At 46.6% G+C, this 54154-nt stretch overlaps 1 protein-coding gene across 2 annotated transcripts; it reads left to right on the forward strand.

Annotated features, from left to right (window-relative positions):
* The first annotated feature begins 1646 nt into the window (after positions 1-1646).
* On the forward strand, positions 1647-18587 carry AAR2 (AAR2 splicing factor). Of its 2 annotated transcripts, none has more exons than XM_027623463.1 (4): positions 1647-1704; positions 4397-5205; positions 8313-8542; positions 17246-18587. In XM_027623463.1, the coding sequence occupies exons 2-4, from the start codon at positions 4449-4451 to the stop codon at positions 17411-17413; spliced, it is 1155 nt and encodes a 384-aa protein (XP_027479264.1). In that variant the 5' UTR covers positions 1647-1704; positions 4397-4448; the 3' UTR covers positions 17414-18587. The 2 variants fall into 2 exon arrangements, with proteins under 2 accessions (XP_027479264.1, XP_027479263.1); XM_027623462.2 differs by having other exon boundaries at positions 1654-2022; positions 17246-17413.
* The last annotated feature ends 35567 nt before the right edge of the window (positions 18588-54154 follow it).

Below are 54154 nucleotides of genomic sequence, written 5' to 3' on the forward strand. Positions count from 1 at the left end.
CTCTGGATCTGTATCTTTATCTCCCAGAAATACAGGGTCAGCCTCTGTGTTGCTTGGGAATAACCTGGGGTTGATTAATCTAGATTAGTGGTTCTCAAATGGAGGGGAGGGGAGTGATTTTGCCCTCCGCCAGGGAACATTTAGCAATGTCGGAAGACATTTTTGGTTATTACAACTGAGGGGGGCTACTGGCATTTAGTAGGTAGAGGCTAGGGATGCTGCTAAACATCCTATAATCACAGGACAGCTCCCACAACAAATCTGGTCTGATTTGTCAGCAGTATCAGAGTTGAAAACCTGATCTGGATGGACATGTGACCCATAAGGTGGCATTCCAGGGCCCCCATCTGTAGCTTCCAAGCCCATAATTTAGTGCTGGAGTCTCTGAGAAGATGGTGAGCCCAGCTGGTACAGGAAGCTCTGAGAACAGACCACGGAGCTCAGCACCCAACACTGGGAATAAGGAGGGTCAGGGAGGAAGCTGAGCTTCTTCAGGCAGGAAATTGAACTGACATGATGGGCTGAGTGTGACATGCGTGACTGTGACTTGATGGAGGCCATCTCTGGTTAATCCAGCAGCAGCTTATTGTGATTAGCCATGACTGCAGGGCCTAGTCTAGTCTGCAACCCACCAAGAGATGAGTTTTGACTGAGACAGATTGGTGTGTCCACCTGTCACTGAGGAAGTGTGACAGACAAGCTAAGGAGCAGCAGCACAGGGACAAGAATAGCCAGTCAGGCCTTGGTTTGCATCCTAGCTCTGCCACTCTCCAGCTGTGTAACCTCTCTGAGCCTCGATTTTCTCTTCTGTAAGCTGGGAATACTAATATCTACTTACTAGGGTTAGTGTAAGGCTTAGAACTTATATATGAATGGCCTGCCCTATGGATTTTGGACTTACCTAGCCAGTCCTCACAATCATAAGCCAATTCTTTTCAATAAACCTCTTAATATATGTCTCCTATTGATTCTGCTTCTTTGGTTGAACCCTGACTGATACAACCATGCAGCACAGAGCAAGACCCCCAAATAGAAGCCGTTTATTAATACAGTCATTAATTAAACTTGTGATAAATACACACACCCAGCTGAGCCCTTGTGTCTGCCTTCCTGCTGGGTTCCAAGGAAACAATAGAGAACCAGACAAATAAATTCCCTCCCTCATGGCACTTTTGTAGCCTGCACCGCCTGAGGACACGGGATGATTATGGCCACAGGGATCCATGTGGTGGCTACTGGGGCTGAGACTGGTTCTTCTCCGTCCTGCGGGCTGGGTTTCTGACAATCTCCTCTAGGACTGATTGTGGTTGGAAGCTGCGACTGGGTGGTGATACTCAGGTCGAAACTGGCTGACTGGGACCATTACTGATCATCTGATGTGGCTACTAGGCATCCATGATCTTGACCCCAGCTTCAGCGACCATGACTGATTGAGACCAAAGGGCCAGGGCTGGTGGATGTGTTTCTGGAGCAGGATATACATAGTTTGGTGAAAGTTGTTATCCACGGTTCAGGAGCTAAGACGTGTAACTTAAACTAGCAAAAGGCAACATTTGATGGGGCGGAACCTGCAGGCGCGGACCGTTCCTCCCGAGACCAAGAGCTCTGCCGGGCCGCTTTCCCCGTAGCTCCCGTCCCGAGCCAAAGCTCGAGAACTTCCGGTGCGTTTCGGCGGTGCGCGAGAGCGGGGAGAGTCCGAAGCTGGTGAGTGCGGCCTCCTGGCCTGCTGGAACTTTTCTGCCTTCGCTGTCTTTGTGGCCCGGCCACCCTTTTCCCGACTCGGGATCGCGGAGTGCCCTGAAGTGGGTCGCCTCGCCGGGACGCGCGCATCCCGCCCTGTGGGCCGGTGCTGGGACCCTGGTGGCTCTGCAGGCCTTTCTCCCCGATAAACCGTCACCAGAGCCCCCGTCGCCAGTACTTTTTGGGGCACCCGGGGTAACTTCGCTGTTTCCCTAACTTGAGAACTTGGGTGCCGGAGACCTTGGCGGCGCCCGATTTGGTTCTGTCCGACTCTAATTTCGGGTAAGGTAATTTGCCCAAACCGACCCTTTGTTTCTCATCTACAAAGTGGATATCATGTTTTTATTAAATAAATGCTTATCGAGCATCTAGTGTGTGCTGGAGGAACAAAAACACTCAAGTCTCACGGAGGTGACAGCCCATAAACGCAAAATTGTAGCCTAGTCAGGGAAATGGAAAGGTATAGGGTGCGGGGGGAGTGAGGGTCTCATGGGATACCTGACCTAACCCCGGGTCAAGCAAGCTTTAGTGAGGAAGTGAATATTGAGCTGCCATCAGAAGAAATGATTTGAGGAAGAGGAGAGGGAAGAGTTTTTTTTTTTTACCCAGGGAGCCTCCTACTTGAGGGTCTGTAAGAGGCCAATGTGGCTGGAACAGAGAGCTGGGGGGTGGGGGGGGATGCATGGTATGAAACAATCAGAAGGAGTTGGGCGGGGCCAGGGAGCCCAGGCCTTGTAGGTCTTATAGGTCAGGGTAAAAATTCTGGTTTTCCCGGAGCCATAAGAGAAGCCACTCAACATGGCATTAAGTGTGGCTTAGATTGGCATTTTGAAAAGTTCACTCTGGCTCTTGGATGGAGAAAGGGTAACTTGGAGTAAGGAGGTGATGGAGAGAAGCAGATGGCTGTGACTTTGTGCATCCCAGGGCATTTTCTCTGTGCCAGGCCATGTACCAGCTGCTGAAAATACAGTGAAGAGAATTATGGCTGGTGTAATTAGAATAAAGGAATGTCATTATCAAGGAGGAGCACAGATACCACAAGGGAAAATGGCTAGTTGATGAACAATTACTCTAAATGCAATAGCTCTTCATTTAGCAAGTATTTATTAAGTACCTTCTGAATTCAGGGTTGGGAATAAGATGATGATGATGCAAATTATTTAGAGCAGTGGCTTTCAGGCTTTTTTGACTGTGACCTACAATAACTAATACATTTTACCTCATGACCAAGAATCCATACAAACACATAAAACTTCAGAAGACAGTTATTATCTTTATTACTCATGATGCATGCTGTTTTTTTTAATTCTCCTTCCATTAAAAAAAAAATTAACGCTGGTTGAGACTCTAAATTGATTTCTTAACTCATTAATGAGTTTTGACTTGCAGTTTGAAAAAAATATGCTGATGTAGGGTGAGTCATTTGTCGTGGTTTGGGGTTAAGATGATAAAACATTGCCTCTAACATTTTTGGAACCAGGCTGGCCTTCCTTTCCTCACTGTTTTATTTTGTTCTGTTTGCTTAACATAAAAAAGAGTAAGAAGAATTAAACAGGCAGCTGGTTCTTCAGTTTGTGAAATTTGGGGGTCTTGTTTGTGCATCTGGCTGGGTTGGAAGTGCCTAGAGGTAGTGGTGACTGTCCTACTCTGTGGATGTTTCACAGATCATTGTTTCAGGCAAAGATCTGGCACGGTGCAGGTGCTCAGTGATTATTTGTTAAATTGAATAGGTAAGCGTCTTGGGACTAGAAGGTTAGATAATTGTTTGGATTAAATTAGTTCATGTTGGAACCATTCCTATAAATACCACCCAGGCGGTGTCTGCCTGCCTACACGTTGTGCCACTATGTCCCCATGGATAGTTCAGAGGTGGGTAAAATAAGTGTTCTTGCTCTTTCTCTTCTAAATACTGATCCTAGGCCAGCCATGTCACCTGAATCCATTCTGGGCAAGGGGTCCAGAGTTGCCGCTGACTGTAGGCCCTGTGGGAAGTTGTTTCACTCCCTGGACTTCAGGGGTTTTTATGCGTAAAAGGAGAAGAGGAGGTTTGTGGTTGAAAAGCCTTCTGCTTCCGAAACATTTTATGAATTTTAGATGCCGAGCACCCACTTTCCACCTTCTGTCCATTTCTGGGCCTGCCTTGAGGCTTATGGGAAACTGGGTATATGCTGGATTTAATCATCCTTCTCAGCTCCTTGGGACTCTTCAGCAATAGGGTTTAGGCAGAGTTACAGTGTGAGGCAATTTAGGCACAGTTGTAGTTTCGAATAGACCACCCAGGCTTTCCCCACCTTCATCCTGTTGTGAGAGAGAGATCTGGGAGCAGATCCTGAGCGGACAGTGAGAGGAACATTGACCTGGAGGACAGGGTACCCAGGTTCTAATTTATGTGACCTTTCATGACCTTGAGCATGTCACTTCTCCTCAGTGTCTTTCTGGCTATGCAGTGAGTGTTCTTTCTCAATAAACCAAAACACAAAATCCTCTTCTTCCTGAGTCTTATTTTCCTCATCAGTAAAATTGATGCAGGGTTGTGGCGAGGATTAAGGGAGATAATTATGTCAGGGGTCTGATTTAATCTGGCACATGCAGAATCCTCAGCAAATGAAGCATCTTTCCCCAAGTTCCAGTTAACTCTGATTTCTTTCTTTTTCAGTTGTTCTGGAAGACAGGAGGGATTCTCTTTTTGGTCACCTAGCGCTGATCCCATGGCTGCCATGCAGATGGATCCTGAGCTTGCCAAGCGCCTCTTCTTTGAAGGGGCCACTGTGGTCATCCTGAATATGCCCAAGGGGACAGAGTTTGGCATTGACTACAACTCCTGGGAGGTGGGCCCCAAGTTCCGGGGTGTGAAGATGATCCCACCAGGCATCCACTTCCTCCACTATAGCTCTGTGGACAAGGCCAATCCCAGGGAGGTGGGGCCTCGTATGGGCTTCTTCCTTAGCCTGCAGCAGCGAGGCCTGATAGTCCTGCGCTGGAATGCCGTCCAGGAAGAGGTAGACCTGACCCCAGCCCCAGAGGCTGAGGTGGAGGCCATGAGGGCCAACCTCCAGGAACTGGACCAGTTCCTGGGCCCTTACCCATATGCCACACTCAAGAAGTGGATTTCACTCACCAACTTTATCAGCGAGGCCACAATGGAGAAGCTGCAGCCCGAGAGCCGGCAGATCTGCGCCTTCTCAGAGGTGCTTCCCGTGCTCTCCATGAAGCACACCAAGGACCGCATGGAGCAGAATCTACCTCGCTGTGGCACTGAGTGCAAAAGCTACCAGGAGGGCCTGGCCCGGCTGCCAGAGATGAAGCCCAGAGCCGGGACAGAGATCCGCTTCTCAGAGCTGCCCACACAGATGTTCCCAGCAGGTGCCACGCCAGCAGAGATAACCAGGCACAGCATGGACCTGAGCTATGCCCTGGAGACGGTGCTCAGCAAGCAGTTCCCCAGCAGCCCCCAGGATGTGCTTGGTAAGGAGAAACAGGATTCTTTGGGAGTGGACCAAGGGATGGGTATATAGTAGGGGGTACATCTTGGGTTATCTAGTCCAGTGGTTCCTATACTTGGCTAGGAAGCAGGCTTGCCCATTCCCCCTGGAGACTGATTCAAGAAAGCTGGAGTAGGGCCCCAGCAGTATCTGTCTGTGTGTTTGTCCATATAATAAACAAGCAGCGTAGGTGAACCTGATGCAGCCAGTACTGTTTGGGAACCAGTGATGTGGCCCAGCCCCTCATTTTATAGATTGAGGTTCACAGAGGGAAAGGATTTGACCAACTATGTGGACAAAGTGAGACCAGAGCCCAGGGCTCCTCGTTCCCAGCCTCCCATCTGCCTCCTCAGTTTTCTCCTGATTCTCTCAAAAGTGTTGGTCTCCACTGGCTTAGACCAGGATAGTGATTTTTTAAAAATTATTGTTTTTGTTATTTTTCTCCCTTATTGCAAAAATAATAATATGGTCATCATAGAAGCAAAACAAACAAAAATTCCCTCCCAATTCCCACCACTTAGAAATAACCATTTTGTACATTTGGGTGTATTTACTTTTTGTCTTTTGCATGTTTATGTCTCCATGTGCAGCATTTCATTGCAGTCTCTTCTCTGTGTATTTCTATGTATCTCCCTTTAGTCTTTTTTTTCTTCCTCAATTATATGTGTTTGTGTGTATAAATGAATTTTTACAAAAACAAGATTACAGTATATTATTTTGTAATCTGCTTTAGCATAAACGTTTTTCTATGTCACTGAAACAGCCCCTCCTCGATAGTGGCTGCTTAGTTATTGAACCAGCCCTCTGGTTGGTTGGACCTTTAAGATATCCCTATTTTCCCTGTTGTGTCATCTGATGAACATCCTTGTGTGTACTTATCCATACATTTAGGGTTGAATTGCTGGATCAAAGCGTGTGTGTTGCTAGCTGGGGTGAGGCTGTTGCCCATCACCTCTGAAATGGCGAGTTAGCAAAGGCCTCTTCCAAAGGGATGGTTGGAGAGTGATGTCGTTTCAATTTATATTTCTTTGATTCTAGTGACAGCAAACATTCGTCACATCTTTAACAGCTATTTATATTTTTTCTTTTACAAATTGTCTAGGTATTTGCATATTTTTCTGTTGGAAGATCAGTGAGAAATTTGAATATAGGGCCCTTCATATCATTGGCTCTCTGATAAAAGGGCACATTTTAATGGGTGCATCCTAATGCATTACACAGTATTATTATTTAATAAGTAACACTTAAGAAATTCTGGCTTAAAAATGAACAGAAATCCTGTTTTCTACCTCTTAAACATTTCAGTTCTTCAAAGTAATGTTGTGAAAGGTCTGTTGCAGGGATAACTTTGTATCTTCCTGACAGCTCTTTGAAATTACTTCTGATCTCATAACTTAATTTCGGACTAGGCCAGAAATGCATGAATTTAAGTAAATGCCCTAATTTCAGAGAATAAGCTCCTGTTTTCACAAACCAACCAGGTAAAGCCAACTGTAGAAGCAAATCATTAACCTCTGTCATAGAAAGGAAATTTGACAATATCTTGAAAATGTCAGTCAAACATCCAATATATCTGGACCAGGCAGCTAGACAAACTTAGTTCCACAAGCCTGGGAATAGAGAACCAGTTTTTCATATCTCTGGAGGTGACAGAGATCAAACACCATGCATTTAAAGAGGTACTTGGTGTTGAGTGCATCTGTTCTTTTTACGACCCATGTGTAGGTATGACACCACAGAAGCCCTCATTAAATTTGAAGCCAGAGAATGTCTCTGATCAGTAGCAGTATATCTTTTTTTTTTTTTAAAGATTTTATTTATTTATTTGAGACAGAATGAGAGAGAGAGAGCACATGAGAGGGGGGAGGGTCAGAGGGAGAAGCAGACTCCCCGCTGAGCGGGGAGCCCGATGCAGGACTCGATCCAGGGACTCCAGGACCATGACCTGAGCCGAAGGCAGTCGCTTAACCAACTGAGCCACCCAGGCGCCCCCAGTAGCAGTATATCTTGGCAACCAGAGACCCAGTTGCTTGCCCAAGGACAGTGGCTTCTGGATCATGGTGTCTCTTTGTTTCAGACAGGCATCTGGTGGAAATGTGGGAATAATAATAGCTAATATTTCTTGAGCGCTCCTTTGTGCCAGGCATTATTTTAAATGCTTTATGTGAACTATATTGATTTATTTAATCTTCCCCCCAGCCCTCAAATAAGGAAAATGAGGTATAAACAGATTGAGTAACTTGCCCAAGATCACACATCTCTGAAGGGTGGAGCCGAGATTTGAACTCAGGTAGTTTGGTTCCAGAGCTCATGCTATTAGCCACCAAGCTGTTCATAGAGATTAAATCACAGAGCCGTGTGGTTAAACAAATGCAAGTGATTTGGGCTAGCAGGCTAAGCCTGGAACAAGTACTCACAAATTTTCCTCTTCTGGGAAGCTCTGGAACTGTTCTCACCCACTAGGAATTTTGTTTTATCTTTCCATTATTCCCATTGCCAAGCATTCGATGTGTGACCTTGGGTAGGTCCCTTGACCTCATCTGTAAAATGAGACAGATACCACCTTCCCTGAATACCTTGTGGAGTTGGGCTGGGGATTACATGGTGTAGTGCAGCATTTCCTGGCTCTGGAGCAGACCATTTGCATCAGAATTACCCGGGAAGCTTTTTAGGGCTACAGATACTGAGGCTCCATCATCTGTCCTCAACCAGGCTCTCCATGGGGGAGACTTGGGCAGCTTTGTCTTCAACGAGCTCTCCTAGTAATTCTGATAGGCAGCGAAGTTTGGGATCCACCTGACATAATACCCATGGACACATTTTGTAAACTTTCTAAGTGCCAGGCAAATACTAGGTAGATCTCTTCCTTACAGTCTGATTTTATAAAACCACAGTTTGGTTTTTTGTAGCTTGAGTTTAGAGCAGTTCAGCCAACTTGAACTGAGCATGTACTCAGTGCAAAACCCCACCTAGCAGGAGTGCTCTGCAGGGGGCCACCACCCATTGCTGAGGTCCAGTAGAATTGGTGGCCTCATAGCATCGGCTGGCTCTCCACGCTCTCAGAATCATTCTCCTCTCTGCGCCTCTCAGGTGAACTCCAGTTTGCCTTTGTATGCTTCCTCCTGGGGAACGTGTACGAGGCATTTGAGCACTGGAAGCGGCTCCTGAATCTCCTGTGCCGCTCCGAGGAAGCCATGGTGAGGCACCACACCCTCTACGTCAACCTCATCTCCATCCTGTACCACCAGCTTGGCGAGATCCCGGCCGACTTCTTTGTGGACATTGTCTCCCAGAACAACTTCCTCACCAGTACTTTACAGGTGAGCCGTCTTTTGGCTGACACCCGTGTGGGTCAGAATTACGGCGAGGATGTCTGAAAGCCCCTTCAGGAGGGTTACTTTTCTGTTTTAGTTTCCTAACCTCAGGCTGTTTCCTGGTTCTCTCTTCCACTCAGTTGTAAGTTCCATGGTGCCAGAGACCCTCTCTCTATACCACCATTCGCCTGCCTTGCTCTGAGAGTGCCATGCAGTGGGGTACTTGGCGTTTGAATAACCTCCACCTCTATGAGTTATTCAGCTCAAAACACTTTTCTTTCTCCCCGTAGCCATAAGTTGGTATAACCCAGTAGGACAGAGTTTTGAAGCTTGTTATTTCTAGGGAAACATCTGCAGCTCCTTAGATCTCATTTAAGCATTAAAGTAACTTTGATTTCCTGTTCAAACAAAACGTGCCAGTTTCTGCAGAGATTCTCTGACAGAAAAAGTGAAATTTGCTTTTAACTTGGCAATTAAATTTTCATTATGAGTGGTAATTAGGGAAGAAGCTTCAAACAACTTACAGTCTTCATCCTGTGCTATTTCCTCCCTTTGCAAATAGATTAGCTTCCTTTATGTTCCTGGGACAGCCTCTGTCACTCACATTTTGTAACTCTCAAGTGTGGAAGAGGCAGAAGCTGCAAGCTGTCAGTTTCCATACTTTTTGTTCCATGAGCTGCTTTTTTCTCCCTGTGTGTGAGACCACAATGAAGCCCGCTCCTTTGAAGGTGGCTACTCACTAACCTACCACTCCCACCCAGGGTGAGAAAAGGAACAAACATTCAGTAAATGCCTGTTGAGTAGCAGGCATCATGTTTGTCATGCTACTTGGGTTCCCTCATTTAATCTCTCTGGAGCCCTTCAAGGCAGGGAGGATTATTTCCTATTTACAAATGAGAACATTGAGACTCAGAAAGGTTAAGTCATTTATGTAAGGTCACACAGCTGGTAAGTGGCAGAGTCAGGATTTGAACCCAGGCCTGAGTCTTGTGATTATGCTCCTGTGTCCTGAATATAGTGTAGATTCCTCCAGTAAGGATTCTTGATTGACGTCAGTGGAGACACCGTGAGGGGCTTATTTCTCAGAGGCATGGGACACTTTTCTACAAACAACATACTGTTGGAAGAATCCCTGTAAGCAGGCAGCTGACTTAAAACCCTGGCAGTTGGGGGTCTTGTGCCGACCATGGGGAAAGTTGGTCAAGCTGATGGCTTGAGCCTGGTGTGTTCCACTTCAAAAAAAGAAAAAAAAAGAGTTATAAAACTTCTCTTTTATTGGTTCTTGACATAAGAGAGAGAATTTAAGTCCCTTCATCTCTCCTCTGAAGGGGAAATACCACTCTACCCCCGACAAGTTCCTGGGTCACATGAGCTAGTAACTGATGAGGAGTGAGGGGGGCATCAGCTTGCTGACTTGCCTCTGGCAATGACCCATGGGAATGATGTGCTACCCTTGTGATGTGCGTTAATGCTGTCACACAAACCTAGGAGGGCCACACTGTGTCATTGGCTGTCCTGACCATTGTCAGCAGAGCTGACCAACAGCTGAGCTCTGATTGCTGACGCTATGTTGCCAACAATGATTTATGAAGCAGAGAGGGCCCGGCTGGATTGCTAGATGCCCAGGTGGGGTGTGCAGAGCTGATGGTTGGAAGAATTCTGTCTGGACTTTATACCAAGAAAATGTGATGTCATTATTTGGAAAAATCCAGGACATGTGCCTTTAAAAAAATATGTGAACACATATTTTTGAGCATCCTATCTTTATATATGATATTTTCCTGAAAGTGTTGAGGGATCTGTATATTAGGGTTCCTGCCCTCAAGAGATTTATTCATTGATTTAGCAGGTATTTGCTGAGCATCTGCTATATTCAAGGCTCTGTTGCAGGACTAGAAATAGAGCTGTGAACAAGACAGAGTCCCTGACTTGCAGCTTATATTTTGGTAGGAAAGTAAACAAATGACTTGATCAAGTCACTCCAGATAGCGTTGTTTAGAAGGCGGTCCTGCCCCAGTACCCTTTACCTGACATGGGCCCTGAGACCCTTTTGGTCTCATCTAGATTGCATCAGTTTGTCAGCTTCCATGCCTACCCGTCAGTGCACCTATCTCCCATGCTGCCGCCTGAGTTACTCTGAAGTGCAGATCTGATACCATTTCTCTGCACCTCCTAATTGCCTAGAAAGTTAAAAGCCCAAACAGATCACAAGGCCCATTCTGATCTGGCTCCTGATCTGTTCTCCAGCTTCTCCTTCCTCTCCTTGTTTTCCCCTGTCACCTTCAGCAATAGTGGTCTCCTTACAAGTTCAAGGAAATGCCGTGCTGTTTCAGGCCTTTTTTTTTTTTTTTTTTTAATATTTTCATTTATTTTAGAGAGAGAGAGAGAGCACAAGCAGGGGGAGGGGCAGAGAGAGAGGGAATCTCAAGCTGACTCCACGCTGAGCATGGAACCCTATGCAGGGCTCGATCCCACAACCCCGAGACCATGACCTGAGCCGAAAGCAAGAGTTGGATGCTTAACTGACTGAGCCAGCCAGGCACCTCCCCCCCCATTTTTTTATCGTGGTAAAAAATCACATAACATGTATAGTATTGGTAACTATAAGCACAGCAGATCTCTAGAACTTTTTCATTCGGCACAACTGAAACTTTATGCCCGTTTCATGCCTTCTTAACTGAACATGATTTTCATTCTGCCTGGTGTGAACTTGTTCATCCTACAAGATGCCCTCATGGCATCCCTCTCTGTGAAGCCATTCCTGATCCCTCTCCTTTCCATGCTATTAGCCTACTTTGGACTTGTCACAATTATAACACAGGCTGGGCTTGCTGAAATGTGTACATTGTCGGCCTGACTTCCCCACTAAGCCGTGAACTTTTACCCAAAGCCTGGTTTGTTGTTCATCTGGTTGTTTTCAACACCTAGTCGAGGCTTAGCACTTGTCTCACGTTGTGTTATTGGTTATTTTTAGATGGCTAGAGTACATAATTCCTGTGGTAGTGTAAATAGATGCCCCTAATATGACAGGTGTAAATGGTGCAGTCTGATCACTAAAAAGGAATTGGTTAATTCAGACTAGGGTTGCAACTTCAGCAGGAGAGAGCGGATCAGGAGTGACTGTGAAGGGAGGCGTTTAACCATGTGCTGGAAGGATGACAGATTTCAACAGGCACAATGTAGAAAGGATATTACAATTTTTTTTTTTTTTTAATGGAGAGTTAACGTTGGTACCATCTTGGCAGTGAGAATCTAGCCCCCCACACGGAGGCACTCACTCAGGATGTGTGTGAGTGAATGAATCAGCCCATAAAAGCTTTCTTCAGCCAGCCGCCTGCTCTGCCCCCAGGTAGTCAAGTAAGTGGAACTGGCTTTCTTACTTAGGAGCTTAAATGGCTACTACCCATGGAGAGGGACTGGTGTTTGTATATGTAAGCACTTAAAGGCTGCCACATTAGCTGGTATAAAATTAGCCACATAATGGCCTCTGCCATTAGAGGCCCTTTTGAATAGATGCCACTGGTTTTTATAAATCCCATGGATTTAGCTTGAATAAAAATTACTTGTTTTACAAAAATAGATACAGTTTTTTCTTTTATTAAAAGCAACTTGAGTCACCATAATTTGTTTAAAACCAATGAAAGGATAATCTGAATTTAATAGTATGTTAGAAAATGAGTTATGTACAAAATAAGGATTCTCATTGCTGATTGCATAGCATTTAGGCATATAGTCACATAACCTGTTTTTTTTTAAATACTTTAAGTCACAATAGGTCATCTATGCTTTCCAGCTTCATTTCTTACCAATATTCTAAATGCCAGTGTTCATCTTTAACTCTTGATGGAAGACACTGGCTCTGAGTGATGTCTGTAGTATTTTTACCAGAACACCTGTCATGATCAATTTCACCTACCTACTTGCACACCTTCTGCCGTCAGCTATCACTTTTGCACACTTACTGTGTGCATTATTTCATTTAGCCCTCACCCCAGTGCTCAGAGCTAAGTATTTAATCTCACTTTACAATGAGGAAACAGGATCATAGAGGTCACATGATTTTGCCCAAGATCACCGGAGCTAGTGGATGGCAAGGCTGAGTTTTGATTCTAAAGTCTGTGGTGGGCTCCCATTTATTTTTCCCAGATGAAACATCCCAAATTCTTGAACCCGACCTCAGAAGACATGGTTCCTGTTGCTTTTTGCTCTCCTGGTAATCATTGTGAAATGATAGTTTTATTTAACACCATTTTCTTTTTCTGCAAGTAGAAATAGAATGTTCTACCTCTGGCTAGTTTCATTCTAAGTTGAATAATCATTTGGGAATTGAAAAAATTAGGAAATTTCATCTTTTTTGTCTGTCCAAAAAATAGGATAAGATAGTGACTCAGCTACCTACCTTGATATTTTGAATTTCTCAAGGTGACCTGACTGAACTCAATTTATTTAACTTGGGTTTAAAAGAAGGCTTTTACATTTCTGGCTAAAGTAATTTACAGTTTTAGAATATACAGACTAAATGATAAAAATATTAATACCTTTTTCTATATTTAAAGAAAAATACCCAAGGGGTGTGCTTTTAGTTTTAGAGAAATGCAGTTGTTTGTGAAATGTTGTTGTCTTCTTTCAAAAGTATTTTTAAAATATCCAGGACTAATCTTCCGATATTAAGATGATTCATTTCCCAGTGATGTTAAGAAGCATTTACTCGATTTCACCTTAACAAGTAAAATAAATAGATCATTACCAAGTTTTCTGAAGAATCCATAAAATTAAAAACAAGAGAACCAAAGTAAATTATTGCTTGAAAACTAGGTAATGTCTATATATCTCCTTTTCTGAATTATGGGTTTTTAAAATATCAAGTTTGTAAACTATTGGGACAAAAATAGATCACTGGATGCCAGGGGCTTGGGTAAGGGGAGGGTTTGACCACTAAGGGGCAGCACAGGGGAGTTTTTCGGAGTGACTGTTCAGTATCCTGATTGTGATGGGATGTGGGCTTCAGACTCATAAAACTAAATACCAAAAGAAAAAAATTAATACCTGATTATATCATATAATGGTTGCATGGGTGTACACATTTGTCAAAACAAATTGAACACTTAAAATGGGTGAATCTAGTTGTATGTAAATTATACCTCAATAAAGTTGCTTTTTAAAAAAAAGTCAACCTGGGCTGTGCCCTGGGTCCTGGAGGCCTGCAGAGGGGACAGTTCCAGAAGCACCTGGTCTCCAAGTACCCTGGCTTCCCACAAGGTAGTGCTGAAAATATGATGAATGTGTTAAGTCTGTGTCAAGACCAAAAGAAGGCCTTGGTAGGGACGAAGGATTGAGATTTCCCTCCTTGGACTGGATCTCACTTGACGTTTCTTACTGGCTTGGCGTTTATCACCATTCTCATCTGTACGGTGGGAACAGTCATTTCCTGTCCTCTTACCTCCCAGGTTTATAGTATGCAGGCTTGTAGTAAAGATTCAATTGACAAGTTCTTTAAAAAGGACAAAGCACTTTTTAAATTAGAAGCCTTATTTTTCAGACAGAAGGTTTTCTGTTATACCTGCCTCTGGTTGATTTTACTCCCAGGAATCGTTTGAGAGTTGGGTGGGAAGGATGAGCGATGAGTCTGAGCCCAGCCTGTTCTGACCTGTCACTGCTGGCCCTTGCCAAATGCAGGGTAGTCCCTGCATCTCATTCATATCTGTTCAGTGAGCTTCCTTTGGGCCCTAACTCTGTGCAGGCCCTGGGCCATATGCTGTGTGTGACATGTTGATAAAAAGGACTCATTCTCTACTCTTAAGGAGCACAGATACTGTGAGCACAGTGTGAGAAATGCCATAGAAAGGTTCACGCCCAGTGCTAGGGGAATAGAGGCTGGAGCAGTTCATTTCAGGTTGGGCTTTTGTAAGAGACCTGTCACAAGGAGGTGGCTTGTGAGCTGGTGACATTCTGGGGCCACCTCCTCCCCAGGATGAGTCCTTTATTTTGTCCAGCACTATCACATAATTATTGAGCAATTATTTGGTGCCAAGGACTTGTGCAAAAGTGAACCAAAAATGGATTTTCATAGAGTCTATGGTCTTCTTCATTCTTTTGCTCATTAAAACACCTCATGGGTCCTTTTTGTCAGACTCTGTGCCAGGAGTGAGTATGCAGTAGGAGAAAGAGTCACTGCTTTGGAGTTGCTCCTTGTCTCTTGGGAGAGCTCAACAGTAAATGGACTGTTACCTAACTGAGATTGAAGCTACGTTCGCCGTAACCCTGGGTGCTGGAGGAGCATAAAGGAGCACCTGTGCCATTCTTGGTCTGGGAAGACATCCTAAAGGAGGTGAGGTCTCGGCTGAACCTGAGTCACTAGGAGAAATCAGTAGGTGAAGAAGGTGAAAGCAGGGATGGAAGGGTGTTATAAGCCGAGGACAGAGCACGTGTGTAGGGGCACAGGAGAAGCAGTAGAGCGTGTTTGGCAGCTGCTCAGTGTGGCTGGAGAGGTGGGGCTGTGTAGGGAGGGGTCCAGTTTACTGTGGAAGGAGGCGAGCAGGAAGAGTCTTTTGCAGCTTCAGTCAGCAGGCTCCCCAGGACCTCAGGACAGACCCAGGGGTATGCAGGGCCTCTGGAACTAACCCCGTTTGAAACAAGGCTTCCCTGCTTCCCGTGCAGGGCTCCTCCCCAGAGCCCCGCTGGGCTGCGCAGTCGGCACTCCAGGGCAAGCTCCGTTAGCTGCCTGCAGACAGGCGGCCGGCTTCCCTGCTGCCCTCCGCCACCGCGCTCACACAGCCCTTCTAATTAGTTATTGATCGGCTGTTGTGTCGTCGCTGTGCTGCCTGCTCCTGTATTTAGTCGATTCCCAAGTTAATGACACCAAATTCTGTAGCCCCCCACTTGTGCTTCTGCACACCCACAGCCCCCAATCACTTCTGTCCCTGCTACCACTCCAACAGAATGACTTCAGACAAAGACCACTGAAACGAGCTTCACTCCTGCCACCAGGCAGTAGAGAAGCAGCCGTGGAGTACACCTGTTAACTTGGTCAGGTCAAGGCCCCCGGAGCCCAAATTCCTTCCATGGTGATCTGCAGGCCGGCTACAGCCGGAGACAGAAGTGGAACAAAGAGCTTCCCCCACCCTGACGCTCCTGCTTCTGTGGGGTGGTCTGGGGAAAACTACTCCTTCCTTTCCTGTTAGTTTTCATCCAGTCATTTAACTCCTCTTAGCCTCTATTTCCATAAAATAGGTATTCTGGTGTGTCTTCCCAGAGCATGGTGAGGATCTGTTGGGATACTCCGAAACTTCTTTGAATTTGAAAACAGTAAAATAGTATGAGAAGGAGTAATGAGTTTGCTGTTACTCTTAGAAGTGATTGGGATCCAGGAAAATCCAGAATGGAGTGTCAGATATAGAGAAAATTACTGCTTTGCCCCCTGTCCAATGTTTATATCAGATGAAACTGAATTAAAAAGAACATCAAAACAAAAGAATATCTAAAGAACTACAGTAACTCAACAACAACAACAAAAAACCTGACTAAAAATGGGTGAAGGACTTAATTAGACATTTCTCCAAAGAAGACATAGAAATGGCCAGTACATCTACATGAAAAGGTGTTCAGCATCACTAATCATCAGGGAAATGCAGATCAAAACCACAGTGAGATACCACTTCACACCCATCAGGATGGCTATTATTAAAAAATAATAATAATAAATAAATAACAAAAAACAGATCTTGCCAATGATGTGGAGAAATGGAACCCTTGTTCATTGCTGAAGGGTGGCTTCCAGGGGTTGGTGGGAGGGGGAAATGGGAAGTTAGTGTGGGTAAAGAGTATCAGTTGGGAAGGATGAACAAATTCTGAAGATGGATGATGGTGACAGTTGCATAGCCATGTGAATGTACTTAATGCCACTGAATTGTACACTTAAAAATGGTCAAAATGGTAAATGTTACGTGTATTTAATTTTTAAAATGATAATGTAAAAAATGGTTAAAATGGTAGGTTTTGTATTATGTACATGTTAACCACAACTTTATTTTTTTTTTTTAAGAGAGAGAGCATGTGCACGAATGGGGGGGGGGTGCAGAAGGAGAGGGAGCGAGAATCCTAAGCAGGCTCGTGTCCAGCATGAAGCCCGATGTGGGGCTCTGTCTCACAACCCTGAGATCATGACCTGAGCCAAAATCAAGAGTTGGATGTTTAATATACTGAGCCACCCAGGCGCCCCTGTAAGCACAATTTTAAAAGAAGAACATCAAAGACAACTTTCAAGGGGAATAGAAACCTCTGACTGGCAGCCTGTGGCCCATGAAGATTAGAGCAACAGTTCAGCCTCGTTGGCCTAGGGCCTGGGACTTCATGGGCTGCAGGGGCTTATAAGCCCTCCAAGCCTTTCTTGGTACCAGCTGGTATAGTTATAGCCCAGGTGCCCAGGAGAGCTCCCCAGGGGACTGGGCCAGGGTGATGGCCCCCCTGGCCTTACTCTCAATGGGGCATCTCTGCCCAAGATAGTAATTTTCCATTCTAGTCCTGCCCCAGCTTCTCAGCTGGGTTTGGACCTTCTTTCTTGGTTTGGGGGGAGCACAGCAGGTGTCCTGGGCCTGTGCCAGCAGCAGCTGATCCACCCGCCCCAGAGAGCTGAACACCATGAGGAAATTTCCACAGCTTTCTCGGCCCCCTCTGTGTTCTCAGGAGTGACTTATCCTCTGTTCTCTGTAGGTTTTCTTTTCCTCCGCCTGCAGCGTTGCCGTGGATGCCACCCTGAGGCAGAAAGCTGAAAAGTTCCAAGCTCACCTGACCAAGAAGTTTCGGTGGGACTTTGAGGCAGAGCCAGAGGACTGTGCCCCAGTGGTGGTGGAGCTCCCTGAGGGAGTAGAGACTGGCTAACTGGGAATACTGTTGGCCAGGGGCGGTCCCTTCCCCCACGGCTGCCGTGCTGGCCTCTCCATTCACCCCTGCCTTCTGGGACCTGCAGGGGTAGTGGCCCCACCAGGTTCTGCAAAGATGGAGCCAGAATTCCCTCTTTCACCAATAAATAAGTTTCTTCAGTGCCCAACAGGCAATATGCATCCCGAAGGCACATTCATGGGTTCTCGTCAGGGGAAGGCTAACCTGACCAGATTCCAGCTCTTTCAGAAGCTCTCGGGAGAGACCTGCCTCAGCAGCACCCTACTTCCTTCCAGAGGAGAAGAATGTGAGCCAGTAGCCTAAGAAAACTGATTGTTTATTCCATAGGATGGTTAGAATAACAAGAAACCCTGGATGGCACAGTGTCTGAGCTATCAGTTGGTGATTTAAAAGTTAAACAGGATGGTAGGGAGATGAGCTAGAATTTCTGCCTGTCCTTGTTGAATGGGAACACATCACAGAAGACACGGGCATGGGACCACTCACGAGCTCCAGACTGGGGAGAAGGGACCCAGAAGACAATTGGGTTGAATCTGACAAGTGGGCAGTTTTGGCGTTCTCCAAATAAGTCCCTTCCTTCTGTCTAGAGGTCCCAGTGGGTAGTTGTCCAAGACTGTTGTGGCTTCTGACCTCAAGGGCCTTCCCAATGCCACGTCTCTCCCATCTGTTCCATTCTGAGGCCTCAGACCCAGAGGTGAGACTTGGCAACCCTTCCATATGGCCCCATTCCTCACCAGAGTCACCATGACTCTTTCCGATGACCTGGCGATTCAACAACAAAGAGAGAGGTTCTTGCTCTGGAGAGGCTTCTTTGGCCCCTTTGAAGTTCTGTGCCTTTATTCAGGGCTCTGGAGATGACCTGGCCAACCTAGATCTTCCCAGTCCTGCTGTGGAGCTGTCAGCCACGGGAGTAATGATGCTCCCATTTCCTCGGAGTCCTGAGGGCATGCCCGTCACACACAGGTTCTGCCACCCTGAGCACAAACCACTGTACTACGACAAGAGTCCCTGTGCCATTCTTTTCCAAGGTGCGGCTCATACCAGGTTTCTGAATGAGAATCCATGCTGGTTAAGACTTTTGGTTCCACTTGTTTCCTTGGAGTTGTTTTTCCAAGAGCATAATGTACATTAAAGTCTTTGAGTTGAGACTGAATCCCCTTGTGTGAATCTCTCTTGCAGTTAATTTGCCCACTTAGCTGCCAGGCCACTGTCCACAGACACACTTCTCCCTACTGAGCGCCAGGCGACCCTGCCTGATGTCTTCAGTCTCTGAAGGAGGCAAGCACCCAGTGTTACCTGGGGCCTCCGAGGTAGGCATACCTGAAGGAAGGATTGAGGCCCTGTAGCTTTGTAATAATCAGAAGTTGTTCTCTTCCTCCTGAACCCCACTCATCACAACTCCTTGGGAAGCTTGTTACAAGTGCACATTCCAAAGGAAGGAATTCCTGATCTAAGCTACAACATGGATGAACCCTTGAAAACGTCGTGCTGAGTGAACGAAGCCAGACCCAGACCCCATGTTACATGAGTGCATTCATATGGATTGTCCAGCATAGATCCACAGGGAGGGAAGTTAGTGGTTGCCAGGGACTAGGAGAGTGGGGAATAGGGTTGACTGCTAACGGCTACAGGGTTTCTTTCTGAGGTGATGGAAAGGTTCTGGAATTAGTGGTGATGATTGTACAACCTTATGAATATACTAAAAAACACTGAAAATGTGCATTAACATGGGGAATGTTATGCTGTGTAAATTATAACTCAATAGTATTTTTTTTAAGTGCATATTCCCGAGCCCCACCCTGCAGGAATTCCGAGGCAGTGAATCTGGAGATGGCCTGGGTCCGAAGGCACACTCAGTTGTGAATAACTACCTGGAAGTGACAGCATTGCAAGTTAGTACCTAGAGCTCTACTGGGAGAAGATTTGTTTCCCACCGACATTGTCAGGGCAGCACCTAGAAGTGGGGTCACATGACTTTGTTCTGTGAGCTATTGGTCTTCTGTCTACACAGACCTGCTACCCCCACCACCCACACAAGCAGGGGTTAAGAGAATTAAGTGCTCTGTTCTGTTACTTCACTTACTCCTCACAAAAGTAGGGGGTAAGTGCTACTATTCTCCCCATTTTATGGGTAAGAAAATGGGCTCAGAGAACTTCAGTCATTCTGCCGGGGCCTCACAGCTGGGAAGGATTGAAGACAAGAGTCAAGCCCAAGCCCCTTGGTGTCCAGGGCCCCCGACAGCCTTCCCCTCTCCCCGCTTCATCTGGAGCCTTGGTCCTGGTGCCAGCCAGCTGTGCGACTTCGGACAAGCCCCTTCCCTTCTCTGGGCCTCGGTCTACTTACATATAAAGTAAGAGAGTTTGCTCGGATTTGGGGTTTCTGATGTAGATTCTCCAGGCTCCCTCACGTATTTAAAAGTGGACTGTTCTGTTATTTTAAATGTTTTCAAAAGGGAAACTACATTTGCACAGGATAACGTGACTGGGCTGACAAAAAACCAGTAGGTCTCTTGTTTGGGGCTGGAGTGACATCGACTCCGTCTTCTGCGTGTCCCGGCTGGCAGTCCTCTATGTGTCTTTGATGAATAAAAAATGTGAAAACAAATTAATTATTACTTAATACTTGCAGTATTTCTGGAAGGCAGAAACCTTGCAAACGGAGAGCTGGTGGCCTTGCTGATCTGTAAAGCTCCTTCCAGTTCTAACACATCTAAAAGTGAAGCTATTGGCAGGACCTGGCCTGATTTCCAAATCCCCTCTAATGCAGGCCTCCTGAGGTCTGGCTCTTATTTGCAAGGCAGCTTTATCCTATTAACAGAATCAGCAGAGGTAGCAAGTCTCCAGCCACTCCCACTGTCCCCACGACAACCCTCGGTGATCTGAGCCCATCCCTCTAATTTCTCACCTCATGAGCAGCGGAGGAGTTCCCCGCCGTGGACTGCCTCTCACCATTGATAATTACTTTCCCACGTCATCCCTTGTAAATATTATTTAATATGCCCAGGGCGCCGTGACATGTTGGTTGGTTAGTCTCCAACTAATCAGACTCTGGCTTGACCAAAATGCCATCCTCTGCTGAAACAGGGGCTGGAGATGCTGGGTGAAAGCCTGGGTAAAGCCGTCACTGAGTCTCAGCAGCATCACATCTGCCAGATCTCAAACAGAACGGAGTGGGGACCCTGGGCTCCTGCCCTGGACTGGCCTCCCTGCTGAGGTGGGGGTGGTGGTGGGAGCCAGAAATAGTGTGAGTTCCCTGCTGGGGGGGGTAGGGGTGTGGCCCCAACCTGCCAGGCCTCCTGTCCTGCGTCCTCAGTCTGGTGCTCACCAGCCTGAACTCACTAGGTTTCTCTGGAGAACAGAGATCCTAGGGGCTGTGGGTTAAAATGTTTGGTGGGAGGAAGGTAGGAGAAGTAGGGGGCTTCTCAGTCCAATGTCAGATGACCTGTGTGAAAGAAACACAGGTCTGTCTTTCTTGGATCTTTGTCTATCTCCTTCCCTCCCCAGATTTCTCCAAGTTTCCTGTGTCACCTCCAGACATTGCTACCTGGCTCAAGTCTGGACTCAACACTTCCAAAGGGATGCTGATTGACAGTTGGGTTACATTTTGGGGAGAGGGAGCTGTCACATGAGAAGCAGCTGGAGAAAAATGTGGGGCCCTCACTCAAGACAGGCTGGGAGAGCTGTCTTGAAGGAGGAGTTCTCTGCACCCTTCAGAGCGTGGAGTTGGGACCCACGGGAGAAGTTACAGGGAGGCGGCGGTGGGCTCTCTTCCTTCTTCATCCGAACGGTACTTTCAGAGTGCTGTCCCGGTGAGCTTATGCTCATTTGAGGGGGAGGGGCAGACAACAGGCATAAGAAGTAGGTTACAGAGATTGTTAGTTGTAAGAAATGCTCTGGAAAAAACCAGAGCAGGATAAGGAACATTGAGAGTCCTGGCAGGGTAAGAGGAGATGTCGTGATTTAAATGGGGTGACATTTGAGCACAGATTTGAAGGTGAGCAAGGAGCCATGTGGGCATCTGGTGGAAGAGGGTTTCAGGCAGAAGGAACAGGGAATGCAAAGGCCCTGGGGCAGGAGCATGCCTGGTGTGTTCTAGGAACACCGGGGGTCATACGGTGAGGGTGCAGTGATCAAAGGAGAGGAAATCTGGGCAGCTACGAGGGATCAAACTGTCCAGGGCTTAGGGGCTGTTGTAAGAACGTTGCATTTCACTCAGTGAGATGGGGATCCATTAGAGGGTTTTAAGCAGAGAGTGACGTGGTCTGACTTTTGTTTTAACCCGGATCACAAGCTGCTGCGTTGGACACAGACTGCAGGGGGATGGGCGGAAGCAGGGAGGCGGGGAGGGAGGCTAGAGCAGTAATCCAGATGACGGAGGGCACTGACTCAGGTCCCAGTGCTATCAGGTGTGCATGCTGGGCTGCATTCATGACTCGGGTGAAGGGTACACTGGTGGCCTTCCAAGGGCTCTGCTAGCCCAATAACCCCTCACTTCTCCAAAGGCTCAGAATCTAGGCAGAATACCAACTCATTGGGTCCCCATCCCCACACAAGTCCCCACTCTCCCATCCCATCAGGGATCTGTAACTTGCTGTCACGCGGTGGTCTTGCAGCTCACAGAGAGCTGAGGGCATGTGAAACCCCCACTGGTCCTCATCTGTCCTGGTCAGGAATCATTCCTGCACCCACTTCCACCATGGCAGTTGTGCGGACTTCCTGATGATTCGTAGGACCTAGCACGTAGTGGGGGGCTTCCTTCTGGCTGCCAGGTGCTGTGTCAGGTCCTTACCTTATATGGGCGGAGCGCCAGCTCTTCAAGGAAGGCCTTATTCCTCAGGGTACAGACGAGGAAGGCAAGGCTCAGAGGTGAGGCATGGGCCAGCGCATCTCGGAGCCAGAATTCTAGCCCGCCTGTATGAGTGCAGCGCTGCCCTCCACCTCCAAGCACTCCTTCATAAGGACAGTTACATAATCTGGGATAATGACCTGTGGATCCAAGGCTGCCAGCCTGACGACTTACGGCAGCAGCCCCAACCCCACTGACCCCTTGGTTCGTGACAGCTTCCTCGTGTTGCCACCCAGACCCTTTGTGTCCATGCTGGACCGACCCGGCTCGGGGGAGGTGGCACCTAGGTGTGGGAGGAGGGGGAGCAACATCCAGTCCAGGAGGAGGCTGCTTCTGCCCCTTCCGGACCACTGGGGCCACGGGGCGGGGGGGCTGCTTAGTCTAGGGTGCGCGTGGGCAGAGGCCCCTTGCACTCTGTCCTACCAGAGTTGCTGTTGAGTTTGCAAAAGGCATTTGCTTTAGAGAAAGATGCTGCCAGATGTGGGGGCTCCGAGGGGCTGATCTCATGCCTAGACATCTGCTAGGCAAGTCTTCGCCTCTGCTGTCACCTCTATGGCTCAATAAACTGTTCTACTTGGGGTCTCATGGCCTGAAGGTAGAGGATGGGATGTGGGAGTTGGGGGGGGTCTTCATGGCACATTTCAAATGAAGATGCCTACACCACTATTCTTGTCCCTTTTGGAAATTGTTTATGTCCTCTGCTCATTTTCTGTCCGATCTTTTTTTTTTTAAAGATTTTATTTATTTATTTGACAGAGACAGCGAGAGAGGGAACACAAGCAGAGCGAGTGTGAGAGGGGAAGCAGGCTTCCCGCTGAGCAGGGAGCCTGATGCGGGGCTTGATTCCAGGACCCTGGGATCATGACCTGAGCCGAAGGCAGCCGCTTTAACGACTGAGCCGCCCAGGTGCCCCTCTGTCCGATCTTTTGTAAAAAATATGCATTTGTCTTATCACAATATATCGTAATATTAGAAATATTTCCCCAGTTTGCCTTTTAGTGTTATGTTTTGAACTGTATGCTTTACTTTTTTATATGCCATATATGTCCAGCTTCTTTTTGATTTGATTTTTCCCACTGCTTTAATGCTTAAAAGTGCAAGATGAAGTAGATATTAGCCTATATTTTGTTCTTTTTATATGTAATGCTTTTGTTCATTTTGTTTATTTTATGTTTTTAAATGTGTTATGCTTTTTTTAATTTTGTGTTTTGCCACAGTCAAAACCAGGTTTCCTCAGCCCCACTTAATCCATCCCTACTCCTACCTTTTATGCCTCACATCTACTCTAGATTTTTCTCTCCAGATTTGAAGTCTTTTTTTTAAAGATTTTATTTATTTATTTATTTATTTATTTATTTATTTATTTATTTATGTATTTATTTGACAGAGAGAGAGAGACACAGCGAGCGAGGGAACACAAGCAGGGGGAGCGGGAGAGGGAGAAGCAGGTTTCCCGCTGAGCAGGGAGCCCGATGTGGGGCTGGATCCCAGGACCCCGGGATCATGACCTGAGCCAAAGGCAGACACTTTAATGACTGAGCCACCCAGGCGCCCCCAGATTTGAAGTCTTAACACTCCGCCTCGCACCTCCACCCTTGTTCTTTGCTCAGCCACTGAGGGCTTTTTCGAGAGCCTTCCTGACCCCTCCCAGTGTTCACCGCCAGAGCCACAAGCACAGCTGGCCCTTGCTGTCACAATCTGGTAAGGCGGAGGAGTTTCTCGTGGCTTGTCAGGGCTAGAATCATCTGTTCATGATTCTGTGGCACCTTGCTCCACGCACGGGGCTAAGTGTGTAAATGCTTTATTGATTGGAAGATCACCGCTCCCTCTCTCTGAAGGCTCTGTCCCTGCACTAAAGGCCCCTAGAATGGCCAGTCGTCGCTATTATTGTAGACCGCATGACTCATTTCTGTTCACCCCTTTTTTTAAAGGTTATTTATTTATTTATTTGATATAGAGAGAGAGACAGCGAGAGAGGGAACACAAGCAGGGGGAATGGGAGAGGGAGAGGGAGAAGCAGGCTTCCTGGGGAGCAGGGAACCCGATGCAGGGCTCCATCCCAGAACCTTGGGACCATGACCTGAGCCGAAGGCAGACGCTTAACGACTGAGCCACCCAGGTGCCCCTGTTCACCTCTCTTACAATGTCAAGCCTCCTTTGCTTTGAGGAAAGCTTTTTCTACTTTCTACATCCTTGAGAGGAGCACCAATCACAGTAACTCAGCCATCCTTCCATCCGCAGGGATAGACACACAACTTCAGCGAGGCCACTTGGCATCATCCCTGGGATGCTGCTTCTAGGTGTAGAAGGGTGCCGCCAGTTTTTGGAGTTCTGGTGATAGGGGACTCTCATTTGGACCTAATAGGGCTCATGATACCCATCAAAGAAAAAAAAAACCCTCGCACCTGAAATGAGGATGAAGCCAACACAGGAAGAAGCTAAGCTGAGAGATGAGAATGAGAAAGAGCCAAAAACATCACTGGAGCAAGCCCTACCTGCAGCCCACAATCCCCAGGCTTCCTCCTTCATGAGTGAATACAATACCTTTTTATCTATTATTTTTATTTTATTGTGGTAAGAACATTTAGCATGAGATCTACCCTCTTAAGTTTTTAAGTGTATAATACTGTATTGTCAACTATAGCTACAATGTGGTACAGCAGATCCCTAGAACTTATTCATCTTGCTTAACTGGAACTTTATGTCCATTGACTTGTAACTCCTCATTTCCCCATCTCCCCAGCCCCAGGAAACCACCATTCCATTCTTTGATTCTAGAGTTTGACTGTTTTAGATATCTCACAATAGACAAGATATGGAAATAACTTATACATGTTCATCAACAGATAAATGGATAATGAAAATGTGATATATACATGCAAAGGAATATTATTCAGCCTTAATAAAGGACATTCTGCAGAATGTGACAACATGGATGATCCTTGAGGACGTTCTCCTGAGTGAAATAAGCCATCGCAGAAAGACAAGTACAATGTCTTTTTCTAGAAGCCCCTTGCAACAGGTTTCTGCTCTTGCAGCCAAAGAATCCTAACTCACTCCTGCCTCCTGAGACTTTGGCTTTCATTGCCTGTTGCTCTGCAAAACTCCCAAGAAGTCACAGTCCAAAAAGACACCTAGAGGCCACAGGCTTATCCAGCAGTTGGTGAAACCAGGATCCCAAGAGGGAGAAAGAACTCGTCAAAGGTCACATCGTGAATTGTTTTCTGGGGAAAAAGAGTTTGAACCCAGTGGCCAGCAGCCTGGAGGGTGCTGCGGGCCCCGGTGATGGCACTGGAGCGTGGGTTGGCTGTTGACCTGCTGTTTGGGAATGCACCACCCAGACAGGATGGCCGCTACCACATCAGCCTGTGAGCAGGCAAGGGGGAACCCGCCATGGGCCAGAGCCAGGCTAGGGAGGGCATCAGGTGCCTCTGGTGTTCTGCCCCTGACGTCGCCCACGCTGTCAGGAGAGGGTGGTGGTCAAGGCTATGGCTACCATTTATCGAGTGCTCACTATGTGCCCGACAGCAGGTGAAACATGTAGCTTTACCTGTATTCAGTCTCACAGCATCGCAGCATCCATGTGAAGGAAGTACCATGGAAATCTCCATTTTACCAGCAAGGAAACTGGCCCAGAGAAGTCAGGGAGTTCTCTGATAGTCACACTGCAATTGAGCCACACACTTGGACAAACCCAGGCCAGCCTGACTCCAGAGCCTAGGCTCCTACCTGTGTCAGGGGAGGCAAACTCAGAGGCCAGCAGGGGTCGGGCAGGCCACATGACTGAGTGGACAAAGAACCCACCTCGGCTCTGCAGTTCCAGCCGCTTGCGGCCAATTCAAGGCAGGCTTGTCAAAGCTTCCAGTTTTTCAAGAGAAGCCGGAAATCTGGATTTTCATGTGCAACTTCTCTATTTTTAAATGTTGGCAGCAAATTTGGATTAAAAAAAATATGGTGCAAGCCAACCAAAATCATATTCGCAAGCCTGTGGCTTGCAACTTTCCTGCTTTACTATGCTCTTGTGTGGCCTCAGGACCTTGTTCTAGTCCACGGAGGGCTCTATCCATCCCCTGGCAGGAGAACTGACCTGTCTGGATGAGAGGCATGGTGTTGGTAGGTCCCCGCCTTGCCCTGCCCTGCCCTCATTCTGGGGAGACACTAGAAGCAGGGGCAGGGGGTGGGGGGAATGCCAAGAGAACAGACTCGCGACTCAGTTTTACAGGTGAGGACATTGAGCACAAGTGAGGCAATGTAAATGGCCAGTATCCTATAGAAACTCAGCGAACTTGCTGCTTGAGGTCTTTCTGAGCCCCACGTGTGGTGCTCTTCTCACCACTACCCAGCTGATGGCCATTGGCTGGGAAAAGGAAACACCTGGATTCTGGAGCGTGCCAGAATCCTAGCCTTGCCCATTGCAACGATAATACTAGGGAAGTCACAGGGCCAGGGGAGGGTCCTAGCGATTGTCTGATCCAGGCAGGGTGGGTCCCGGCACATACCAGTCCCTCACCCAGGAGGGATGTGATGAAGTGATCATGATACCCTTTCCTTCTCAGTGTGGTACCCCAGGGAGCCTTGGCCACCTGTAGGAAGCTGGCATGTGAGAGAAACCTGTTTGTCTTTCCTGATCTAGTTCAAGTGCCCTCTTCTTAGAGGAGGGGGGAGAGAGGCCCCGAGAGGGTAAAGGTTTTATCTAAGGTCACCTGGCATGTTTGTGCCGGGGCCGGGGTCCAAGCTGCCCTGTGTCCAGCCTGGAGCGTGGACTCTGTAGGGGTGAGGCTGCTCCGTAGGGGAGGTGTCCCTGTGGTCTCATTTACCTGTCTCAAGCTCAAGAGCTGCGTGCTGGGCCTGAACACCTTACCCTTGTTCCCCACCAGGAAGCTGCAGCTCTGCAAGCATGTCAGGAGCCTTGACATTGCCATAATCCTTGGACAAGTCCAGCTCTGGGGCTCAGTTTTCTCCTCTGTAAGATAGCAATATCGGTTCTGCCCCAGGCTCCTCTGAAGGCCCAGTACCTAGTCCCTGAAGGGCAGGGGGCCGTGCACCCCCCACCTCCAAGAGCAGGGGTCTGAGCCAAAGGTACTTGCAGCCCCTTCTGTGTGCTGCATCGGGAGCCAGGACCCGTGCTACCAGGGCACACCAGAGCTCAGTCTGTCCCCTCCCTCCTGATGCTCCCTGGGCCAGAGGGCAGGCTGTGCCCGTTTCATCTTCAGGCCACCCCAGCCCTCAGCCCTCTGGGCCTGGCACAAGGGAGAAGAGTGAGTGAATGGATGGGTAAATAACAGCCTAAGCAGTCCTTGTCAAGCCACCCCATGTGCCAAGCTCCCTGCACATGTCACCACTCATCCCGGCAGCGGTCTCGTGCAGTGGAGGGAGCCATACCCCCTCCCTGTCATCTGTTCATATGCACACACACACCCTTCTCTCCAGGCTGTGGTTTCCCACTCTCCCCAGAGCCCAAAGCTCTTTCTGAAGTCCTGACCCAGGCCCAGCCAGGGCAACTACCCATGAGTTTTCCTCAGACATTCTGGGCCTCACCCTGCATCCTTGGCTTGGCAGGACTGGACTTTGATGGGCCTCACAAGGCAGGGCTGAGACCAGTGGGATGAAGTTATGGGAGGCAGATCGAGAACCTCAGAACTGTTTTTGAGGTAGTTTACAGTCAAAGCTGCCCAGAATGGAATGGGCTCTTTAGAAGTAGTGATTTCTCTGTTCCCAGGGGCATTCAAGTAAAACCCAGGCAGCTTAATGGGGTTAACACAGACCTCTACCAGGAGAGTAGTTTTTTAGGTGACTATGAAGTTCCCTTTCCAGTTCTGAGACCACAAATCATTTTTCTAGGACTTCATCCCAAAGTCACTTGCTAAGACAGAAATGGGTGTTAGCAGACGTGATTCAGGACAGAGGAAAGGGCAGGGACCCTGAAACCCAGCTGCCTTTTTGCAAGAGTAGTTTCACTGGTCCTCCATGGGTCAAGGCCAAGGCTGATGTGACACCCTAATCTAGCCCAAGAGGTTCCCACAGTGGTGCTGGGGGGGGTGGGTCCAGCCACCAGGTGGGTGTAGAAGCCAACAAAAGCAATGGGGTAGGAGCTGGGGCTCCAGCTTCAAATTGGCCAAATGCGGCTTTTCAGGATCCCCAGGTCATGGAACCCTGAAGGCCTGTACACTCAAGCCTACGGGGGAGGCAGGAAAGAGCATGCACCAGAACTCTCACTGCTTCCCTCTCACGGGCTCCACAGAGCTCACACTCCTCTGTCTCTCTCACACGCTCTAGGATAGACACAGCAGCACCCACACCCAAACTGCTCACACACATCAGACGCGAGCACACATCGTGTGCAGGGACACCCACAGACACGGAAACACACCCTCCTGGAGCCACACAGACACCACACGCACGCCAGCATGAACACGGGCCGCACTCGTTCGTGAAACATCCCTGCCACACACGCATCTCAGCTCCCTGGCTGCAGAAGGTGGGCCAGGGCCAGGGGTATGCGCTGGGGCCTTGTTCTGGAAGCCTGATTGTGTGGAAGCCATTTGCTGCCTCTCCCCATGGCTGACTGCCCACCGCGGGTCAGCAGGCTGGGGTCTGCGGGGAGGCAGCAGAGCAGTTCAGCTGGGCTCTTGAGTCAGCTAGCACGGGCTCAGGTTTCAGCTCTGCCACCTTCGAGTTTTGTGACCTTGGCAAGTCTTTGGACCTCTCTGAGCTTCAGCTTCCTCATTTGGAAAGTGGGCATAAACACAGTATCTCTTAGATCCAGTAGTTTCTGTAACACCCAGGCCTGGGTGTTGAATACACCAAGAGACTGCTGTTGGCTCAGGGCAGAGGCTCAGCTGACAAACGGCCACACCCTCGCTGCAGCCTGGCCCAGGATGAGGGCATCCTATTCCAGAGCCACTATTTCCATGTCTACTGCAGGAGGCTACCTGGGGCCTGAAGCCATGTGTCTCGCTTGCAGGGGCCCAAGACAGCGGGTATCTCAGCCCAGGTGGGGGAAGGCGGCCCCCAACGCGGTGGGAAGGCCAGGCTCAGCCTGGGGGAGTGACAGGGAGATATCCCCAGATACAGTCTTTGATACTGAACAGTGAGCAGTGCCTTGGCTAGACCCTGGATTAGAGTCTTAGCAATTTAATACCACAGTGTTCTAGAGTCATGGACTGCAGAATCCAGATGCTCCTGCCAGCCTATTTTAGACTCTTGGGGGATCTCAAAGCATAAATCTCAGAATCTCAGAGCTGTAAAGAGGCTTTGGAGACATCTGGTCCAGCTGCCTCACACCTGAGATGGAATCCCAGAAGCATGGACCTTCAGAGTGGAAGAACTTGAGTCCCTTCCACAGCGATTTGATAGAAAAGGAAACTGAAGCCCAGAGAGGATGAGCAACTAGTTCAAGGTTGCCCAGCAAGTTAGTGGAAGCACTGGGACCAGAATCCTGGTCCTGGCCTCTAGGCCTAGATTTGGACCCTCTGTGGAGGCCTGGAGGAGATGGAAGAGGAGGAAGCATTTCGACCAAAACAAGGATTTTCCAGAGAACTGTTTTTGAAAAATCAAACCAGAAAGAAAAATAGGAAAGGGTGCTGGCTTCCCTTTGTTTTCTGCCTTGTCTTCCTCTGGGCACTCTCCGCAGCTCTCAGCCGGCCTCCAGCTCCGCTCACAAGCTGCTTCCAAACGCCCACGGGCTTCCTAAAACGGTGTCTGCAAGCTAATTCCAGAGGGTGAATGGCAGAGAGCAGGCCTGGGGGGAGGGGGCGGGGGGGTAGGGTGCGCTTCCTCAGCTGGCGCAGGCGCAGGGCTTCTGCAGGGGAGGGGGCGGTGCAGAGCTGGCTGCCCCCAAGCCCCGTTCTCTCTGCAGGTGCTGTGGCCCCTCCCCGCCCCTCCCTGTGGGGGTAGTGGGGTCCGGCTCCCACCGCTCACTGCCTCCTTCTCACTATCCGACCTCTCGGAATAGGTTATTTATTTTTCCTTCTTAAACAATTAATTCTTAAAATTATACAATACGTATTGCTAGTAAAATAATCAGGAGAGTGTAAAGAAGAAAATTAAGATCGCCTGTAATCAAGCCCTCTAAATGAAACACCCATTAACATCTACACATCCATCCTTGCAGACCTTGGACCAAGCACAATTTATGGAAGGAGGGGCTGATTCAGTACAAATTGTTCTAAAACCTGGGTTTTTTTTCCCCTTCCAATCGTATATTCACAAACATCTGTCCCAGTTAACAACTGCACTTCTACGTCGTGATTTCTGTGGCTTCATGGCATCCTGCATGTGAGTACACCGCACTGTATTCTACCTGTTGAAACTTTAGTTTGTATCTATTTTTCCCCTAGGAGAAACAACCAGTCATTCATTTTTGTAGTTAAATCTTTGTGCTTTGTGCTAATGATTTCCTTAGGAAACTTCCTGGAATTAGAATGACTGGTCAAAGGGTTTACACTTTTTTTTTAAGATTTATTTACTTATTTTTAGAGAGAGCACAGAGGGAGAGGGAGAGAGTCCCAAGCAGACTCCACCTGAGCACGTCTTTACACTTTTTAAAAAAAAGATAAATGCAAACTTATAACTATACTTTCTCTACAATGAACATGTAATAAAGAAAAATGAGAAAATACAGATAAGGAAAAATAACTCCTTAAGTTCCCCTAATTCTTCTGTTAAGTATAGTGAACATACAGTGTTATCTTAGTTTCAGGTGTACAATGTAGTGATTTGACAATTGTATACATTCCTCGGTGCTCATCATGGCAAGTCTCCTCTTAATCCCCCCACCCAATGAACCCTGTGGCGACCACCAGTTCTCTGTATTTGAAGAGTCTGGTTTTTTGGTTTGACCCCCTTTTTTCTTTGTTTTGTTTCTTCAGTTCTATGTATGAGTGAAACCATATAGTATTTGTCTTTCTCTGACTTATTTCCCTTAGCATTATACCCTCTAGATCCATCCATGTCATTGCAAAAGCAAGATCTCATTCTTTTTTATGGCTGAATAATATCCCATTGTATATACATATTTTTCTAAAGGATTTTATTTATTTATTTGAAAGAGAGAGAGCACGAGCAAGGTGAGGGGCAGAGGTAGAAGCAGACTCTCCGGTGAACAGGGAGCCCAACTTGGGGCTTGATCCCAGGACTCTGAGAGCATGACCTGAGCTGAAGGCAGATGCTTAACTGACTGAGCCACCCAGGTGCCCCTCATTGTATATACATATTATACCTTCTTTTTCCATTCACCTATCAGTGGACACAGGTTATTTCCATATCTTGGCTATTGTACATAATGCTGCAGTAAACATAGGAGTGTATATATCTTTTCCAATTGGGGTTTTCGTTTTCATTGGGTAAATACCCAGCAGTAGAATTACTGGATCATAAGTTCCCCTAATTCTTACCACTGAGGTGCAGTTAAGAATTTTGCTATAAATTGAATTTAAATTAAAAAAATTTTTAAAAATCATCAATTTCCTTGTCGAAAAAAGAAAAGATTAGAAAGATAGCTGTATGACCAAGAAACTGACTCTTAACTAGAGAACAAACTGCTGGTTGCCAGAGGGGAGGTGGGTGGGGGATGGGTGAAACAGGTGATGGGGATTAAGATGTGCACTTGTGAGGAGGACCGGGTGATGTATGGAAGTGCTGAATCTCTGTATTGTACACCTGAAACTGCTATAACACTGTTAACTGTACTGGAATTAAAATTAAAAACTTAATTATAAATAAAAGAATTTGGCTGTAAAACACCTAGGTTTTTTCGTATAGGCGTACGTGTGTCCATGTGTGTGTGAGTGAATATACACACATACACATATAATGGGATTCTACCCATGCTGATTTGTAAAATTTTTTTTAAGTTTTTCTTCATATATTTTTATTTACTTATTTGACAGAGAGACACAGTGAGAGAGGGAACACAAGCAGGGGGAGCGGCAGGCAGAGGGAGAAGCAGGCTTCCCGCTGAGCAGGGAGCCCAACATGAGGCTCAATCCCAGGACTCTGGGATCGTGACCCGAGCCGAAGGCAGACGCTTAACCGAGTAAGCCACCCAGGTGCCCCTTTTGTTAAGTTTTTAATTTTAATTCCACTATGGTTAACATACAGTGCTATTAGTTTCAGGTGTACAATATAATGATTCAGCAATTCTGTACATTACTCAGTGCTCATCAAGATAAGTGCACTCTTTTTTTTTTTTTAAAGTAGGCTCCAGGCCCAGCGCAGAGCCCAATGTGGGGCTTGAACTCATGACCCTGAGATTAAGACCTGGGTTGAAATCAAGAGTCATGGGGCGCCTGGGTGGCTCAGTGGTTAAGCGTCTGCCTTCAGCTCAGGTCATGATCCCAGGGTCCTGGGATTGAGCCCTTCATCGGGCTCTCCGCTCGGCGGAGACCCTGCTTCTCCCTTCTCCCTCTCCCACTCCCCCTGCCTGTGTTCCCTCTCTCGCTGTGTCTCTCTCTGTCAAGTAAATAAAAATAAAATCTTTAAAAAAAAAAAGAAATCAAGAGTCAGATGCCCAAGGGACTGAGCCACACAGGCACCCCAAAATAAGTGTACTCTTTATTCCCCATCACCTGTTTGACCCATCCCCTCGTGTACCTCCCCTCTGGTACCCATCAGTTTGTTCTCTATAGTTAAGAGTCTGTTTCTTGGTTTCTCTCTCTCTCTTTTGGTAATGTCATATCAATAAACTTACCTTCCCAAGCTCACTTTTATCAGCCACTCAGTATTTCAGTGTACGTATGTACCTTAGTGTAACCACTCTCCTCTATTGTTTGGGGAGTGGATTTCTGATTTTGCTCAAGTAGGAACACTTCTGTAATGAACCTGCTTGGAGAAGCCTCGTTGCTTCTTGTCCACATCCATGCTTGGGCTTGCTAGCGGTGGGCTTGCTGGGTCAGAGGGCTTTCTGATATCACATCATTTCGGATCATAAGTCTACCCCCGGAGCTGGCACAGAGGCTCAGCCTCACTCTGTGGGTGTCTCCGGGGAAGGAGCTGTAATCTGCAGAAGTAGGCAGCATGCTCATGCTGTGTCTCCTGCTCTCTGGGCTGATTGCTTAGAGAGAGGCCTTGGCCCAGGTAGGCTCACCTGTTTCCGGCTCCGCCCAGGAAGTGAGGCTCAAAACTGTGCTCACGGAGCCCTGAGCTCACAAGCCAGTTGCTGCTGGCTCTCCCCAGCCCTCTTCCTGAATATTCTGGACAGGTCATTCGCCTTCTCTGTGCCTTGAAATACCCACTGGCTGAGGCCAGGGGCAGCTGTCACCGAAGTCTTCAATGCTCGGAGGAGAGGAAGACAGCCCGGATGCTGCCAGGGTAGAGGTGCGTAGGGACTGTAGGGCCCAGTGAGCCTCGGCTCCAGGCCTGAGGTGCACGATGGGGCCTGAGCTCCACTGCAGCTGAAGGTCAGGCTGGGCAGAGGAGAGAACAGGGGTGACACCACATAACTGAGGGACTCAGAGGAGGAAGGGCCAGGAGCCCACACTGGACAACAGAGAGAACAAGCAGAGAGAGGGTTTGGGGCTTCTGCCCAGAGCTTCCTGGGTGCTGGTGGCCGGGCCAGCCTGGGACCGTCCCTCGACATCCAGTGCCTCTCCAGCCAGCCAGGAAGTGGCTCTATCCCTCAGGGTCTTGCTCCAGTCCGACTCGGGAGATGAAAGAGCCGAGTGAGAGAAAGGCAAGCTTGAGCTCACTAGAAAGAGAGGGAGAAAGAGAGAGGTGGGGGCGGATGGGGGGGAAGTGGGAGGAGGACAGGAGAGCAGCCACGCCATCCAGGCCTCTTGACTGACCAGCCCGAAGATTTACACAGAGCCCTTCCCAGGGGTCAGCTTGGAAGCAGCTGTCAGAACTTGAAGCTGGGAGATCGAGTTTTCAGGCAGCTCCGAGTCATCCCTCCGGATTATAGAGCCCTTTGCAATTTTCCAAGTGGCCTCTTGTTCCTGTTCTCAACGCTCGGCACCCTGGGCAGACAGAGTTCAGGGATGACCTTGCCTCTTAAGAGGCATGGCAGGTGCATCTGACAACGAGGAAGCCAGGCAGATCTGGACATCAGTTAGGGTTGAGGCTCCTGAGTTAGGCTCAGGCATTTCTGTTTCTTTTAACTATTGCTCTTCATTGTATTTCTAGGTTTAGGAATCCCTTCTAGAGCGCAATGGAGCCAGTCCGTGTTGTGCAACATGTTATCACTGCCCAGTGAGACCACAGCAAAGTGTGGAAGCTCAGCGATGTGCTGGCACTCTGGAGGCATCGGCCAGGAAGACATTTCTTTGAGCAGAGTTACTCTGCCCCGGTCAGGTCCCTTTTTGTCATGTGATTCAGGTAGGTTCACCTCTCAGTAGACTCTTTCCTTCTCCCACTTTGTGCTGAGGCTGTTGGGAGCAGAGAGTGCCCAGGCTTGACTGAGGGAGGCGGAGGGGGCAAGGACCTCTGAGCCTGTCAGCCACGCCCTTTCCTCCCAGGGGGGCAGCTCCTGGGAGACTGAAGTCAGAGGGGCTCAGAGAAAGGACAGAAGCATACCTTAGTCCCTTCAGCTTTGTGTGGGGGCATGGGGAGAGCAGGGCTCTTGCCTGAATGGCCTAATAATGAAAACACCAGTAGCTAACTTTTAAGAGCACTCAGTACATGCCTGGCACTGTCTTAAACATTTAAATGTAGCACCTCACTGGTCACAACAGGTAGGTCCTATTATCCCCATTTTATAGGTGGAGAAAGTGAGGTAGAGGTTAAGGTAACTGGCCCAAGGTCTCATAGCCAGCAGGTGGCAGAGCTGGATTTAGAGCCGGTACTTGTCACACAGAGCCAACCAAACCCCTTGGGCTTTATATCATCTGAGCTCTGTGAAGCCCTCAAGTCCTTGGTTTCCCCAAACCTTTCTCTGGCGGGGACCCTGGAACCCAGCCCTTGTCTGGGCCGGAGAGCAGGAGTCTGTGGCCACCCATCTCTGTCTAATACAATACACTCTCTGAAGGCAGCGACTCTGTCTGGTTTGCTCCCTGCTGCATCCCCAATGCCTAGAATAAGTGCTTCAGACAGAGCAGCTGCTCAATAAATCTTTGCCGAATGAATGAACGAGATTTACCCTGTGAAGAAGGCGCTGTTATAATGGGATGGTGCCCCAGCACATATGTAGTGCAGTGAAGAGAGATTCCTGGCCCCAGGCTGCCTGGGTGACACGGGACAAGTCACTTCACCCCTCTGAGTTTCCTTTGCGCACCTGTAGAGGAGAGATGAGCTGTCCAGGCCTTCCTCCCATGGTGGGGCATGACACATGTGCTCTGGGGCTATTTAGCTGCTGTTATTGCTATGTTATTACTACCCAAGGGCACCACCAGTATTTGACCCTGGGTTTGGCCAAAGGTGGTTCTCTCCCCACACCGCTTCTCTGGAAGCTGCCAAGGGGCCCTAGGGGCTGCTGGGCTAGACCAGGCCCTTCCCTTCACCCCATGTCAGGAAAGAGACGCTGTCCACACCTGTCCCCAGCCCCAGCTGCTATTCTTAGTCCCTCCCCTATCCCTCATTGCTAGGCATTTTCCCTCCTAAACATGCTCTGCGTTTCCATGGGAACCGGGGGAGGGTGGAAATGGGGGGAGGGTCCTCCCCCACGGAAGGGAACTTCATTTGGGGTTGTATGGGAGGGGCTGGCAGCGCCTGGCCTGGCGGAGCTTCTCCTACTGCTCCTCTCCCACCTCCCCAGACCCTTCCCTGAACAGCACATTCCTCCCACCGTGATTTTTAATGCATTTACCCTGCCGCTTAATTTATCCTGCATTGTGATCAGATTTAGCCCAGAGCGCTGAGCACAAGGGCCCTGCCTGCATATTCATGAGGCAGTTCATTCATGCCACCCCAGAGGATGCCAGGCGCAGTGGGTGCCAGCCTGGGTCCACGGACCCCACCACACAAGGGTGACCCTGGGTCAGGGGTCAAGGCCTCTGGCTGGAGTTAGGCAAGTGGCAGAGGGTACAGCATGTGTGGGGTGTCACTGGGGACAGGCTCCAGAGCCAAACTGAGTTTAATCCTTCTCTTCTATTACTAATGAAGTTGCTTCACTTCTCAGTTTACCCATCTGCAAAAGGGGCCAATAAGGGCCACTGCCCTGAGTCATTTGAAGGATCAAATGAGATCATGCACATAATGATCATGGGATGGGGGTGTGTGTGTAAGGGATCAACACATTTCTCTGTTATCATTACAGTCCCTGCCGAGCAGTGGGTCATCTGGTCTGGTTCTTGGGAGAGGAATAAGGCAGCAGGATGGGCATAGGTCCGTTCTGGTGGGGGCAAGGACTTGGGGGCTATTTCTCTCCGGCCTGTGTCTGCCTATGGATATGAGCTCCCCTTGAGTGAGCTTTGGGAGGCCAATCCCCAGGAAGGCAGGAGAAGCCCAAGGAGGCCATCTAGCCTCTGTGGAAGGGCCATAGGGGTCCCCTGGATGTGTGAGCCCTACCAGGCACAGCAGTCCTCGGGGAGGCCGGGGCTTGGGAAGGAGGCTGGGCTCATGGCTCTAGGCTCTCCAGGCCTGTGGGAATTTCTATGTAGATTCATCCTATTGGCTTACTGATGCCAACCCCCTGCTGGGCACTGGGGACGCACTTGTCCTCAAGGAGATGTCATCCCATGAGGGAGGTGAGCTCAGCATGGGCAGTGGTCAGGCCTTCAGATGAAGCCAGATCAACCTCTCTGGAAGTTCAGAAGAGGAGGAAGTCATCCCAGCTGGGGGCATCAGGGAAGGCTTCCTGTGGAAGGTGACATCTAGGCTGAGCCTCGAAAACATGGCTGTGAAGAGATAGGATGGAATAAAAAGGGTATTTGGTGTCTAAGGGATAGCAAAGGCCTGGTCATGGGAACTCAGCTTGGGAGGGTTAGTCAGAGGGTCACAGGCTGGGAGAGAACCATGCACCCCATGCACTCCAGGACTCACTTCAGCCAGCAGGGGGCTGGAGGGGGCTCACCTCTGTCCTCATGTGCACGGGCGCATGTAGGGGTCACGTTCCAGCTTGCTGGAGAAAAGAGGAGAGCTCCTGCCCTGGCTCTCCTGATTAATCTGTAATTAAATCAGCACAGATGCCACGGAATTGTGCTGTCGTTAGGGAGCTGGTGAGGGCAAACAGTGATTTCTCTGCAAACCCAGAGCCCTGCCAGGTGGCTGCGGCCATGCACGGACAGCCGTAAGGGGCAAGAAGCAAGCAGAGGAGGCCGGAGCTTCAGCCAGGAATAGGAGAGCTAGCAGCTCACACTTGGCCATTGATAGGTGCTCTGCCGCTATCTCAGCTAAGCATGACAATGGCACGAGGCGGGGCACTTATTTGCTCCTATTTCACAGATACAGAAACTGAGGTGCAGAGAGCACGGGGTGAGATAGCCTGGTTGGGTACATGGGTTTTGGAATCAGATAATCTTGGGTTCGGAATTCCCAGATGTGCCTCTTGCCAGCTGTGTGGCCTCAGGCAGATTGCTTACCCTCTCTGTTCCTCCGTTTCTTTGTCCGTGTAATGAGGCCAGAACACCATCACTTCAAAATATTGATTGTAAGGACTGAATGAAGCAATCCATTGAAAGACTTTAGCAGTGCTTGATGCTTAGCAAGTGCTCATCAAATGCTACTACTTGTAATCAAGCTTTGTGGTAATTGCTTGTTTCTTGTCCATCTTTCTCACTAGAATGTGGGCGCCTTGAAGATAGGGACTATGTCCATCTTCTTTGTTGCTGTGACTCCAGCAATTGTCACTTAGTAGTGTTCAGTAAGTTTTTAGTATCTGAGGCGGCATTTATGTGGTAAGCCCATAAAATGCTAAATAAATATTAGGTACTATTTTCTCTATCTATGTTCTGCCTTGCTCTAAAAAGGATTCCAGGAGGGGGGCGCCTGGGGGGCTCAGTCAGTCAAGCGGCTGCCTTGGGCTCAGGTCATGATCTCAGGGTCCTGGGCTCAGTGGGGAGTCTGTCTGACCCTCTCCTTCTGCCCCTCCCCCACCACTCATGCTCGCTCACTCCTTCTCTCTCTCTCTCAAATAAACAAATAAAATCTTAAAAAAAAAATAAAAAAGGGTTCCAGGAGACAAGGACAGATCTTCTTTGACCCATGATGGAGTCATGTCCTGATAACTTGAAATTCAATAAGTCGAAAATTTAATACACCTAACATACCACACATCAGAGCTCAGCCCAGCGTACCTTAAATGTGCTCAGAACACTGACATTAGCCCACAGCTGGGCAAAATCATCCCACACAAAGCATATTTTATAATAAAGTACCAACTATCTCCCTTTAGGAATTTATTGACTACTGTAGTGACAGTGAACACAGAATGGTTGATGGGTGCAGGTAGGTGCAAGTGTGTTGGTCGTTTACCCCATAGGTTGGGAGCTGTGCTTGTTGCCGCTGCCCCGGGGCCACGAGAAAGCATCCTCCTGCATGTGGCTAGCCCGGGGAAAGGCCAAAATTCGAAGTGCAGTTTCTACTGGGTGTGCATCGCCTTTGCATCCTTGTAAAGTCATGAAATGGTAAGTCAAGGCCTGGGTGAGTGGGGGCCATCCGCACCATCATGATTATTATTGTTGCCGTTGCTGTCTTTGTTATAACTGCCCTGTCCCCTGGTCTGCTCATCAGAGCTGGTCCTTCCTGAAGTGGGTTCTGGAAAAGTCTAGAAATATGCAGGGAGCCTCAATTCACTGGCCTCTGGAAGGACATCCAGGGACAGCTGCAAAAACCTCTGGGGGCTCTGGAAGAGCCCCCATCCTCTTGTCGTCTGGGGTCTTTAGATTTGCCGAGGGGTCAGGGCCTGCAGCCTGCTCAAGACGGAGGGGATTTGAGGGAATCTGCCTTTGGCGATTCCCAGGATCGGTACTGTCTCTGTCCTGTGTGGCCATGGTTTCCAACCTCTCCACCGGGATCTGAGGTTTGTTACACAAGTAACTTGAAGTCCTAGATTCTCCAAATGATTTACTTTAAATGTGATCAATTTGAGTGGATTCAGAGTTATCCCTGTAATGGTGTCACCCCCACTCACTCGCGTTCTGCAGTAGAAGGTAAAGGGACAGACTTGCCTGGAACTCCTAGAACGTAGGGCCCCTCACCTGCACCTCAAGTCACGAGTAACTGCTGTGTGTTAACAGTCACTCGCCGGTGACACAAATGCTCACCTGCCCTGCCCATGTTCTCAGAGGTGCCTGCTCACAGCCTCTCTGGTCTCTGCTGAGGAAGCACGCTCAACCGAAAGTGCCAGGGGCTTCATCCCCCAGGAGCCACCCTCAACCAAAGAGGCTGTGGGGGGCGGGGGGTGTGGAGAAAGACTTTCTTGCCCCTCAGTGTGACAATCACCCACAGCAGTAACTTGAGTATTAGCACCAATCTTGGCTTCCCTCCCTTTCCTGGCTCATTCCCTGCCTCCCAACGAAACTACTGCACCCTGGTCCTCTTCCAAGGATCTGCATTTGGGGAACCTAGCCTAAGACGCCCTCCAGAATTGTGTGTGCTTTCCTGACCTACCAAAATTGTTGAGGGGTGTCAGAGGCCTGTGTATACCCCTGGGAGTGCGTCTACGACGTGGGCTGTGATGATCAAAATATGGGGGCTGTGGCTCTAGGTGGGGAAGCGCTCGCCGGTCTGCCGATGGGAAATAGAGGCTGATGGGTGGCTCGTGGCAAGCCGAGTAGCAGAGAGCTCTGACCTGTGGCAGCTTCAGCCCAAGGCAAATCCTGAGCTGAGGACTCTTCGGAACCAGGGGGACACCTGATTTGTTTCAGTGGTCCCTGATTAAGCATCTACTGTATGCTGAGGAGACAAAAGTATAACAAAAGGTGAATCAGAGCGAGTATCCTTGCCCGGGGAGGGGGGGGGTCAGTGTCTCTTGGGAAAGAGAGACGTGTCAACATGTCGATGGAGGTTAGAGGTGGGCTGAGAAATTCCTCCATTCATTTGAGATACAGTTATTGAGCACCTGGGGTATACAAGGCACTGTGCTAGGCCCTGTGGATGAAGGAGAGCCATACTCCACTCAGAAGTGAGGGAAGGTAACTGACCTTCATTGGGCTCCTGCTGGGGGCCAGGCACAGAGCAGGGCGCTTTCCATAGTCTGTCTCGTCTCTTCTCACAACAAACCCGTGAGGTGGTGGCCATTCTTACCCCCACTACACAGAAGGGGCCCAGAAAGATGATGTAATTCACCAGACCGCACGGCTGGCAAGTGGCAGAGCTGGGATTCAGCCTAGGTCTGTCAGATTCCCAGACCCCAATACTATTTTTTCCCCTCGAATCAGACCAAGGTCTGTGGTTTTTGTCTTAAATACCCACTGAGTGAACCAGTTTTAAAAAGAACAAAACCTGGAAGCAAACCAGGCCAGTCTCAGATGGAGCCAGAACAAGCTTTTGTTGGGGTCAAGCTCCTGCTCCGAGGCCCTGCCTCATCAGCAGGGGCCCCAGCCTGGTCTTGACCCCGTCTGTAGGGAATCCGGGACACCTGGAAGCTGACCTCATTCCACCCTGAAGAGTCAGGGAAGGAGAGCTTGGTAGAGGCCTACTCCCCATGCCCATGGGGCCTTAGATACAGCTGACACAGGATTCAGTGCAGCCCGGGGCTCAGATGCTCCCCCTCACCTTCCCAAGGGAACTCAAGGCAGGGTCTGGCTGGTTGGGGGAGGGGAGGATGTTCCAGTTACTATTACTGCAAAACAAACCACTCCAAAATTTAGTGGCACAAACGAACCATTGTATTATGCTCACAGACTGTAGGTCAAGAATATGGACAGGGCACGGTGGGTATGTGAGCTTCATGGTGTCTGGGGCCCCCTCTGGAAAGACTCAGTAACTAGGGGTGACTCAACAGCTGGAGGCTAGAGTCATCTGGAGTGTCTTCACTCACACATCTGGCAGATGATGCTGACGAACAGCTGGGACCTCGGTGGGGCTCCCAACCAGAACAATTACACGTGGCCTTTCTGTGCCATCTCTCCCTGCAGTAGATCAGGCTTCCTCACAGCATGGCGGCTGGTTTCTGAGCGCAAGCATCCCAGGAGGGCCACGTGGAAGTTGTATCACTTTTTATGACCTACCCTTGGAAATCACGTAGCCTTGCCTCACTTCTGCAATAGTCACAAGCTCACCCAGGTTCAAGGTGAAGGAACACAGACCTCACCTCTCGACGGGACAGCATGTGGAATTAGAGATATTGTGGCACTCTATGCCACATAATCTGCTCTACATATAATTTGCTCCTGAAGGCTGTAGGTGGGCGTTGGCTCTCAAAATTAGTAGACCATTGGGTGAGCGGCTGTGGTGGGTGGAGGTAAGACAGTATTGTGGATGCTAGAATGGGGGGTCATAGTCTGAAAGGGTCAGAGAACAAACAGCTCGGATGGAGACAGACCCTTGAGGTCCGGGTGACAAGGTTGGAGGTAACAAGGCAGGGCTCAATGTGCCACAAAAGAACAGGTATGATTTTATTTGTTTGTCTACCACTGCTCCATCAGTCCAACCACCTAACCCATCCATCCATCCGCCCATCCACCCATCCGTCCACCCATCCACCAATCCGTCCGTCCGTCCATCCATCCATCCATCCATCCACCCATCCACCCACCCACCCACCCACCCACCTACCCACCTGTACTTACTTTCACTATGACTCAATTTCCTCAACTCTAAAACTGGGTGATAGTATAAACCTCATAGGGTTGTTTGAAGATTCAGTGAATTAATAGGTGTAAAGTGTCTAGAGTAGTGCCCAGCACATATTAAGTACACGATAAATATCACCTATTATGATTAGTATTAGTGCTATTATTGCTATTCAGCCATGCACACATACATTTACCCACTCTTCTAAGTCCATCGGTCCTTCCATTTATTCAATGGTACAGTTGAATTATGTGCACATTTATCTTATATGAATTTTACCATATTCTTAGCAAAACAGAGTGAGAGAAAACTAATTTTAAAAGCACAGTTGAGAGGTGCCTGGGTGGCTCAGTTAAGTGTCTGCCTTCAGCTCGGGTCATGATCTCAGGGTCCTGGGATCGAGCCCCACGTCAGGCTCTCTGCTCAGCGGGGAGCTTGCTTCTCCCTCTCCCTCTGCATGCTGCTCCCCCTGCTTGTGCTCTTTCTTCCTCTCCCTTTCAAATAAATAAATAAAATCTTAAAAAAAAAAAAAAGCACAGCTGACTCTACCTGCCATTCCAGTCAGTTGGTGTGTGTCCCAGAGGGAGTATGACCTGAGCCATGTGACTTTGCAAATCATTCTATAGGAACATGTTCCTAAATAGGTTGGTGAAAGCAAAACCACAAGGGCTGCATTTTAAGGGCAATTTTTTGGATCTCACAGGGCAATTTTAACTGTTCACATTTCCCCTTTCATGCTCACTTTCCTATCTTATGTATGGGATGGGATCCACCTCTCTATGATGGGCCCTGGCTGATCCCTCGTGGCAGATAGGGTCAAACCTGGTCCCCGACCTCACTATGCTCACAGTATATGGCAAGTGCTACAGGACAGACATGTAAACCGATCATTACAGTGTAATATGAAAAATACCCTGACTTTATTAAAATACAAGTCAGTATAAAATTGCAGAAGTGTCAAGGAGCAAATGGCCACTGGTGGTGGGATAGGAAGAGCATCAGGGAGGCCTTTGTGACTGTATGATATTTAAACAAAATCTAAAAGGATGAGCTTGAATTTCAAGACACTCAAGAGGGAGAGGGGCCTGCCAGGCGGAGAAAAGGAACAGTACATTATTCAGAGATAATAACACAAGGTTTTGAGAAAAGGCAGAGTAGGGTGAGTAGGCAGAAGTGGAGGGAGATAGATAAGTCTGGCGAAGTCATCTGGGCTAGATCCTAAGGGCCTCGACTGCCAGTTAAGGAAGCTTGGACTTTTATTCTGCAGGCGCCGGTGCAGGGGGTTGGGGGTGGAGTATATGGAAGAAGGTTAGGCAAAGAAGTGTAAGAGTCAGAATTGTTGTGTTTTGAATAGATCACTCTGGCTCCTACATGAACAATGAACAGGAGAGGAAGAGTCTGGAAGCAGGGAGATCAGTGGGGAAGGCTGAGCCCCACTCAGTTTCCAGTGATTTCCAGAAGGTGTGGCAGCCAAGGAAAAGACTTTGTTGTAAATAGCCCTGGAGAGAGTGAACTCCTTTCCCCACCAGGCAAGGGCCCAGTTATTGGGCACATTTCCACTTTGGGTTTGAAAGACATTGCCTCACAGGCCTCTAAGAGTGACGAAGGACCCCTCCCAGGTGTCAGCTGGAAGGTTTAGGTTCTGGGCCCTATAAAGCATACCTGGTGCTGGAAATTTCTCCTCATTGGACACATAGTTGTTAAGATCTCTTTGTCTTTGGTGGTTTGCAGTTGGACTATGGGACATCTAGGCTGTTTTTTTGTGTGTGTGTTTGTTTATATTTATCCTGGGCTTATTGTGACCCTAAATCTGAAGACTCATGTCTTTCATCAGGCCTGGAAAATTCTTTGAATATTCTCTTTCCCCTCTTCTGTTTTCTCTTCTTGGAACTCCAAGTATTCATTAGTTATACCTTCTCAGTATGGCCTCTATGTCTCGTATTTTCCTTCTTCCCTCTCACCTTCTCTCTCTGCTATGTTCAGGATAATTTCTTCACATTCAGATCACATTTTTCCCTCTTCATCTGTGGCTAACCTGCTGTTGAAACTTTCCAAGAATTTTTAAGTTCCAATTCATATCGTTTTCATTTCTGGAAGCCTGACTTGATCGTCTTTCAAATCGACTTGTCCTTTTTGGAGAGTCTCTTGTTCCTCATTCTTGTTTTCAACTTCCTCTGTCATTACTCTACACATAGTAAGTGCATTTATTTTACATTTATAATCTGATAATACAAATATTTGAAACTCTTTGGGGATCTGATTCTGTCGTCTGCTTTTCTTCTATCTTGCTCAGGGTAGCATGTTTTTTGAATGCTTTGAAATTTTTTAGTTGTCAGTTGGACCTGTGTCTGTGAGAATTCACTGAAGGCTAGATTGAGGATATTCCTTCCCAGGGAGGGTTTGACTTGGCTTCTGTTGAGCACTTGGAAGTTCCACAGAATTTATTTTTGTATTTTTTATACTTTCAAAAATTGAGCTGTTTCTTATGAAAAGTAAAGTCCACAAGACTTTTGAGAGAACTGATATTCTAACTTCTACCATCACTGATTAGTTGTGAAACTTGATACAAATGGAATAATGCAGGATTCCTTATCTGGATGTTAATATGTGATTCATTCATGTTATTGTATGTGGTGATAATTCATATAGAATTCCTTTATATTAATACGTCACAAATTCGTTTATCCATTCTCCTATTTATGGACATTTGGGTTATTTCCAGTTTCATGCCATTATGAATGGAGCTGCAATGAACATTCTTGCGTATTACCTTTGGTGAACATAAACACTTATTTTTACTGGGTAAATACCCAGGAGTGAAATTATCATGTGATGGAGTCTATGGATGTTTAGCTTTAGTAGATACTAAATTTACCAATTTACTCTCCCACAAGCCTGATATGAAAGTTCCAGGTGCTCTATATCCTCACCAGCACTTAGCATTGTGTGCTTTTAATTTTTGTCCTCCTGTTGGGTAATAGTGGTATTTCATTGTGCCTTTAATTTGTATTTTCCTGATGATTAGTGATGTAGAACACTTTTTATGTTTATTGGCTATTTTTTTAAGATTTTATTTATTTATTTGAGAGAGAGAGAATGAGATAGAGAGAGAGAGCATGAGAGGGTCAGAGGGAGAAGCAGACTCCCTGCTGAGCAGGGAGCCCGATGTAGGACTCGATCCCGGGACTTCAGGATCATGACCCGAGCCGAAGGCAGTCGCCTAACCGACTGAGCCACCCAGGCGCCCTATTGGCTATTTTTATATCCTATTTGGTCCATGTTCAAATCTGTGATCAAATACAAATATTTGAAATTTGTAAAATACAAAAGTTCCTTTTTGGAACTTAGAATTAATTGGAATTTACTAGAAATTCCACCTCCTGCAGAATGTAGGGCAGTGATGTGCTGGTAAATGGCTCTCAGAAAGTTTTTTTAAAGCCTGATTTGTGGCATTTTCTGACTCGTATGGTATAAATACTCCAACCACGTCCCATTTGAAGCTACCAACTGAATGGCTTACAAAATTCCCGAATATTTAACAAATAGCTCCCATGAACCAGTATGGATCAGCTCCAGGACACCACTGAGTCTGGAGTAGTACCTCAAATGAAACTAATTGATATTTCTGCAGCAGAATATGTAAATAATCACACTAATTGGTATGTAACAGCCTGACATCAGTTGAGGTCAGATTTTTGCCTACAAATGAATCAACCACCAATTAACTGTGAAGGAACTTTCAGTTTACACAGCTCTTTGGATCTCACATTGCACTTAAAAGATGTGGATCTGTATCTGCTTCTAGTCCACTGTTTGCTGATTTGCTGATGCTGTTGGGGCACTTCTGGAAATCCTCTTGAACTTATGTGCACAGCAGCAAACTGAATTTGGGCTAACTGACCTCCAGGGTCCCTTCTAGTCCTGGAAGTCTGCAGCTAAAAATTCAAGAAATTTTCCACTAATTGTCCACTTTCCTTTATTTTTATTTCAGCACTGTTGTGGAATAGAGTCTTTCAAAACACAACTTCTAGAGCGAGTGAACTCAGAGATCACATAGCTCATTCCATAGAAAGTTCTGGAGTCAGCATGCCTAGATTAGAATCTTGGCTCTACCACTTACTTTCTCTTTGATTTGGGACAAGTCACCTTAAATCTCTCTGTGTTTCAGTTTCCTCATTCTGATCATGAAACCTGAGGTTCTAAAAAATGGAATTCCTGGGGACTGTCCCCAAATTGCTTGGGGGGGGGTTCTCATACCTGGGACCCCAGATTGCGTCAAGTGTCTCAGATCAGACGGTGTTGGTGAGTGCAGGGCAGACGGTTCGTAGTGGTAACAGAAGGACCTAACATTGCCCACACTTGGTTCCCGGGGCTGTTTCCTTGTCTTACCACCTTGATAGTCTGTGCCCCCAGCAACTGGTTAGAGCAGCTGCTTGGTGGATGGCGCTCAGGCCCAAGGTCGGTTCCCTCCCTCAGGAAATCCTGTGCCTTCCTGAGAAACATCCAATCCCAGACCTCCCCTAGTCCTGACCAAAGTTTGAAATTCACCACTGTAAGCTATCTCAGACCCATTTTCTTCAGTCTTTTTCTTCCTCTAGAGCCTGTCTGGAGCGCCATGATTTAAATCCATCTTCTCTTGAGGGGCAGGGGCAGCTGAGTTGGAGTGCACGTCCTGTGCTGTCCAGCCCAAGGGGAGCCCTCCTGCTCAGGGGGCAGGGCGTGGTGGCTGAGCCTTTGAGGCTGTGTCTGTGTGAACAGGCCAATGGCCCCTCTCCTTAGGCCTTCATCATTCAGCCGTTCTGATATGTTTTTTTTTAAACTTGGGTTGTCCATTTCTTATCGACTCGTAGGAGCTTTTTGTATGTTCTGGATATGAGCCCTTAGTTGTATGCATGCGTTCAAAACATACCCTCTCCCAATCTGAGGCTTGCCTTTCACATCTCTTAAATGAAGAGTTCTATTTTAATGAAGTCTAATTTATCATTCTTTTAGTTTATCATTAGCAGTTTTATATCTTTCAAGAAATTTTTAAGAAATGAAAATATTTATTCGTGTTTTCTTTAGAACTCCCATTGTTTTAGTTTCCATGTACAGATCTACAATTCTCTATCTTGAATTAATTTTTGTGTATAGTGCAAGGTAAGGGTCAAAATTCTTTTTTTTTTTTCATATGGATATCTAGTTTTGACTGCACTATTTATTTAAAATAGAAAAATACAAAATAAATACATTTTTTATAATTTTTTTTTTATTGAAAACTACAAAAGGGACGCTTGGATGGCTCAGTCAGTTAAGCACTGGACTTTTGATTTCGGCTCGGGTCATGACCTCAGGGTTGTGAGATTGAGCTCCGTGTTGGGCTCCATGCTGGGTATGGAGCCTGCTGGAGATTCTCTCTCCCAGGGCATCTGGGTGGTCCAGTCGACTAAGCATCTGACTCATGGTTTCTGCTCAGGTCATGATCTCAGTGTCCTGAGATCAAGCTTCCTGGCAGGCTCCACACTCAGCAGGGAGTCTGCTGGAGATTCTCTCTCCCTCTGTGCCTGCCCCTCCCCTACCCTGCTTGCACCCACTCAGTGCGTGCGTCCTCCTGTCTCTCTCTCAAAAAAAAAAAAACTACAAAAATACATATTCTTTCCCTGAATTTCAGAAGCACCTCATTAGCTAGGTGATCATATGTGTGTGTGTCTGTTTTTGGATTCTCTGATCTGTACTCCTGATCTATTTGTCTACCGGTGTACAAATCCCACACTGTCTTAATTACTATTTTTTAAATTAGTTTATTCTGTTAATTAAGGTTTTTTAATTCACTTTTTTATTGAGGTATATTTGACATATAACATTATATTTCAGGTGTACAACATAATGATTTGATATTTGTATGTACTGTGAAATAATTAAACTTTTAATTTTAAGATAGTTGTAGATTCCCATGGAATTTAAGAAACAAAACAGATGAACATAGGGGAAGGGAAGGAAAAATAAAACAAGATGAAATCAGAGAAGGAGACAAACCATAAGAAACTCTTTAATTATAGGAAACCAACGGAGAGTTGCTGGAGAGGTAGTGGGTGGGGGGATGGGGTAACTGGGTGACGGGCATTAAGGAGGGCACTTCATGTAATGAGCACTGGGTGTTATATGCAACTGATGAATCACTGAACTCTACCTCTGAAACTAATAATACGCTATGTGTTAATTGATTAAAAAAAAGATAATTGTAGATTTCCATACAGTTGTAAGAAATAATAGAGAGCCTGTGTGCTCTTTACCCAGTTTCTCCCAATGATAACATCTTGCAAAACTAGAGTACAATATCACAACCAGGATATTGATATTGATACAGTCTACCAAGCTTATTCAAAATTCCCCAGTTTTACTTGTACTTATTTGTGTGTGTGTGTGTGTGTGTGTGTGTGTGTGTGTATTTAGTTCAGTTTTATTACATAGGTAGATCCATGTATCCACCACCATAGTCAAGATACAGAACAGTTTCATTACCACAAGTGTGTGTTTCCCTTTTGTAGCCATACCCACCTCCCTCCCACATTTTCTCCCCCACCAGGTGGATCATCCCTAACCCCTGGCTAATCTGTCCTCCATGTCTATAATTTTGTCATTTCAAAAATATTAGATAATAGAATTGCATAGTATGTAACCTTTTAGGATTGGATTGTTTCTCTCACCATAAATTTCCTTGATAGTTACCCAAGTTGCTACAATATCAATAGTTTGTTCCTTTTTATTACTGAGTAGTGTATTCCATGCTGTGGATGTACCAGTTTGTTTAGCAGTTCACCCAGTGGGGGTACCGGGGTGGCTCCGTCAGTTAAGTGGTTAAGCGTCTGACTTTGGCTCAGGTCAGGATCTCAGGGTCCTGGGGTGGAGCCCCCCCATTGGGCTCTGCACTCAGTGGGGTGTCTTTTTCTCCCTCTCCCTCTGCCCCTCCCCCTGCTCAAGCTCATGCGCTCTCAAATAAATAAAATCTCAAGAAACAAACAAATATTTACCTAGTGAGCATCTGAGTTGTTTCCAGTGTTTGGCTATTTTTAATACAGTTGCTGTGAACATTTATGTACAAGTTTTTGTGTGAACACAAGTTTTTGTGTGTCTTGGATAAATGACCAAGAATGCAATGTCTAGACTGTGTGGTAATAGAATGTTTAGGTTTGTTTTAAATAAAGACTTTAGTTTTTAGAGCAGTTTTAGATTCACAGCAAAACAGTGGTAAGTACAGAGAGTTTCTATATACCTGCTGCCCCAACATTTGGACAGCCTCCCCCACCACCAAAATCCTCCACCAGAGTGGTATAATTATACAGAGTGGTTTGTTAAAATCTATGAATCTACATTGACACATTGTTATCACCTAAAGCCCATAGTTTATGTTAGGATTTACTCCTGGTGTTGTGCGTTTCATAGGTTTAGACAAATGTATGGCATATATCCGCCATTATAGCATCATACAGAATGGTTTCACTGCTATAAAAATCCTCTGTACTCTGCCTGTTCATCTCTTCCTACCCCCAACCTCTGGCACTGATCCTTTTTACTGTCTCCATAGTTTGCCTTTTCTGGAACTCACATACTTGGAATTATACATCAGGAAGCCTTTTCAGATTGGCTTCTGTTATTTAGTAACATTCTCTTAAGTTTCCTCCATGTCTTTGCAGGGCTTGACAGTTCATTTCCTTTTTGCACTGAATAATAGTCCACTGCCTGGATGTATCATAGTTTATCCATTCACCTACTGAAGAACATCTTGGTTGTTTCCCAGTTTGGGCAATTACGAATAAGGCTGCTGTGAATATCCCTGCATAAAGAGTTTGTGTGGACCTAAGTTTTCAACTTATCTGAGTAAATGCCAAGGGGCACAACTGCTGGATCATACAGTTTAAGTGTATGTTTAGTTCGCTAAGAAACTGTCTTCCAAAGGGGCTGTACCATTTTGCATTCCCACTAGCGATGAAACCAGAGTGCCTGCTGCCCCATGTTCTCACCGGCGTTTGGTGCTTTCAATGTTTGGGATTTGGGCCATTCTAATAGGTGGGTAGTGGTGTCTCATTGTTATTTTAATTAGCATTTTCCTAATGACAAATGATGCTGAACATCTTTTCAAATGCTTACTTGCCATCTGTACATCTTCTTTTAATTTTTAAATTAGGTTGTTTGACCATTCTTTAATTAGGTTGTTTGTTTTCATATTGTTGTGTTTTAAGATGTTTTTTGTATATTTTGGATAACAGTCCTTTATCAGATGTGTCTTTTGAAAATATTTCCTCCCAGCCTGAAGCCTGTCTTCTCATTCTCTTGACATTGTCTTTCCCAGAGCAAAAGTTTTTAATTTTAATTTTAATGAACCAGCTTATCAATTATTTCTTTCATATATTGTGTTTTTGGTGTTGTATCTACAAAGTCATCACCACACCCAAGGTCATCTGGTTTTCTCCTATGTTGTCTTCTAGGAGTTTTATAGTTTTGTGTTTTATATTTATGTTTATGATCCATTTTGATTCAATTTTTGTGAAAGATGTAAGGACTGTGTCTAGATTTTTTTTTTTTTTTTTGCATGTGGGTGTCCAGGTGTTCCAGCACCATTTGCTGAAAATACTGTCTTTGCTCCATTGTCAAAGATTAGTTAATTATATTTATGTGGGTTTATTTCTGGTTGAATTTTTTTTACTGTTGAGTTTTGAGAGCTCTTCAAATATTCTAGATACTAGTCCTCTGAGCTATAGTTTTTAGTAGACCATAAAATCTAGTATTGTTAGTCCTACAGCTTTATTATTCTTCACTATAATCTCTACAATTGAAGGTCTTTGAATTTTCAAGTAAGTTTTAGAATGAGATTATCAAAACCTCCAGAGGGTTTTGATTGGGGTTGGGATCTATAAATCCACATGGGGAGAACTGACATCTCTCAAATGGTGAATCTTCTAATCCAAGAACATAGTATATCTCTCCATTTGTTACGGTCTTACTTAATTTTTGCGTGGTTTTGTCATTTTCAGTGTAGAAGACTTGTACATCTTTTATTAGAGTTATTCCTTGGTATTTGATGAGTTTTGGTTAATGTAACTGGTATTATTAAAATATTATTTTTAATTGTTGCTCACATATGGAAATATAGTTAATTTTTGAATATTGACTGTATATAGAGACCTTGCTAAATTCACTTATTAATCCTAATAGTTTGTAGATTCTTTGGGATTTTTCACATGTACAATATATCGTCTGTGAATAATGACATTTTTACTTTTTCTGTTCCCATTTTGCACATTTTCCCCCTGCCTTATTGCACTGGCTAGCCTGTAATGTTGAATAAACAAAGTAATAGTGGACAATTAATTTAAAGGAAAAAGTATTCAATTTTTCACCAATAAGTATGATGTTAGCTGTAGGGTTTTCTAGATGCCCTTTGTAAGATTAATGAAGATGTCTTCTATTCCTAGTTTGCTGAGAGTTTTTATTATGAATGGATGTTGGCTTTGAAATATGTTTTCCACATCTTTTGAGATGATCATTTAAAAAATCTGTTAAAGTGGTGAATTATATTGATAGTTTTTTGAATCAAACCAACTCTGTATTCATGGAATAAATCACATTTGGTCATAATGTACTATGCTTTTTATATATTACTAGATATATAGTATTAATATTACAGCATTTAATATTTTCATTATAGTATTTAGCATTTTTACATTCATGGAGATATTGGCTTACAATTTCCCTTCTTGTAATGTTCTCAGAATTTGGTAACAAGTTTAGGCTGAAATAATAAACCAAGTCAGGAAATATTCCCTCCTTTCCTATTCTCTAGAAGAATTTGTAGGATTGATGTTTTTTTGTTCTATAAACATTTAGAAGGATTCAGCAGGGGAATCATCTGGGCTTAGAGTTTCCTTTATGGGTAGGTTTTAAATTACAAATTAAATTTCTTTAGTACATACAGGACTATTCAAAATGTTTATTTCTTCTTGTATCTGTTTTGATAAGTAATGTTTTTCAAGGAATTTGTCCATTTCAATGGAATTAACCAATTTTTGACATAAAAGTTTTATATTCTCTTACTACCTTTTAAATGTCTGTAGCATCTGTACTGATGTCCTTTCTTCATCCCTAATGTTGATAACTTGTGTTATCTAATTTGTGTTACCTTTCTATTTCTCTTCTTGATCTTTTTCAAAGAACTGACTTTTGGCTTTGTTAATTTTGGGATCCACTTTATTTTTTTAAAGATTTATTTATTTATTTTAGAGAGCACGTGAGTGGAGGGAGGGGCAGAGGGAAAGAGAGAGAGAGAATCCTAAGCAGACTCCCCACTGAACACAGAACCCAACGTGGGGCTTCATCTCAGGACCCCGAGATCATGACCTGAGCAGAAATCAAGAGTCAGATGCTTAACCTACTAAGTTATCCAGGCACCCCTGGGGTCCACTTTAAATTGGAGTTCTCAACTTGAATTTTTTTGATACCTCATCAATACTTAAAATTCATGCCTAAAACCCTTATGAGGGCCAGGCAATGTCCACATCTTCTCAGAGGAGATTTTTCTGTAATCCTATTGGACCCCAGGCTAAAACAGACAATTTTTTTTGCTGCTTGTTTCTGTGAGCCAGGATTTTTTTTTCACCCTTTCTTCAGTGGTATAGCCCTTGTCAGGTCCATCATTTCTGCAGAACGGTCCCTGACTCATTTGGCTCTCTGTCTTACATGGGTCATGGACTAACCTGAACCGTAGTTGTCTGCATGGCACCCACAGCTTCAGTGCAGGTTTGTCTCCTTGGTCTCACATTCCTGCTTTGTTTCTGACCTGAGAGGATTTCTCTACTTTAGGACTTGTCCATTTCCATATATATATATATATATATATATATATATATTTTTAATCTAGCATTTTCAGATGTTTTCTAGGGGGGGAGATCATAGCATTTCTCACGTTAGAGCCTTTGCGTTGGCTGCTCCCTCCACTGGAAGGCTTTCCTCCAGATATCTGCAAGGATGTCATGTCTCTTTCACTCTTTTGCTCATATATTACCTTCTCAGGGAGTACTTTCTAACTGCCCTATTTAAAATAAATAATCTGCACCAACTCTAGAAACCCTCTATTCTTACCCAGATCTTTTTCCTTTTATTTGTAGAGCTTATAACCACCTAATAAATGGTATCATTTACTTTTTTATTGTATTTTTTGTTTATTGACCAGTTCCCTTTGCTAGATGAAAGCCCTAGGAGAGTTAGATCTTTAGCTGTGTTGTTTATTGAAGTCTCCCAAATTCCTAGAACAGTGTCTGGCACATAGCAGTTTTTCAGTAAATATTTCTTGAATTAATAGTATGAATAAAGGAATGCTTCCAGAATTGGGACCCTCTTAGTGGACAGAGGGAAAAACAGGGTCTGGAGAGGGAAAGGAGTTTGTCCAAGGTCACCTAGGGGAGGTGGTGGCAGAACCAGGACAAGAACAGTTACCCTTGGCCTGTGTCCAGCACTCTGTAGCTTTGAAGTACACTCATTGTCTCCTTGGAGCCTTGCCACAGACCCCAGGTATGAGCAGCGCAGGAAAAACAGTCATGTCATAACAGTGTCGGCCACTTTCTCCTTCTGGAAGCACGGTCTTCCACAGCTCTGCCACCAGCACTCTCTCAGTTTTCCTTCTGCTCCTTTGCTCACATCCTTTTAGACTTTTCTGCTCAACTCTTAAAGGCTGCTGATTCTTGAGGTTCTGCTCAGGTGATTGTCTTGTCTCTTGATGTCCTCTCCATGACTGACCTTGTCTACTCCGTGCCTTTAATCATTCTGTCCCCAGCTCCAGCCTTTCCCCTGGTTGCCCATTTTCCTGGACATCTTCTTAGGAACCTCAGTGTGACTGGAAGACTCCTTGAGTGCACAAGAACAGCTTTGGTCTTGAAGGCAGAAAACCTAGCTCCATCACTCACTCAGTGAACCCTTGGATCAGTCATCATCAGTCTCTGAACCTTGAATTTTCTGTCTGAGAAAAATGGTGTTGACCTTACAGAGTTGTTGGAAGGTTCTAGACAGTCTGTGGATTGACACGTCTGAAAACTGTGAAACATGGGGCCCACAGGAGGAGCAGCACCATGTGCCCCATAGATACCTCATGTGACGCAAGTCCCTGGGGTGGGCCCTCCTTTCCTTTACCCTCTTTGCCCAGACCTCACATCTCAAGGGCAGCTCTACCAGTCACCCACACCAGAAACCGGAACCTCATTTTTCCTCTTCCCCTTCCCTTACCGCCATCCAGATCA

Source organism: Zalophus californianus, chromosome 8 (genome assembly GCF_009762305.2).
Source record: "Zalophus californianus isolate mZalCal1 chromosome 8, mZalCal1.pri.v2, whole genome shotgun sequence".
Lineage (NCBI taxonomy): Eukaryota > Metazoa > Chordata > Mammalia > Carnivora > Otariidae > Zalophus > Zalophus californianus.

Excerpts from the sequence above, each read along its gene's own strand:
- AAR2 (XM_027623463.1), top strand. The coding sequence starts at position 4,449 with ATGGCTGCCATGCAGATGGATCCTGAGCTTGCCAAGCGCCTCTTCTTT. Across the intron at positions 5,206-8,312 it reads CAGCCCCCAGGATGTGCTTG|GTGAACTCCAGTTTGCCTTT; the intron begins GTAAGGAGAAAC and ends TGCGCCTCTCAG. Across the intron at positions 8,543-17,245 it reads TCCTCACCAGTACTTTACAG|GTTTTCTTTTCCTCCGCCTG; the intron begins GTGAGCCGTCTT and ends TGTTCTCTGTAG.